At 46.4% G+C, this 60,948-nt stretch overlaps 1 protein-coding gene across 1 annotated transcript; it reads right to left on the bottom strand.

Annotated features, from left to right (window-relative positions):
• Positions 1-585: 585 nt before the first annotated feature.
• On the bottom strand, positions 586-55,923 carry TMC2 (transmembrane channel like 2). Its single transcript, XM_030311770.1, is given in 21 exon segments — positions 586-776; positions 779-802; positions 2,609-2,681; positions 2,683-2,727; positions 3,558-3,636; positions 7,091-7,216; positions 13,659-13,898; positions 14,744-14,811; positions 17,360-17,488; positions 19,488-19,637; positions 21,162-21,341; positions 23,977-24,165; positions 27,097-27,244; positions 28,563-28,705; positions 33,027-33,125; positions 35,255-35,361; positions 35,726-35,807; positions 39,250-39,340; positions 49,419-49,571; positions 53,326-53,644; positions 55,890-55,923. Coding segments are annotated over 21 exon segments (2,670 nt in total).
• Between the last annotated feature and the right edge of the window lie 5,025 nt (positions 55,924-60,948).

Below are 60,948 nucleotides of genomic sequence, written 5' to 3'. Positions count from 1 at the left end.
TTCTGGGGGAGAACCATCTTCCCACTCACCATGGCTGCACTTTGGCTCATTTACCTTTGTTTTCGGTGCTTTCTTGTACTTTTATTTAAACCGCCTCATCTCCTTTGGATAGGGCTGACAGTTAGGAATGTGGGCCCCTCCTCCCAGTTAGTAAGGCTAGCAGAAACCAGGGTCCCAACATGGGTGCCATGACAAAGTCTATGGTGATGATCATGGCCCTGGTCCCTCCTCCCAAGTCTGGAGCCGAGAGAACCATGGTGAGTTCAAGGTCCAGGCTGCCTGAACCAAGATACTAGGAAGGGCAGTTTAGGGGAGTCGGGAGGCTCAGCTTCCCTAAAGAGTGGATGAAGCCATTGTCCTCCAGTTGTGGTGGCCAACAAGTGCCTGAGGACTAAGTAATTGAAATTCCCACAGTCCAATGAGGGGAGAGAGAACGTGCGTGCATGGGTATCGTGTGTGTGTGTGGGTGTGTGTGTGTGTGTGTGTGTGCATGAGAGAGAGAGAGAGAAGAGAGAATATCGATTTGGGTGTGTGAGCTGGCGGGGCCAAGGATCAGCCCAGAATGGTGCTTGTGTGTCCCCGCTATCAGTGGGGAGGTCTGGGAGCGCTCTTTCCTGAGGCTGACCTCCAAGGATGGTCTGAGGCCGAGGGTTGGCCAGAATCTGGTCTGACACCAGGAGGCCGAGATACAGGGAGGTGCTGGGAGACAGGCAGCGTGATCCTGCTGGCAGAACTGGAGATCCCAGGATCCTGGGCCTTCTTGCCTGCGGTCTGGCTTGGCTGGCAGAGTGAGGCGTGGTCCCTGGAAAAGGAACCAAGACAAGAATGAGGACGTGGGAGGATTTGCTTCAGTTGCCTGCTATCGAATCGGAGCCCTTCTGGAGCTGCCCTGCTCGGCCTGTGGATTTCAGTCCCATCTGGTGATGTGACAATGGTCAGGTGGCCCTTAGGTGTCTGGGGGCCACTATTGGGCCTCGGCCTAGCCTTAGCATAAACGGATCTGCCGGAGGAATGTGGTCTACTGGCCGGAGAGCTAGATTTCGAATGTTGGCCTTAAGCTGGACCCCCTGAGCCTGGGTTCTCTTGAGGATGACGTTGGGATGATAATAACAGCCTCCCCGGTGGCTGACAGGGTCACAGACGATGCTGGAAGGGCCTTTGCAACCTGTGTGGCATCATATCCAATTTCCAGTGCTTTCGCTTACCCGTGTCCTTCTCTTCCCCTCACTCTGACCTCGGGGCAATTGTTGGCACGTTCTTCACCAGACCCAGTTCCTGGGACACAGAAATGGACTAGGTTCTCACGGTGGGTGAATGTGGCCTGTGACTGAAGTCCAGGCTTTGCCCAGCCCCACTTCCAGGTGTCCTCTGGCCTCTTCCCCCTGCACCAACCTGATGCGGGTGGAGTCACGGGATGGGAGGAGCCAGCGTCCCCTGCGGGTGTCACTTGCGAAGAAAGTGGCCTTCAGGTGACACACCCAATTTGGACTTTACGTGGAGTGAGAAGGAACTTCATTGTGTTTGAGTCATTAGTTGTTTGGGCCCTGTTTGCTACAGTAACTGGTATCATTCTAGCAAATTCTTCAAGAAGAGAAGCTAAGTGAGGCGGCGATGGAGGCCATGAGTTTTTTCAGATGAAATGCTGGCCATCTTCCTAGGCGCTCCCCCCCCCAGCCTACTCCCGCTGATGTGTTCTAGATCACGCTAACTTTTGAAACATCAAACACTGCACTGCTGAGTTACTCAGTACACAATTGAAGGGCTTTGGATTTGTAACAAAAATTCAAAAAGTTTTTTAAGTGTTTGTTTTTGAGAGACAGAGGAGGGCACGTGCGTCTGGTTGGGGTTGGGGAGGGGGAGACGGGAGAGGGGGACAAAGGATCCGAAGCAGGCTCTGCCCCGGCAGCAGGTTCGAACCCACGAACCCTGAGATGGTGACCTGAGCTAAAGTCGGACGCTTAACCGGCCTGAGCCACCCAGGGTCCCCTGAAAAACTCAAATTTGGAGAAGGGCAGGCTTGAAAGCAGCAGCCAGAAGGGCAGGGCGGGGAAGGAGTGGGTAAGAGGGACAGGCACATTGGGACTGTGGGGGCCATGACACTACCACTGCCAAACCAGTGTGCGTTCCTTGGTTTCTCATAGAAAACCTTTTGTACATCTATTTTTTTTCCCCCTTCCACACTTAAGTCTATTGGCGCCCAGATACGTCCGTTCCATTTTTTGGTCTCACTTCTGCTGGGTGAAAATTACAACATAACATCGCATTACTCCATTTCCTGTCCCATGTGGGAAACTGAGAAGATTTCAAATATTTCTTCAGCTTTACGATAAGCGGCCAGCCAGTCACCTCTTCTGCATCTCATCCCTGGACACTAAATTTTTTTAAGTTTATTTTGAGACAGAGAGAGACAGAGCATGGAGCAGGGGAGGGGGCAGAGAGAGAGGGAGGACACAGAATTGGAAGCAGGCTCCGGGCTCTGAGCTCCGAGCTGTCAGCACAGAGCCCAACGCGGGGCTCGAACCCACGAACCGTGAGATCATGACCTGAAGCCAAATCAAGAGTCAGATGCTCAAGCGACTGAGCCTTCCACTCGCCCCCTAGAATTTACCGTCTTTGGTGAGTTGGAGCTGGGTGGCATTTTTGGAGTTGCCTTTAGCTGTGTCCTCTGAATCTCTGGCTGTGGGTCCTGCCTTTGACAGATTTGTGCTCTTCTCAACTTTCACGGAGCTGCAGGAGAAATATTAGTTCTCAGGGAAATGAGTGTTTGAGGCTCAGAGCCTAGGATGTTGAGATCTAGGGGGACAAGGACTCTGTCTTCAGTTCTTGTCGGTCCTCACCACTGGTTGAAGACGGACAGCCCAAGACTCAGGTTTGCACAGTATTTGAAGGAACATCTGGCCAGGGGAGGACAGGAACCTCGCCAGTCCTCCATTTCAAGGCTTTCTGGAATCTGGGCAGGAGGATGGTGAGATTAACAGAGGGAGATGTGGATAAGGAAGTGGCTGTGAGGCAAATGAGATTATTTCCAGAAGCGGGGGGCAAAGGAGCCAGGAGGACAAGGCTCAGAGAGGGTTGGGGTCTGCCCTTTACCATGTGTAGGAGGGGTTTTGGGGGCTGGGAGAGTGGAAAGAGCAGTCAGAAGTCAGCTGGTGGAGAGAGGGAGAGGGAGAGAGAAACAGTGGCGAGGGGCTAAGAGACCCCTTAGGCCCTGGGCACAAGCACTAAGTCTTTTGACAATATTTTCTCTAGTGTTTACTGTGTTAGCTTTAAACTGTAGGTAGTATTATGGGTACTGGTTTTACTGAAATTTTACTGGTTTTATTGAATTTCTCCTGTTCATTAGCAACCTCTCCAGATCGAAGGCGTTATTATTGTGTGCCCCCCAAATATCCTCAGAACATAAATGCGTGTTGTTCAATCTTACAAGGCTTCCTGCAATACGGATAGTTTGGGATTTCGTTAGAAGAAAGCCATGTAGATCGTACAACTGGGCTCAAAGAGCAAATCAGCAGAAAACAAAAACGTGACATCTGAGTGAAAACTCCCGACAGACTCACCGCTTGGATCTTCTTTCTCAGCTGGGCATTCGCTCGGGAAAGGCTTTTGGAAACCGAGTTCAGGTAGTAGATGGCCAGGCTGCAAGAGAAAAGTGAGCCTCCTGTGATACCGCAGTCTTGGAAAGTGACAAGAGCTGGACCCCTTCCAGAGGAATCAAGGCCGGCTTCCTGGAGTAGGTTGCCTCTGGGCAGGCTGGAGGGATAGAACACCTACTCTCCTGTCTCCACTTAGTGCGGGGGAGGTTCTGGACACCTCTGCCTTCTGTTTTATTGAATGTGGAAATGACATACACATTTTTAGCTCTCAGAGTGCTCAGTAAAGCCTTCCTTCTTGGAAATCTGAAGAGGTGGGGGAGGGGCAGGGTCTCCTGACCCTGCTTCCCGGGTACCTGCCCTGTGTCAGGCTCCGTGCCACGGGCATCCCACTCCACATCTCAGCGGTCTTCACCAAAACCCCATGAGGTAGAAAGGACGATCTTTTCCAGATCAGCAACCTGGAATGGTGAGACGTTAAGGAGTTTGCCCGAGGTGGCCCCATCTATCAGTTCTTGGGGGAGCCCGCATTTAGCTAAAGCTCTTTTCCACAGGCCTCGAGGGCTGAGAGAGGAGAGTCTGGGTGCTAGGTGCCTGCTCCAAGTTTGCTTGAAAACACAGCTGCCGAAGTCCTGGAGGTCCCTGCTTAGGGAGCACTGTCTTGGGCTGATGGTTTTCAAGGTCCAGCTCCTACTGGCTGCCTAGGCGTCCTTTAGTCCAGAGCGTGGCTTCCCTTTCAACAGGACCCTGAGATCGGGGGGGGGGGGGGGGTTGTGACTTGGTGCACCACCTGAGAGGGCAGGGGCCACAAAAGCCGAGGTGCCACCCTGATGGGTGCTGTGTCGGCCTGTTTCCTTGGGGGCTTTCCGTGGTTCATCCTTATTTGTCACTTTTCTCCCTGGATTTCAAGCCTTAGCTTGCTCCGGCGTGGGTCTTCTAAGCTTTCCCCTCTGGGTGGGGCCCGCTCAGGGCCAACTCCAGTCAGAGGGGAGGAGTCACCTTGTCTTCGGGGCACAGCGTGGGCCCCCAACTGTCATGGGAGCCTCTTGCAGCAGAGACTCAGAGGAGAGGAAGGGAGGACAGGCAGGGGGAGCGGAATGTGTTGTGCAAGTCCCTGCTCTGTGCCAGGCCTCACCTTCTCTCCTAGTTAACAACCCATTTATTAGGGAGGAATCGGAGGTGGGAGAGGATGAAATCCTCATGGGTGGCTGTGTCCCTCCGTCCCCAAATTTAGCACTTCCTGGTGCCACCTGCAAGGGTCAGGCTTGCTGTGTGGGTTCCAGAATTTCCTCAGGCGGTCAAGGCATAGGCCAGGTTGTCACCATCATCCCAGTCCTCTCTCAGGCCAGGATGAGAGAGGCTGATGTTCCAATCAAGGATGGGAGGAAATACACCTATTTGGGGGAGCACTTCAGCGCTATTTAAAAGGACTGGAAAGGGGCCTCCCGGGTGGCTCAGTCGGTTATGTGTCTGGACTTTGGCTCAGGTCATGATCTCATGGTCCGTGAGTTCGAGCCCCGCGTCAGGCTCTGTGCTGACAGCTGGGAGCCTGGAGCCTGCTTCGGATTCTGTGTCTCCCTCTCTTCTCTGCCCTTCTCCTGCTCTGCCTCTCTCTTTCTCTCTCTCTCTCTCAAATACATACATACATACATACATAAAATAAAACAAAACAAAAGAAAACAAAATTAAAATAAAATAAAATAGAAAGATTGAAGAAACCCATACCCACAATTCCCTACTCCACTTCCCGTGGTCTGTCCTAGGGAATCCCTCACATTTGCCCAACGACCACATTTGCAGTAGCAAAAAAGTGGAAACAATCTACCCACCTCTAGGCAGAGGGGTGGATAAACTGTGGTTTAATCACACAGCAGGTGGGAGTAGAGCCATTAAAATGTGTGCTCATGTATTGCCCAAACATAATGTTGAGTGAGGAAAGCTATGCTGGGTGAACCATTCACGAAAAAATTTAAAGCCCAGAAAACAATAGGACACGGCCGACGTGATGAAAATACCAAACCGTGCGTGCAAATGGTTCCAAGAGCGGTTACTTTGGGAGAGAGAGAGAGAGAGAGGGAGGGAGAGAGCAGGATTAGGTGGGACTTGAAGTGTTATCTGTAACATTTTATTTCGTGGAAAGTGACAGATCTGAAGCAAACAGTGCAAAATATTAACATCTGTTTACTCTTGGAATCATGTTCATGGTTGTCTCTACTTTTCTGTAGGTTAGGAATATTTCACAATACATAATTCTTTTAAATTTTTTTTTATTAAAAAATTTTTTTTAACATTATTTATTTTTGAGACAGAGAGAGACAGAGCATGAACAGGGGAGGGGCAGAGAGAGAGGGAGACACAGAATCGGAAGGCTCCAGGCTCTGAGCCACCAGCCCAGAGCCTGAAGCGGGGCTCGAACTCATGGGCCGCGAGATCGTGACCTGAGCTGAAGTCGGATGCTCAACCGACTGAGCCACCCAGGTGCCCAACATTTATTTATTTTGAGCCACAGAGAGAGTATGAATAGGGGAGGGGCAGAGAGAGAGGCAGGCACAGAATTAGAAGCAGGCTCCAGGCTCTGAGCTGTCGCACAGAGCCCGACGCGGGACTCGAACTCACAAAGTGTGAGATCATGACCTGAGCTGAAGTCGAACGCTTAAACCGACTGAGCCACCCAGGCGCCCCTCACTAGAACATTGTTGATGACAGTAATTCAAATTCAGGACTCTTGCTTCCCACCTTCTTTTTCTCTCTTCCCTCGTTCCTTCCTTGACTATTTGTCATTTACTTCCTACGGCCTAGGCTGGTGTTGGGGGTACAGAAATCATCAAACCCACCCACTGTCCTCGGGGCTTTCTCAGTCTTTGGGAGGGAGAGTGGTGAGACCCAAATGTGCAGGTGCACGGTGGGCCCTGTGGAGAAGTCCTCCGGGGCCCAGCCAGGGACAGGCTGAATCAGCCCTCAGAGACTCAGAGCCCAGAAATCTTTGATATTTCTAGCGAACGTTTAGGAGAGTGCTGCAAAATACTGGCTTGCCCATCTGTATTCCTTGGACCCCGTCTTACAGCGTGCTCCCTGAAAGACTTACAACTGCTAGTTCCTTCATCTCTGTGCCTGGAGTTTCCCTTCCATTCCCCTGCGGAATCCGTTCTACCCGCGAATGCACCTGACTCAAATGGCTGAGGAAACAACCCCTCTCGCCTTTGATCTCACCCAACCATTGACCGATGGGTTGCTGGTCTACGAAAGCCCCATCCCCTCACCCTTCAGCAGGATGACTCAGACCACACTGTTTCCCAGAGCACCCCCCCCAACCCCCATCCACATCCACATTAAAATCATCCCAGTGATAATGACCTTCTTCCCTCACCAATTAACTATTTGCATTCGAGTCTTCGTCTTGGGCTCTGCCTCTGGGAAGTGTAGATTAAGTAAGAGGGCAGGAAAGGAGGACCCGCCAGTGGGAGTCTCAGGGCAAGGGGAGGGAGCCCTGGCTGACTTACAACATCAGCAGGATGGCTGGGATGATCAGGCCAGGGTGGGCGAGGAAAGCAAAGATCTTGCCCAGGAAGGTTGGAAAATCATTTTCAATCGTCTCTGGATGACGTCATAACATTCTGTTTTTCCCACTGTAGAGAGAACACATTACGGCATGTCAGAAAGCTCGCCTGAACCACAACTGTGCCCTGCCCCTGTGGGTCCAAAGCTGCCCTCACCCCTGCTTCCCTGGAAAACCCAGAGCTCTGCTCCAAATGGGCTGCAGGTGAAAAAATGCCCCACGAGGAGCTGCCATTTGCTACGGTTTAGAGCTGGGGGCAGAGCCCTGGTTCGCCAGCTTCATGGCTGGCCCTTTGGTCCCTCAAAACTTCTCAGACCGCATGGGTCTCCTGTGTCTGATACCTTCCTCCACAAGACGAAATGGGTTTTCCACGACACTCTCGTGGGAGAAAACTGCCTGTGAGATGTAGCCGTAAGCCCAACATGGAGCTCCCTCTGGACCCCCTGGCTTGGAAACAGTTCTCCAGAGGCTTACGTGATAGACAACCTCAGGGTGACTCTCAAAAACACCTGCAATCAGTCTTCAGATTATAGTTTCAGGAGAATGGACCACCTGGGAACGGGCTCCTGGACAGGTCACAGCGGTAATTTCGATTTTCTTCAAATACCTAAGAACCTCTACATAGACTGACTTCCACAAGCACCTGCCCAGAAATCATGGTCCACTGCTAGCTTTGGCTGGTCGTTTCAGTGCCAAGACAATGGACTTTAGGGCTTGAAATTCCTGCTTCAAGTCCTTGCTCCTTCATTTATTAGCTGTGGGACACCGTGGATAATTTACTTATTTCTCTTTCTTCCTGTGTCTACCTGTTCCCTTACTCTCCCCATTAGAGCAGTACTGTCCAGTGTAGCTATTGAAAAGAACTAAACATTAAGTAAAATTAAGTAAAACTAAAAATTCAGGGTTTTAGTCACTCATTTCAAGTGCTCGGTAGTCATATGACTTGTAGCTACTGTATTTGAAGAGGAGATATGAAATGTTTTCCCTCGCATAGAAAATTTTATTAGACAGTGGCTGCGGGGGTTGATATCTTTGGCCGAGGTACTGAAAATTTCTCTTCCTTAGTCGCCTCTTCTGTATAATATAGTATAATAATAATATAGTATAATAGTGGATTATAAGCATAATAATAGTATTGCCCCCGAGGGCAGTTTAGAGGACATAGATTAGAATTTATATACAACATTGTGTAATGGGACCGTCAGAACTGTAAGTGCCCTCCAAAATGTTATAGCCAGAAGCTTCATTGTTTCTCTTCTGGAAAGTATTGAGCAAGGATTGGCAAATAATGTCTACGGGCCAGATTTGGCTTGTTATTTGCATATGGCCCGAAAATGAAGATGGTTTTTATGTACTTAAATGGTTGGGGGGGGGGGGGTAAAGAAGAAGAATATTTTGTGATCCATAGAAACTGAAGTAGGAAATTCACATTTCGGTGTCAGTATGGAAAATGTATTGGAACACAGCCACGCTCATTTCTTTATATATGGCTAGGGTTGTTTTTGTGCTACGATGGCAGACGATGAATAGTTGGGTCCGAGACCATTTGTCGCCATCTCAATGCTTAGTGCTATCACACAGCAAACGATGAATTGCACCTGATGCAGTTATAACGACAGCATTTCAAAGTGCCATGCGTAGGACCATATTATGACAGGTAATTAATTTTTTATTATTATCAGCACCTACCTGTCATGTAACACAGAAAAGCAAATCTCACGTGTTCTGATTTCAAGTCACAGTCAAGCATGGGTTATTTGTCCTTGAATCGTGATGTATTAGATGATGTATTAGTTTCCAGTATGCGCTACAACAGATTCCCACACGGGTGACTTCAAATAATACAAATTTGTTCTCTTATCGTTCTGGAGGCCAGAAGTCTGACGTGTTTCACTGGGTTGAAACCAAGGCGTTGGGCATGGCTGCGCTCCCTTCAGAGGGAGGTTCCAGGGGAGAATCTGTTTCCTTGCCTTTTTTCAGTATCTAGACCTTTACTCCTTACATTCTTTGGCTCATGGCCCCTTCCTCTTTCTTCAAAGCCGGTGCCATAGAATCTTCAAATCTCTCTCTGCTTCCATGGTCACATCACTTTCTGTTTTTTCTGTGGTCAAATCTCCCTCTGTCTTCTTCTAATAAGGACACTCGTGATTTAGGACTCACCTGGATAATCTAGGATAATCTCCCCATCTCAAGATCCTTAACTTAATCACATTGGCAAAGGCCCATTTGCTGAATAAGCTACCACCCGAAGGTTGCAGGGATTAGGACATAAATATTTTGGGGAGCCGTTATTCAGCCCACCACTGCATCCTCTCTGGTCCCTGAAGATTCACATTTGTCCCACCTGCAAAACACATTCTTTGCCTTCCCTTCCTCCCCCAAAGTTGCGACCCATTATGGCATCAACCCAAAGTCCAAAATCTCATCTAAACATCATCAGCTCAAAAGTCCCAAATTTCATCATCTAAATCAGGTATAGATGCGACTCTGGATAGGATTCATCCTGGAGCAAAATTCTTCTCTATCTGTGGACCTGGGAAACCAGAAAACAAGTTCTTTACTCCACGAATACACTGGTCAGCCGGCCATAAGATAATAGTTAAAGCTGGCTTATATAACATTCTTAAAATTTTTTTAAATTTTTAAAATTTGTTTTTGAGGGAGAGAGAGAGAGACAGAGCATGAGCGAGGGGAGGAGAAGAGAGGGGGGGGGACACAGAATCCGAAGCAGCTCCAGGCTCTGAGCTGTTAGCACAGAGTCCGATGCGGGGCTTGAGACTCATAACTGTGAGATCATGACCTGAGCCGAGCCAGATGCTCAACTGACTGAGCCACCCCAGAGCCCCGGCTTATGATAACATTCTTAAGTACCTGGTGGTTCTTCCATGGAGGTGTTGGGAATTTCATTCCCTTAGACCAGAGGGTGGTACCCAGATCTTTCCTGGAGAATTCTATCTCTACTTTTGGCTTCCGCTGGGTGGTTTGAGAGGATCCCAGTCACAAGCTTAAAAAAAAATCCCTCTGCATGATGAATATTCAGGTTTTTGTGATTCTTCAGAAGCACTAGCAAAAGTTCCCAGGCTGCCCCTTCGTTTTCTCTTTCGAGTGTGCTTTCCTGACCATTAATTCGTTTTTATGGGTCTTTTTCAATCTGGATAAGGGTTTTCCCAAATCATCAAGTTCTGGTTCCTTTTCTCTAGTCAGCTCTTATTCCTCAATTATCTCTTTCCTCTCACATTTCAGTTTAAAGCAAGAAGAAACCAGGCTGCACCTTCAACACTTTGCTTAGAAGTCTCCTTAGCCAAGGGGCGCCTGGGTGGCGCAGTCGGGTTAAGCATCCGACTTCAGCCAGGTCACGATCTCGCGGTCCGTGAGTTCGAGCCCCGCGGTCGGGCTCTGGGCTGATGGCTCAGAGCCTGGAGCCTGTTTCCGATTCTGTGTCCCCCTCTCTCTCTGCCCCTCGCCCGTTCATGGCTCTGTTTCTCTCTGTCCCAAAAATAAATAAACGTTGAAAAAAAAATTAAAAAAAAAAAAAAAGTCTCCTTAGCCAAACTGCAAGTTCATGATTTATAAATTCAGATTTCCATACACTTGTTGGACATAATTCAGCTAAGCTTTCTGTTCTCTATATAGCAAGGACCCCCCCGCCCCCCCCCCCCCCCCCCCCCCCCCCCCCCCCCCCCCCCCCCGCCTTCCTCCGCTTTCCAAAATTATGTTCGTCACTGACCAGTGGTGCAGTAATTAAATTGCGTTTGATTGCAGGAGCTGAAGAAATGCATCTGGAGAAAAGAAACTTACTTAAGACTTTTAGAGTTTCCGGCAAAAGCAGCTGCTGGAAGAGTTGAGGACACTGAGAGCAACATTGTATTCAAAGGATGGCAAATGATCTCGAGTGCTTTTCTTTGGCTCTCCACGGGTCCATAGATGTTACTGACGCAACTCAGTTGTTCATTTGAGGAATTAATGCCAAGTTTAAAGTGGCTGAAGGACTGATTTCTGTGAATATACTGTGTGGAACAAATTTGGCTGAAAATTTCTCAAAGAAGTTAAGTAAACCCTAATTTGGTACAACTAGCCCTGAATTCCATCGAGAATGTACCCATTCCATTGAATGGAATGGAATTCAGTGTGGGTGAAATGAAATGGATCTGCTAAGACGTGTAGTTGATAACGGTCGAAGTATGTGTAGAGCAGAAGACGGCTTAGCTGGACAAATTGACAAAGCTCGTGAAATTTTGGATGTGTGCAGACTATGGTTATTCATTCTCTTATTCAGCTGTAGGTAATTTGCAGAAAATAGATGAATCTGTCACGCGCAATCGCCATCAGTAGTGTTGATGGTGAACTTCTTTCGCTCTCATGACTTAGTCCTTTTCCAACATGTACTTTTTTTTGTCAGAGACAGAAGCCCAGGGGCGCCTGGCTCGCTCAGTTGGAGGAGCGTGTGACTCTTGATCTCAGGGTCGTGAGTTTGAGCCCCACGTGGAGTGTAGAGATTAGTTAAATACACAAAACTTTAAAAAAAGGAAAGAGATAGAAGCCAACTATTCTGACTTGTCCTACTGCACAGCAGTTCGATGGCTTAGCAGCAGGAAAGCTTACTGGCAATTGTTTTCCTATGGGAGGAGATGTGTCGTCACGTCTGGTACAGTGATGGAGCCGGGTGGCAAAGGTGGCCATCTGAGCGGTGAAATTGACGTTTGGTGACGGGGAACAGTAACTTTGAGCCTCTCTTATGTGAACTATTATCGCCCCCTCTCATAAAAGAACTCCATTCTTTTCACTGGTAGACCTATATTACAAAAAATTACTCTCTCTTGTCCTATCTTGAATTTCATCAACAAAAACTTTGTGGCCATTTCTTTCTCTTGTTATATCAGTACTTACGTGATATGCTTGATTTTTCCTCTTGGTTCCTAAAGCCTAAAATATTTGCTCTCAGGCTCTTTACAGAAAAAGTTAGTTAAGCCATTGTGTAGATAATACCTCCCACCTCATAGCATTGTTATGAGTCCCAGCTCCCCCCAGTTTGGCCAGGGCTCAAGCTTGGCTTACTATGGATTAGCACACTCCTTTAAGTACTTGGCAAATAATACACTAAATCTTCAAAACAACCCTCTGGGGTAGGCACTACCGTTGTTTCCATCTTAGAGGCAATTAGCTTGTGGTGTTGGGAGCTAAGTAACTTCTCAAGATGACCCAGCTGGCAAATGACAGAGCTGACTCGAGAGTCTATGCTCTAAGTCAGGGGGTTGGTGATTTTTTTTTCTTTCTGGAAACAGCTAGACAATAACAATCTCAGGCTTTTTGAACCGGATGGTCTCTGTTGGAATGACTCAATTCTGCTGTTATATTGAGAAAGCAACCGTAGATTAGAAGTAAGCAAGTGGGTGTGGCTGTACTCCAATTACACTTTATTTGCAAAAACTTTATGTTATGCAATACTGCCCATCTCGTTCATTTATGTTGCCTGCCTGGATCTGGTTGGAACCCTAAGTCCCTCCCTGTACAAGTGAATTTTTGTGACGTGAAGGGTCTAGTTTGAGCGGTGACCATAAACCAGATGTGCTCTTCTAGACGCCGCGTATGAAGCAGCGAGAAAGGAAGCAAACGTCACACCCTCATGGAGCTTCCTTCCTGGCCTCACCTTACTCCTGGCCCTGGATGGTTGTTACATGAAGAAAGAGTCTGTGGTCAATAAGGCTGGAGACACTGGTGTGCATTCGTGATCTTATCGCACGATTCTTCCAATCCTTTAATAAAGAGTGTGCCTCCAGCATTTCTAAGTGAGAAGGTGGCGGGTGAAAGGGGTAGCATGTTCCAAACTGCTTGAACCACAGAACTCCTTCTTACGAAGTAGAGAGATGGCTTTCTTTCCAAGGGGCCTCACACTTGGAAAGATAGCAACAGATGCATATGGCTTCTCAATGTACCTCCTTATGCAATTATTTATTTCTTTACGCAACACCCAGCCCCCTAAACTAGTCCGGCTTATCCCCTGAGCCCACAGCACTGACAAATGCTCTGCAGAGCGTGGGGACCCAGGCCAGGGTCTCAGTGGCTGCTTCACGCTTGAAAGGCACTTGTAAATATATGGTTATTTCGTCTTCAGAATATCTCCCATTACTCATGCTACAGTAAGGTAATCCAGGGCTGTAGATTATCCAGATGTTAAAAGGTCAGAGCTGTGCTGTCCAACATGGTAGCCTTCGGCCACGTTTCTCGTTCTTTCAGTGAAAATGAATTGTAACGAAGTATAGGAATTTAGTTTCTCGGTCCTCATTTCAGGTGCTCAGTAGCCACGTGTGGCTGGTGGCTACCATATTGGATCGCGCAGACATAGAACCCTTCCGGCCCTGCAACAATCTCTATTGAACAGCCCTGATGATTTGCCCAAGGCTCCATGGCCCTTCGCAGCCCGATGTGACGCTAGACCTGGCCTTCTGAGCCAGCACTCTCTGAGCGGGCTGCCTTGGGAGAGGAGCTGCTCCCAGGCGACTAAGCCTGTGCACCTGAACGGCCCGCAGTCAAAGGAGGGCGGGAGGGACATGACGGCGTAGGCCACGGGCAGGAGGCTGAGGAAGAGCACCAGCAGCAGGAGGCCCATGTAGAAGTTGTTGGATCGGGAGGCTTTGAACACGCGCTCGTGGGGGACGTTGCTGCTCATCACCGCCCAGCACTGGAAGTACATGGAGGTCAGCAGACGCAGCACGTTGACGCCTACCAGTCCCGGGGCATAGAAGGAGCCCATCCTGGAAGGGCAGACATCACACACCTGGTTGGCCCGACAGCAGGAGAGGCCAGGGAAGGAAGACAGGAGGAAACGGGACCGAGGGGTTGGGAGCACGAAGCCTAGCCGCTTTCCCTGCAGGTCCCGAGGGCTGGGGTCTCCCACGTAAGCAGGACATTTCTCGCCAAGCCTTGGCCACCGGTTCCTCAGGGGAAGGAGGCGCTCTGAGCACCCCCGGCTTGGGCTCTGGCCAGGATTTAACCACTGTCTCACCACAAGGCACCTAGCAAATTTTTTGGCCTCCTGTCCATTTCTCCGTGGCCCCCCTAAAACAGCATTGCTGCCCAGAAAAGTATCTGAAGTCCTTCAATTGACAGCATTGGACACTGGCTTGCGGCGAGCCCTCGGAAGTCTTGAAAGTCTTTGGCTGAAGTTACGCAGCCTTTTCTTCCGACTCGTGTCTCAGAGGAGGGAGCCCCTTGGCTCCTTTACTCTTCCTCTCCTTCCTATTTTCTCCCTCCTTCCCTCTTTCTTTCCTTTCCCCTCTGTTTCTCCTCCCTCTCTCCTTTTTTTTTCTCCTCCTTCCTCCCCTCTCTACTTCTTCCTTTTTTCCTTCCTCCTTCTCATTCCCCTCTCTTTCTTCCTACTCTCCTCCCCTCCCCACTCTATGGTAGCACATGGGTTGGCCAGACACTGCCCTGGTTCTCATCCCATCCTGCCCTCTATTTGTCATCTCAAAAGAGGCAGTTCAGAGAGGTCTGAAGATTTGTCCAGCCTCTCCCCAGCTAGCTGGGGGGCAAAGCCTGGGATGCCACTTTTCTGACTCCCCCGATGAGGTGGTCCCCAGATAGAAAATGCAGAGCTCACCAGATCATTCCTTGATTGAAGATCAAACCGAGTACATTTCCGCTGATATCGAACTCAGCGTAAGAGGGCTGCAGGGGGAGGCAGACAGAGAGAAAGGAATCCGTTAGGTATCAGCCAGCCTCTATTACCAGCCAACTGGCTAAGCCAAGGCCACTCTATCCCAAAGGGCCTGCTCTGGTGACTGAAGAAACTTGGGTTTCACGGCTCTGTTTCTTTAACACGTTTTCCACGTTTCAAGAGAAGATTTGAAGTTCTCAAAGTTGAAATTTTTTCCAATGACTTTTTCAACGAAAAAAGTGAGAATTTTTACCTTTTAGGGATTGCAGACCAACAGTGTGTTCTTGGGAGGGCACTAGCCCCTAGGAGAACATTTTATCAATGCTCTAATCAGAGATGGACCTTGAAATTATAGCCGAGGCATAAATCGAATAAATAACCAAATGCGAGTAATCAGATGAGGAGTCAAATAAAACCATAGTTTTGAAAGCAAACAGGCAGGGGCACCTGGGTGGCTCAGTCGGTTAGGCGACCGGCTTCTGCTTAGGTCATGATCTCACACTTGTGAGTTCGAGCCCTGTGTAGGGCTGACAGCTCAGAGCCTGGAGCCTGCTTCAGATTCTGAGTCTCCCTCTCTCTCTGCCCCTCCCCTACTCGCACTCTGTCTCTCTCTCTCTCTCTCAAACATAAACAAACATAATAAACATTTTCTTAAAGCAAACAAGCAAACAAAATAACTAAACCACTCTTTCAATTCTCTTTTCTCCTTTTCACCTTCCTCTAGTCTCAGAGCAGTTCATGGAAAGGAAAGAGCTCAGCCAGATTCCTATTTTCAGCCTGAATCTGATTTTCAGAGTTTCGGAGATCTGTCAACTATGTGAAAGAACGCAAAGTGTGTGAGCACTAGGGAGTTGGGCCTCCTTATGCAGCATGCTTAAACCGACTTCCCCATTTGTCCTTCGGGAATGGAGGTCAAAGGTGACAGGGGGGAGGAGGAGGAAGAAGTCAAGAGAGAGAGAAAGGAAGGTCAGGCATGGATCAAGGGAGGAAACATATGTATTCCAGATATGGGAGGGTTAAATCTTAGAAATTTGAAATTTAACGTTTAAAAATATTTTTAAAAACTTCTCATCTGCTGGGTTTTGTGTCCTGGTTAGAACATTTTTCCTCACCCCAAGGCGCCTGGGTGGCTCAGTCAGTTGAGCATCCAACTGTTGATTTTGGCTCAGGTCATGATCTCATGGTTCGTGAGATCGAGCCCCATGTCAGGCTCTGCACTGACAGAGCACAGCCTGCTTGGAATTCTCTCTTTGCCCCTCCCCCCCCTAAACAAAATAGATAAAAATGAACATTAAAAACTTTTTCCTTGGGGCGCCTGGGTGGCTCAGTCCGTTAAGCGGCCGACTTCAGCTCAGGTCATGATCTTGCGTTTCACGAGTTTGAGCCCTGCATCGGGCTCTGTGCTGATGGCTCGGAGCCCGGAGCCTGCTTCCAACTCTGTGTCTCTTTCCCTCTGCCCCTCCCCCATTCATGCTCTGTCTCTCTCTGTCTCAAAAATAAATAAACGTTAAAAAAAAAAAAAGAAATAAATAAAGATTGAAAAAATTTTTAAATAAAAAAATAAAGATGGCATTCTCTTTGAGCATAAAGTTCATTACTCTTGTTCTCAGATGAAATTATGAAGATTTCCTTGCTATGAGGAGGAGTTGAAGAGGCTTGTGTAACATTGTGGTTGGTGACTAAAAGAAAAAAAAAATATGACACAAACCTGTACTGGAGCCCTTACCTAGGCCAGGCCAATTCTATTGCAGGCCAGGATGAAAACGACTCAGGTAAACAAGATATGGGGCTCAGTTCAGGGAAAGTGCCCCCCCACCCCAATACCAGTGACTACAGGGTCAGTGAGTGATGCGTTGTGAGAGAGCCACACACAGGATGGATGAGGCCAGAGATTCTGCCATATCACAGAAGGCCACCCAGAGGGGAAATGACCCACATTTAGAACGAGCATCTTCCTAGGTAGGTGGGCAAGAGGAGTATTCCAGGTGGAGGGAATGAGTCCAAAGAGGTGTCTCAAAGTATAACCCAGAAGACTGCACCAATGGCGACTGTGTTCTTTGGGTGTTCCAAGACTTTCTGAAACAGTCATGTCCACATCTGCCCTCTCCCACCCCGAGATTTCACAGAGTCTCAAAAATTAAGAGCTACCTTGTCCCTCATCCACTTCAATTACCGTTCCCATCGCTTGCTCAGTGCGGACTTCAAAGGCTAGTTAGTGTTCTTTGCCTTCTCGAATGAGAGGCGATGCCACTGTGGCATTTCTTTACTACCGTCTGCTCAGCACTGAAGCATGGGATCCACTTTTCCCCAGACCAAATGCCCCCATTTCCCGGATAAGGAAGGTTGCATTGTTAATTACATGGGGGCATGGGGGAAGTGGAGTTTCTCTGAGAAGGCAAATATGACACTTAAAGGACATACACATGGGATACGTCAATACTTCCCAGAGCAGAGATTGGCATCAATTATCTAAATAAATGCCTAGGAATGCGTCTGGCTATATCAGACAGGATGGCTGAGATGCCTTCTTGTGGAAATGTCCCTGAAACGGTGACCTACAAACCCAGCCTCCAGGTCCCAGCACCAGCAGTAGTTCATGAATCGGACGAAGCAAGCTCGCATGAAGTCCCCCAGCAGGATGGTGATGTAGGTTACCAGCATGTCAGACACCGTCAGCCTCATGAATTCCTGCAAGGCGGAACACAGGAAAAGGGCATGGTTAAGGTCAAACCTTGCCGATCCCTTCCAATGGACTGCAGCCATGCAAAGTCTTCCTCACCCACCTGAAGCTTCTCTGCGACCTTCTGGTTCTTGGGGACAGAGAGGTAGTGCAGAAAAAGGCCCCTCGGCTTGGGAAAATGTTTATTTTTAGGTCCTAGCTCTACAAGTTACCAATTGCATTGCTGTGGAATAATCTCGGGGCCTCTCGAAGCTGATAATGATATCAGCCTTGCAGGGTTATTGGGAAGCTTAGTGATTATGCATGCGAATTGCCCGGCACATTGGCAAGGCCCAGTATATGGTACTTATCAGCACAGTTGCACAGAGAGAGGATCTGAAGTCTTCCTCCTTGCTTCCCCCACCTCCTCTGACGTGCAGCTGCCCCCAGCTAAGACTGAATCTGACCACTTGCCCTCAGGACAACAGCCAGCATTCTTCATCTCCTGCTAATTGGATGTTTTGCTTGCTATATGGAGATAATAATGCAGATTTTACACGAGGCACACAATGGAAGAGCCAAAAGCAAAGCTTCTCTCTGCTTTATAGGGTGAATATAATTTATTAATTTACAAAAGTGGAAAAGATCCACCAGGCCTTATCACAACCTTTAAGACGTCTTGGAGTTCCTATGGGGCACAGGGTCTGCTTTATTCATTGTTTGCATCCTCCAAGATGATTAATAAATGCTGGATGAACGGCTGATGAGTTTTCGGTAGTATTCCTCAATAATAATTTAAATTAATGCCCCTAAGTAAAAGACAAATCAACGTGTATCAGGTCTCCACGTCTGGGCAAGGTGATGCTCTGGGGCCTGGGGTGGAGGTGGTGGAGGGTACAGGTGAGCAGTATTTAACAGCTCACACTCGTCATTGCTACAGGTTCAGAAAGAGACAAGCTTTAATCAGTGTTTGGAACGGTGATGGGCATCCAGGCAGGAAATGAGACATTCTATCGCAGAATACTCCAAAGGAACCATGTAGGTAATAAACTCTCTTCGGCCTTCTAAGGAGGGTGGGTTTTACTGACTTGAAGACGCTTTCTCTGTTACACACGTGAGGGCTTTAGAAATGCATGAGCTAGGGAAGCTGGGTTGCTTTGTACAATAACGAAGAGGAGGATTTAAAGAGTATGGGGGAATCTGGACTGGAGGAGACAAGAAATGGTGAGTCTGAGCCCTCCATGGAGGGAAGGCTCGGGGGGCAGGAGGGAGAAAAGGCCCCCCAGGGCCACATGGGAAGGACACTGTGCAGCAGGAAAACATCTGCTCGTGGATTCGTAGGCAGTGTTTGAAGGACTGAGTGATGTAATCCCCTCCTTCATTGTACTTCGCCATCCTCAGTTACGAACACTGTCGTCTGATGCGGGTGGATGTGAGTGGGTTCTTCAGGGAGCCCACAAAGAAGTGATAAACTCTGCGTCTCAGTGGGGTGGCGTACGAATAGAAATCCTGTGCAAAAATTGAGGAAAAGAGGGCCGCTGATCCCTGTGTTGCCTGCAAATACTTTGTCTGCCCAGGAAGGCGAAAGACATTAGCCTTTGAAGTCCACACGGTGCGACCCACAGGAACAGTGGTGACAGTGGTTAGGAGAAAGGGTAGTTATTAATTGTTGAGACTAATCCAAACCATTAATTCTCTTTACAACAATGCACAGAGGCATATACACACACGAATCCCGCAGCCAATTTTTAGGAGTATTTATTCATTATTTCCGGGTGGAGAAGCCTCAGGCTTTCAGTGAAATCTGCAGTAAAACTCTAAATGAATACAAGTGGCATTAGACTGCTGAACAGAGCATTCAGAGTAATATGTGGGATGCTGAAAAAAAAAAGGGAGAAGAGAAAAGGTGAAACTTTCCGAAGAAATACTGGCTTGACATTTTGGTGGCTTAAAAATAGAAACATCAAGGAAGAAATAACAAAGAACTGAGAACAGGGATCACTTTTCCAGGGAAGCATAATTACTCACAATGCCCACAGCTGTCTCCCAGCAAGAACCCCGGGGCACATCTGCAGGGTGCAGGGGTGGCCGGGGGACACTCTCATTCCAACCCGAGGAGTTGTAATAGTTAAACAGAGTCCAGTGAGTGAGGTTCTTTATTTTCTCTTCATTAGAAAGCTAAAATGGAAGATGGAGATGTGGATTGGAAGGAGCCAAGGGTGGTCCAACTGTTTCCATGGGAACAACAATTAAAGCAGAATATGCCACTACCCTGCCACCTAGCCTCTGTCCTACCCCACAACAGTCTTTATAAGAATACCTTCCCAGCCTTTCAGTCTGTACAGGAGAGGGGGGCATTTGGCTGAAGTCCTTGGGTCTTTTCTACGAAGTTATCTTTTCTAAGTTATTATCCATCCATCCACCCATCCATCCATTCATCCATCCAACCATCCATCCATCCATCCATCCATCTATCCAGTCGTTCATTCTTCTTTTGAGAATAATTTCTTTGAGAGTCTATTCTGGGCATGCAAGGCAGGTTGACACAAGAGTGCACAAGAGAGATAGGCTTTCCTCAGAAAGTTCACAGTCTAGTAGGTGACAGAGACGAACAGTCAATTATAGAACAGAGTGATAAGAGCTATGGGAAATATCCTCTGGGGACCAAGGAAATCCACGTCAGACCCTGGGGGCCACAGAGAATCTCCTGGAGGCAGTGACATCTGAGACAAAACCTTGGGGAGGATTAGTCAACTAGTCAAAGAAGGGGAGAAGGGTGGAGAGACAGGCAAGAGAAATTTTTGTCCTGGGGAAGAAATGTGAGGTTCAGGAGAAGAGAGCAGTTCACTGGGGTAGGAGGAAAGCCAGAAATGAAGGTGGAGGGGTAGACAAAGGCCAGATACAATTACTTCCATGCTTAGAACCTTCCAATAGCTTTCTGATAACCTCAGGTAAAAATTCATGCAGCCCAATAATGAGGAAGAAGGGGTGGGGAAGAGGACCATCATCATTGGACCCTTCCCTTAGGTTCATTTTCCCCTTCTTCCCTCCGTTCCTTTCTTAGCCATCCTGCAGTTCCTTGTTTGGACCAGCTGTTCCCTCTGTTTTTTCCAGTGTCTTGTAAGACTCTCAGGTTGGGCAGGGGAAATCTGGAGTCCCTCCTATGCACTGCCATGCTGCCTGGGCTTGCCCCCATCGAAGCACATGCCACAGCACGTTGTAATGAATGAGTCTGTCTCCCACCCTAGATGTGAATACCCTTGGAACAGCACCGTGTCTTGCTGTCTGCTGTACCTTCAGGGCCTGACATAGTGGGTGCTCCATAACTGTCAGGTGAGCAGTGATGAAAGGTTGGGTCAATCATGCCATATCATCTCAATGGACACTTACTTGGCTGGTAAACATTTATGGCAGCTACGATACAACATAGGAGAGGCTGCAGATAAAATATTAAGGGGACCAAATGACATGTATATGATGTAAAAAAGACAACTAAGGAAAAAACCGTAAAGACCTGCAGCGCAATGTTAACAATGGTTGTCTTTGGGTCATAGGATTCTGGGGATATTTTTTTCTTCATTTTCATTTCCTCAACTTTCCAAAGTTTCTTTGCTTAATAGGAATTACTCATAAGGAAATTATTACAGTGGAAAAAGGAAATTTGGTGGGCACCAGGGATTAGGGGGAGTTGGTGGTCTTTACCTTGAGGTGAACATCATCCATCAGGGCCAGGAGAAATGTGTAGAGGTTCCCCAGGAAGAGTGCAAAGATGCGTCCGAGCTGCCACTTCAGTCCAATGCGTGGGTGGTAATTCTCCAGGGCAGCGATGGTTTCAAACAAAGGGGGACAAAACATACCAAGCAGGGACATCACAATTTCTACCTGAGAAAATCAGGAAAGCCTGGATGACTTGTGCCATTAATATCACTTGCTTGGCCACCGTCTCTGCACTCCCTAGGGCCATGAATCCCCGGCTCCTTCTTGCCCCCTCCTCTGCCTCTGGAGATGCCCTCTGGTCTCCACTACTTGCTGTATGGCTTTGGCTAAGGGACCAACACACCCTGAGCAGTCACCGTATGTCCCACACATCATACCTGCTCTGTGACTGGTTGCTCTCATGATGTTGCCATTAGTCTTGATAGAAATAACAAACTTTCTTTGAGAAATAAATGAATTAACATATGGAACAGTGTTTTGTGTTCTGTAAAAGTCATGAGCTGGGCAAGAGTCACTGTGGTAGCTCTTATCTCAGGATCATGGAAGACAGGCAGCTCAAATCAGAGGAGGGAACTAATAGCAGGGAGATGTGGTTAAGAGTATCGCATTTCAGGGTGCTGGGGTGGCTCAGTCAGTTAATGGTCTGACTCTTGATTTCAGCTCAGGTCGTGATCTCACGGTTCGTGAGATTGAACCCTATGTCGGGCTCTGTGCTGACAGTGCAGAGCCTGCTTGGGATTCTCTCTCTCTCTCTCTCTCTCCCCCTTCTTCATCTCTTCTCTCTCTCTCTCAAAAATAAATAAACTTAACAAAAAATTTTAAAAATAGAGTATGCCATTTGGAGTCAGCTCTCTGGGATTGAGCCCTAGCTCTATCATTTGCTGGCTTTGTAATTTAGGAAAAGTTACATAATTTCTTCAGAGATAGGAGCTCAGGCTCCTTGTTTCTTCACATATAAAGTGGGAAAGACAGCTCTTGTTGTGAGAGTCAGAATAGATGATGGATGTAAGTCTACCAGAGCCTGGTAAGCATTAAATTTTGGCTCCAATTTTGGGAGAATCCTACTCGTGTAACTGAACCTGACCACAGTAGAACATTCTTTCTGAAATTAAAACTGCTCATCTAGTGGAGAGTAAATCCTTAAACTGCTGACCAAGGTACATGTGGGTCAACTCTTCTGGGCTGGTTCTGACTCCCTCACATTCTGTCACACTGACTGTTGGCTTGGTTTCTTATCATCTTCATACCTTCACACCGGCTCATGCAGTGCTTCCCACCTGGAAAGCCATCACTGCACCTCTTCCACCGCTACCTTTCTTCACATGTTTCTTTAATGCACAGCCTAATTCCTGCCTTTGCCACAAACTCCCTCTGTCTCTCCAGCTCACATTGGCCTCTCCACCTGCCACACATCTGTAACCCAAAACATCTTATTTGATCACTATTCCAGCCTATTTCTGTTCGTACTTTGGTTTATTCTTGTCAAGTCTGCTTCCTAAGGAAACTGCAAAATCCACTTAAGGGCAGAATCCATCTGAAGCATCTTTTGTATCCCCCTCACAGCTTAATGACCTGATGTTTTAGATAGGTTCATTGTAAATAGCATGTAGGTTTTAAAAAATTCAATCCAATTATCATTGCCTTTAAACTGTAGTTGTAATCCATTTACATTTATTGTAATCACTGATAGATTTAGATTTAAATCTGTCTGATTTTGTGCTTTACATTTGTCCTAGAAGTTCCATATTTCTTTTTTTATCCTTTCTTGCTTTGTGGGAGGAAATAGATTCTTTTTATTTAATTTATGTAGCTCACGATTCTGTGGGTCAGTATTTTGTTCTCTGGGCTTAGGTAGGTGGTTCTTTTGCTGGCCTCACCTGGCTTCATTCATGTATCTGTGGTCAGCTGGTGGTTGATGGCTTCATTCATATGTCTGGTCATTGGCTGGCCATAATGTAGAATGATGAGATAAATGGGTCCTGTATCTCTCATCATTCAATAGGCTAGTCTGGAACTATTCACATGGTGGAGGTCTCAGGGTTTCCAAGAGAGCAAGTTCTAATACACAAGCCCTTTTCAAGTCTGCTTATATCATGGGTGTTACTGTCTCACTGGCTAAAGGAGCTTACATGGCCAAGCCTAGTTGGATTCAAGGGATGGGGAAACAGATTCCACCTCTTCATGAGAGGAGTTAGAAAATCATATTGCAAACAAATATAGGAATACAATAAGGGGAAGAATTTGTAGCCATTTTTGCTAGCTACTAAGATGCTAAATTGCCAAAAGAGATTTACGGATTTAATATAATTACAATGAAACTTCAATGCATCCTATTGTGGATCTTGTTGGGAGGGAACTCAGTCTACCAGATATCAATACGTACTATAAAGCCATAGTTTATCAGTGTGTTTTTAGTGCAGGAACAGGTAAATAAACCAATGGAATAGATTAGAGATCCCAGAATCACACCCACACATTAACAGATACTTGATTTTTGATGTATGGCACTGTAGAGCTGTGAAGAAAGGATCACCTTTTTAATAATTGGTGCTAAGACAACTGACTATTCAGTTGACTGACATGCTAATTATAATGCAGCTTTATCAACCTACAAAAGCCTTATAAGAGGTGACTCTTGGTTCAAATGTTCATGCTACCTGACTAGAAAGGGATGTAATTTCACTCTTTGAAACATGTCCCATAATCCAGATTTTCAATTAATTCAGCAGAATGGCATAGGAATGAGTATAATTTCTGTGTTTTCCCTCAATATTCACTTCCACAGAGATGTCCTCTTTACCTCATTTCTTTCATACCAGCTGACATTCTGCATTTTGGAGAATTCCTGCGATCGCTTCACCACAAAATAAATGAGGTATCCACTTCCACACAAACAGCAGATGATGAGAAAGTTGGCCAGGACCCGGAGAAATCTTGTCAGATGGATATTTTCTTCTTTGTTACTCTCTTGTTCATCCACTATCGATTCCTTAATGTGTGGAAATGAGATGTGACTAATTACAGGCCAGGAACCAACAGGAACCATTGTTGTTGGGTTCCTGAGATGACTATTTACTATATTTTCATAAATGAAATAATACAAAGGAAGTGGTGCAGAGCACTGTTGCCCTATGGAGAATAATTTTCTTTAAGACGATACAGCTTATTGTTATTGCTATTTTGGAACATGTGACAACAAAAGCTTAGATTTATTGAATACTTACTGTATGCCAGACGTGGTACTAAACCCTTGCTTTGCATTATCTCTCCTAATCCCCAAAACAAACCAATGGAGTAGTTTCTATTATTACCCATATCTCAGATACTAAGGCCCGGAAAGATTTCAGCAACTGTCAGACTGGGATTGTTTTAAAACTATAGATTAAATAGATTAAAATGAAATGTTAAGAATATTGAGTCTTCTAATCCAGGGGCCAGCAAACATTTTCTAGTAAGAGCCATATAGTATATAGCTTGGGCTCTGCAAATCATATGGTCTCTCTCACAACTCCATGAAAACAACCTTTGACAATATGGCAATAAATAGGCATGGCTTTTTTTTTTTTTTAATTTTTTTTTTCAACGTTTATTTATTTTTGGGACAGAGAGAGACAGAGCATGAACGGGGGAGGGGCAGAGAGAGAGGGAGACACAGAATCGGAAACAGGCTCCAGACTCTGAGCCATCAGCCCAGAGCCTGACGCGGGGCTCGAACTCACGGACCGCGAGATGGTGACCTGGGTGAAGTCGGACGCTTAACCGACTGCGCCACCCAGGCGCCCCGGCATGGCTTTGTTTTAATAAAATCTTATTTACAAAAATAGGCAGGAGGCTGGATTTTCCCCTGGGCCATAATTTGCTGATCCTTGTTCTAATCTATGAACATGGTATATCTATTTATTTAGAGTTTCTTAATTTCTTTCAGAAATGTATTTTTTGGTGTAGCCATCTTGTATATTTGTTGTCGTTAACTCTGTTCCTAAGAATTTTATGTAATTCATGTAATTTTATTGTAAATGGAATTAAAAAAATTTTTCCAATTGTTTGCTGTTAGTATATAAAAATACAATAGTTTTTTTTTTATTATAAACTTTGCATCCTGCATCTGTAATTCTCTATGAAGACACAAGATGGCAGTATATGGCAGACCAAAGATGATAAATGAGGCCTCCCAGTTTCCAAAGTACCTGGAAGGAGACTTTTCCACTCAATAAACAGTTACTATATTCAGGTTCAGATTTAACTAATTTATCAACCCGTTAATATACCTCAGCTCATGCTGTTGGCACGTGTGTCCTGTTATGTAAGGGTTTATCCCTGGTTTTCATAGACTCAGAGAAGCAGCTTTCACCTTCCCAGATGTTTAAAGTGCTTCATAGGCATTGACCTTCTCTGTCTTTCTCAGATAGGCCTGGAGGAAGAGGCAGAGCCCTCACTGATCCTTTTCCTGCCCTTGGATGCTCTGTCAATGGGCCCCCGGTGCTGGGAGAAGGAGAAGGGAGGAGAACCCAGGAAGCTCCCTGAGCTTCCCGCTGCCAAGCTGTCAGGACTATGGGCTCATGAAACCCATGTAGTGAGCTGCTGAGCCCAAGCTCTGCCCCTGGTAGGTGTCCCTGCCGTCTGTTTGCATTGCAGCAGCCCTCTTCGGCCAGGAAGGGCGAGGAGAGAGGGGAGGGAAGAAGACAAGCACACTGATGTCGTGCATCTGACCTTTGGCAGGTCGTGAGGAAAGAAAGTCTGACTGGTCGCATGGGGGAAATATTGAACTATCAATAGCTCTGAATGGTTTTTACAGTCATGGAGAAAAAAAGAAGATGCACAGTGCTTTGGCATACCAGTTTCTGCCTTCATTCATTTGCTTACCCTTAGGTCTGCTTCTATTTTTTAAAATAAATAGAGATGTATAGGCCACCTCACATATCTTTTGTGACAAATCAATGAGATAACTAAGTATGGAGTTGCACATTTAAAAAAAAATTTTTTTTAACGTTTATTCACTTTTGAGAGACAGAGAGAGACAGAGCACAAGTGCGGAGGGGGCAGAGAGAGAGGGAGACACAGAATCCGAAGCAGGCTCCAGGCTCCGAGCCGTCAGCACAGAGCCCGACGCGGGGCTCGAACCCACGAACCGCAAGATCATGACCTGAGCCGAAGTCGGACGCTCAACCGAGTGAGCCACCCAGGCGCCCCTGGAGTTGCACATTTAATTGACTCCCACAACCAGCATTCGCTACTCTTTCTAGGTTTTCTAATCTCTCAGAGAGCTTCAAAAGAATCCATTGCTAGGAATTCCCCAGCCCCTGACCAATGACACCAGAATCTCTGGGGGTTTGGGTCCAAAAGATTTTTAAAGCTGCTGAGGTGAGGGACGCCTGGGTGGCGCAGTCGGTTAAGCGTCCGACTTCAGCCAGGTCACGATCTCGCGGTCCGTGAGTTCGAGCCCCGCGTCGGGCTCTGGGCTGATGGCTCGGAGCCTGGAGCTTGTTTCTGATTCTGTGTCTCCCTCTCTCTCTGCCCCTCCCCCGTTCATGCTCTGTCTCTCTCTGTCCCAAAAATAAATAAAAGTTGAAAAAAAAAAAATAAAGCTGCTGAGGTGATTCCATCGTGCATAACAGATTGAGAACTGCAGCCCCCCTTGAGTCCTTCTACTCCCTCTGGCAGAAAACAGTTCCACGAAGAAACAGGAAGGACCAGGTCTCAGCATCCATGAGTCTCCGCCATATTAAAAAACAGATGGTGGGTATCAGTCCTGAGCATCCTTTCCGGAAGGCTTGAGAGCTAGGCCCACACTTCTGGTAGAGCTCTTACCACAAATTACTTGGGGGATCTTATCCACCATGCCCCAGCTGGGTGAAGTCCCCTAATGACCAGCGGGACCCGAAGCTCCCCCCAGGAAGTGGGAACTACTCTAGGCACCTACCTTGAAGCTGGTGGTGATGGAGGCATACTTGTTGTCGGCTGTCTCTGAATTCCCGATCAGGTAATCCCAGCTGGTGAACATCTTGAAGCTGAAGGTGAAGTTAGCGCTCTCCCCCTCGCTTGCGCTGCCCTGGGTATTGCTGGCCATCCTGTAGGGTGCACACCACTGCTGTTATGACTGCCCAGGGAACCTTGGCCTCAGCGGGTCTGGGGCACAGATAGACATCCAATGGGGAGGAGAGAGCCAAGACGATTTGAATTGGGCTAACGATAGCCAGGACAGGTCGCGCCTCTCCGTCTCATGTGTTGGCTTTCGGGATTTGCTACTCCAGGGGCTTAGTTAGCTTTCTGGCTCATCGGGGAAACATTCCATATCTCTGTACTTATCTGGGATAATAGCGGGGGGAAAATGTAACAACATGAGGGCCAAGCTCATCTCCTTGCTTTTCTTTGTTGCCTGATGGAGCTGGCCGGACGGCTGCCTATCACCTGGTGGTTACTGTCGCGTTCAGGGCAGGCCCTGGCGGACGGCAGCGTTTTCCCCCGAGATGATGTGATAGAAAGCCATGCTGGGCCCGCACACTGCCCTTTCAGAGGTCCTATCCAGGCTCCCAGAGTGCCCCACTCTTCTCCTGCAGACGCAGCTACTCGTACGCTTCTGGGAGGAGTGACCTCTTACGGCCTTGCTGAAGGGTGGGTAGGCCCTGGTAGTCAGGTTTGTGCAGGAGACGGTGTCCCCCACCCTGCACCAGCCTGTGCTGATTGGGGTCCCCTGGCTTCGAAGAAGGCAATTCATGGGCCAAAGTTTTTCTTCAGAGAATATAAATGAAGAGGCACCGACGAATTAAAAGGCCATTTCTGACCACAGAGACAGGTGGAGTTGGGGCTAGAGAGGACACCATCGTTAACCCATCGTTAATCGCACCATATACGTTCCTTTGCGCTGTTTTGTCGATAAGTGAGGGGCTCAGTGCTGACATGCAAGCTAGAGTTACAGAGGAGCAGGAGAGTTGTTTTTTTTTTTTTTTTTTTTTTTTTTGAGGAAGCTGAGCTCCAGGGAAAGCAAAAACAGACCTCAAAGACTTCTCTGGTCTTACCTTATCAGGTACTTGCTCCCTCTCAAGCCACATTGGCCTTTTGACAGGTTTTGGAACTCATTAGGATATTTGCTGCCTCAGGCCCTTTGCACATGCTCTTCCTTTGCATACAATGCTGTCCCCCAGACTTTCAGTGCGATTGGCAGTTCTCAGCATCATGTAAAGATGCTTCTATCCCATTTCCCCAAACTTCCCCTATTACCCTGTTTATGCCTTTTATACTACATATGACAATGCATATCTGCATTCTTTGTTTCCTTATTTTCTCTCTAAATTCCCACAGGAAGGTAAGCAGGCACAGAGTGGCCATAGGAGCAGGATGTTTGTGTGAAGGAAATGAAAAGCCTGTGAAAGACACGGTCATACTTACGATCTAATGACAATCATCAGGCTATAGCCGAACACGCTGACCCCCACCATAAAGTAAGCCATGGGCAACCTGTACCTCAGCCACCCGATAGTCCTCTGGTTGTTGTAGTAGCCGTAGAAGAGAGCAGAATACTTGATGTAGCCCTGCAGGACAGCAGATCAAACGCTCCGGGTTTGTAAGCTTCGTGCATATAGTCACCAGACACTTTCATTCTACCGGGAATGTCTTTCTCAGGGGGTTAATGGCAGTCTGAGAGGAGAAAGGAAGAATTGTGGGTACCTTACTTCCCCCAGTGCTCCCGAGTCTATCCATGTCTCCATGTCTCTCCTTTGTTCTCTTTATTCTCCATTATACAGAATGCTTACAGATACAGGACGAGGAGGAGAGCGTTGCTAACATCCCGGATAAAATTGGGGATAAGGGGATGTGTGTGTGTGTGTGTGTGTGTGTGTGCACACGCGTGCACGCTCACAGGCATGTAGAGCTCCAAATTCTTTCCCCCCACAATGCCAGGGTCTTGATTTAACACTCTGGAAGCAGGTGGGAGTCTGTGAGCTTTCTCAGTGCAAAACTTACAGAGAAAACTATACATTATAAGACTCACAGTCGAATCTGAGCCTCAAGTCTTTTTTTCATTTCTATTTAGGAGTTTTGCTTTTTTTTTCAAGTTTATTTATTTATAAAGTGTATTTATTTATTTTGAGAGAGAGAGAGACAGAGAGAAAAAGAGAGAGAGAGAGAGCGAGTGTAAGTGGGGGAGCAGAAGAGAGAGAGGGAGAAAGGGAATCCCAGGCAGGCTCTGTGCTGTCAGCACAGAGCCCAACGTGGGGCTTGAACTCACGAACCGTGAGATCGTGACCTGAGCCAAACTCGAAAGTCAGACGCCTACCCGACTGAGCCACGCAGGAGCCCCTTTATTTTAATTTTATTTTTTTAGAGAGAAAGAGAGAGCGTGCACAAGCAGAGGAGAGGGGCAGGAAAGAGAGAGAGAATCTCAAGCAGGCTCCACACTCAGCATGGAGCCCAACATGGGGCTCGATCCCACGACCCTGGGATCATGACCTCAGCCGAAATCAAGAGCGGGACGCTCGACTGACTGACCCATCGAGGCACCCCCGAACTTCAAGTTTTGGTTTGGTTTTCAGATATAATTTGGTTTTAGTTATAATCAGTGCACTTTTTATTTGTAACATGAGCTTAGAATTTTGGCACTTTTTTGACATCTTTGCTGAATGTAGAGCGGGGGGTTATTCTGGCCTCACATAGATATGTAGCTGGAAAGGGGAGGCAAATCGTAACAGTCTCTTCATATACCTAAGGTTGTTTCTTCTTTAAAAATTTTTTTAATGTGTATTTATTTTTGAGAGAGGGAGAGAGAGAGAGTGCAAACAGGCGAGGGGACGAGAGAGAAGGAGACACAGAATCCCAAGCAGGGTCCAGGCTCCGAGCCGTCAGCACAGAGCCTGACACGGGGTTTGAACCCACGAACTGTGAGATCGTGACCTGAGCCAAAGTCGGACGCTCCACCGACTGAGCCCGGGGCCCCTGGCTTGTTTCTTTGATATGATACGTAAGCTCAATAAACGGTCATCTTAAATGTTAGTTGTCATGTGGAATCTGAATCACGTAATTAACTTTTCATACCTTGTTATATTAAAATCCATCGCACTCCCCAAAATACCGAGTAATTAAAAAGAGAAAAATACTAACTTTATGGCAGAGAATTCTGGCAGACACTACTTTAACCAACTGGGCACTGTTAACATCACCACTAATAACACACATCAGCATAATGTTACCCCGATCTGACCCCCTGAGAAGGGCATATTATCTCTGTGGTACGCTTCCCAGTGATGTATAACCTCACTACAATCGTGAGAGAACAGATACCCAGATTGAGGGACCTTCTCCGAAACCACTGTCCAGTACTCTTCAAAAGTACCAAGGTCACTGAACGACAGAGAATTGTCATGGATTTGGAAGAGACTAAGGAGACATGACAAATACAGTATGAGATTTTGAATTGGGTCCTGGAATAGAAAAAGAATATTAGTGGAAAAATTGGCGAAATCCAAATAAATACCACACTTCAGTTACTATTCTACCAAGATTAATTTCTTAGTTTTGATCATATAAGATGGTGTCATAAAGTGAAGTTGGGTGGGGGATACATGGGAACTCTGTACTATTTACGCAGCTCTTCTGTAAGCTTCAAATTGTCCCAAGATTTTAAAAAATTATCTCGAGACGTAAAGTTTTTAAAGCTTAATTGTTCCGTCCTGTACTATCTTTTACCCACACGTAATTCTGTAACATCATGTATTTGGTCACGGGGAACATAATGGTTCCGTACGTTATAAAAATCTGCCAAATGTTGACATACTTCTTACACCGTATTTAAAAAGTCACCTTTGTTAATATCTTCGTTGATCTCATCAGAAAAGGATTTAATCACTGAGAAACGGACACTGTCGCTTCGTGGTGATGGATAGAAGTTCTCCAAAACTTTAATTCTGGCCTGGGACATTTTAGGGGCACCTGGACTGGCTCAGTGGGTGGAGCATGTGACTCTTGATCTTGGGGTTGTGACTCTGAGCCCCACACTGGGGGTAGAGATTACTTTTTTAAACGGCGCGTTACAAAAAATAGAAAAAGAAAATTTTCCCATTGGGAGCAACAGCGACAACAAAACAGAGGATTACTGTTGAGTAAATTCAGTTTGTTTTAGGCACATAGGATATTCCATAGGAGTCCTTGAGTGAAATAAAGAACAACGGAGGGGCGCCTGGGTGGCTCAGTCTGTTAAGCGTCTGAGCGTCTGACTTTGGCTCAGGTCATCTCGCCGTTTGTGAATTTCAGCCCCGCCATTGGGCTCTGCGCTCACAGCACGGAGCCTGTTTCCAGATCTGTCTCCTTCTTTCTGCCCCTCCCATGCGTGCATGCAATCTCTCTCTCTCTCTCTCTCTCTCTCTCTCAAAAAATAAATAAATGAAAGAAAAAAAGAATAAAGGAAATCCTTAGTGGTAATACACAGTAGTAGTTGTATATAATACTTAGTTGTGTAGTATTATTTGAAACACACTTATCCCAAAGTCTTAGAAAAATACTCGAGGGGCGCCTGGGTGGCGCAGTCGGTTAAGCGTCCGACTTCAGCCAGGTCACGATCTCGCGGTCCGTGAGTTCGAGCCCCGCGTCGGGCTCTGGGCTGATGGCTCGGAGCCTGGAGCCTGTTTCTGATTCTGTGTCTCCCTCTCTCTCTGCCCCTCCCCCGTTCATGCTCTGTCTCTCTCTGTCCCAAAAATAAATAAACGTTGAAAAAAAAAATTTAAAAAAAAGAAAAATACTCGAACTCACTTCCACGCACACCTGAGAGGTCTCGAACCTGCCTAGGAGTGTGAAGGATAGCAGCAGCAGTGACCTGTTGCCTGAACCGTCACAGCTGGGCCTCTCAGCCTCAGGAACTCCTTGGAGCTACAGACCAAGCCCTCCAGAGGCACGGAGGTGAGGGGATTCAAAAAGGAGGGAAGGGCGTTTCAGGCAGTGTCCTGAGCCGAAGCAGGGAGGCAATGATATGTGATGGGTTCAGGGATCTCTCCCAAACTTGACAAATACAGGAACATAAGGTGTGAGGGCTGAGATAGAAATGGAGCTGGAGAGGGAGGGAGTGACCAGATGGTGAACGGTTCTTTCGTAAACCTGATTCAAAACACTGGATTTTATTCCATTTGGGAACGGGAATAGATGAATATCCAAGGTAGCGAAGTGACAGGGCCAGGTTTGCCTTTCAGAAAGATCACGCTGGCAGCAGAGGGAATGGAGATTTTAGGAGCCAAGTCAAAGCAAGGAGCAGAGGTAGAAGATTCGGACATGGTCCTGGTACGGTAGGGACATTATTGGAAGAAGAGGCGAGAGGGATGGGGCAAAGGGGACGGAGTCAAGATGGGTTTAGGGGAAAGGCTCAGATTTAGTGGTTGATTGGTTGTGGGGCGTGGTGGTGGGGAAGAGGGAGAAGCGTAGGATGACTTTCAGGTTTCACACCGGTGTTCGGATGGATGGTGGTTCCAATAAAGGAGATGGAAAAAAGCGATGTGGGTTTGGCTGGACAGGCATTGAATTTCAGGAGCAGGTAGGACATTCAGTTGAGGATGCCATGTGAAGCTTGGGAACGGCTGAACTGGCGCGAGCCCTGGAGTCTTAATGTGGGTGTGGGGAGAGAAAACTACCCTGTAAGATCATTTAGATGGATCTGGCAGAGAGAAGGGGGCAGTGTGTGGCTGGAGAAAGGACCCACGGAGGGGACTTAGGAGGACATGATTGGCTAGCTCATTTTGCATAGTGGGGGCTTCCATTTGAGTAAAGCACTGGTTTTCCAGTGATTCAATGCAATATTTCACACATATCCATGCAATCTTTTAGGCCTCACAATCACAGAATAGAAGCACATTGGCTTGTTAGTGATGGTACCTCAAAGTCCCAAAGGACCGAAAAATCCATGGCTTTTTCTTCCTCAGCCCGAGGCACTGTCTTTCTGGGAATACTTCCATAGGGCACGCCCATTAGTACCTTGTGAAGGGACAGAACGACATGATGACGTGTGGAGAAAATACAAACACATGGAGACATTCATACCCGGCGTGAAATATTTTCCTTCTTAGAGCAAGACATACCCATTTTCTCCTTTAGATGACATTAATCACTTTTCTGGTTTTAGACCTATCACGTACTCGTTGTAGAAAATGTGAAAAAGTGCAGGAGAGCATTAAAAAAATTCCCTATCACCTCCACATTCCGAAGATAATGACGGTTAGATATTCGTATGTTTCCTTGTAGTTGTTTCTGAGTTATATATATATTATGTAAATATATAATTATATAAATTTATATTAGATAACTATATAAAATATAGAATTATATACATTTATATTATATATAATTATATGCATTTATATTATATAAACATATAATATATAAGTATATACATTTATATTATATATAATTATATAAATTCATATTACATATATAATTATATACATTTATATTATATATAATTATATACATTTATATTATATATAATTATATACATTTATATTATATAAACATAATATATAAGTATAAAATTTTATATTATACATATAATCATATAAATTTATATTACATATATAATTAGATACATTTATATTATATATAATTGTATACATTTTTATTATATATAATTGTTTACATTTATATTATATAAATGTATAGTTATATAAATTCATATATAAATATGAATATCGAATAAATATATAAACAGATATATAATAAAATATATATTAGTGTGGTTATTTAGCATAATGTTGTTTTATTGTTTTATGACCAATTCTTTAAAAAAAATTTTTTTTTAATGTTTATTTATTTGTGTGAGAGAGACAGAGTGTGAGTGGGGGAGGGGCAGAGAGAGAGGGAGACACAGAATCCGAAGCAGGCTCCAGGCTCTGAGCTGTCAGCACAGAGCCCGACGTGGGGCTCGAACTCACAAACTGCGAGATCATGACCTGAGCCGAAGTCGGACGCTTATCGACTGAGCCGCCCAGGCGCCCCGTTTTATGACCAATTCTATACGGCAGGTAGTATGTCTCAAAATAAAATGACTTCAAAATATCTAACCACATGTATCTACCATAAACTTGCTTAACAAATTACCTTTTGTTGGACATTAGAATATTGCTAGTTCTTCGCATGTATCTAGTTCTGTTATTAATACTCTAATATATACGCCTGTGTTTGCATCCTTAATTTTAAAAAAATCAGAATTGTATGAACTTTACATATTGATTTAGGAAGAATTGACTTTTTTTACGGTATTAAGTTTCCCTTCCAAGAATAACTCATCCCGTTTATTCACTCATATATTGGTCCTGTAATGCTTGATGGTATTCCTCACAGAAATCTTCTAATTTGTTAAATTTCCCTTGGGAAAGATTCCAGGCCCACACTGGAGACCTGGGATCTCATTCACTGCAAACTTACTGTGTGACTTTACATAACTTGCTTATTCCTTTTTTGTTTCTCAATTACTCATCAGTAGGTAAGGATGTACTTACATCTGTGATAAGGGTATAGTGGGAGAACAGTGAGGAGTGCTATTTAAATGTGAGGGTTTTGTTTTTAAAGTTTATTTCATTATTTTGAGAGAGAGGGAGCATGAGTGGGGGAGGGGCAGAGAGAGAGAAAGAGAGAATTTCAAGCAGACTCCTCACTGTCAGCACAGAGCCTGGTGTGGGACTTGAACCCACAAACTGTGAGATCATGACCTGAGCTGAAATCAAGAGTCAGATGCTCAACTGAATGAGCCACCCAGGTGCCTCGTGAGGGTTCATTTTTGTTTGTTTGTTTGTTTTGTAATAAATTATGATAGAATGCATTCCATCTCTTTTTTTTTCAGAGTAAAACAAACAAAAACTTACTAAGATATTAATTCTCTACTGATCTTAAAGTAAAACAAAAGATAGAAAAGTGTGGGGTCCACTTCTTAATTAGGAACAGAAGTATTTGGTTCCATCCTCTGTCTTGAACTATCTGGGCAATTGATGGGAGTATAGAATTTAAAATGAATGACTGGTTCTTTGTAAAACAGAAGAGTATTTGATTAAAGAGGGTGGTGTCATGATAAGCCTCAACGCTATCTGGAGATATAGAAGCCCTTGTCTTACCTCTGGGATTATAACTAAGCCAAAAATTAAGCCAAAAAGGACGAGGTTAACTCCATACATCCATCGGAGAAAGATGAAATACGATGCCACTGAGGAACCAAAGTGACCTGGGGAGAGAAAAGACGGTAGGATTTAAGCACCGCCGAAGGAAGACGTTAGCACTACCAAGCGCTTTGTGTGGGTGACGGATTCAGTTTTCACATCAGCTGTGGAGCGTGATGTTCTCATCTCCATTTTCTTTTTCCAGATAAATGACCTGAGGCTCTGTGGGATTAACCACTCTACCTAAACTCCCACAGTCAGACAGTGAAGAAACACAGTTTAAATTTTGGTCTGACTAGTTCCAAGCCCATTCTGTTTTCCAGTACAACAGAACCTATGAAAGAATCCGATCAGTTGGTCACGAATGCAACCCAAGCCCTTGGAAAACTCTAGCACACCAGCTACAAACGCTGACACCAAAATACTCACTTTCAATGTCCTTGATCTTCATTTCCCAGGGTATACACTGAGTCTTGAAATTATCAAAGTCTCTCTTAAACTTGACCCACTTCTGAAATTAAACAGGCAACACACTCAGTTCATTACCATCCCGCCTTGGGGCCTGGGGGGACACACTGATGCTGACACATCACCACCAAAATCAGGAGCAGAGGGTAAGAGAAGCCAGGACAACATAAAGTCTTGTGTTGGTCTGTGGCGCTGATAAAATGTCATGTTTGGACCGTGTATATGTGAATTTAGGAATTCTGTATATGACGTCTGGTTTGGGGGATCAAATTGGGTTAGCAGCCTCTGACAACTTTTTTTTTAATCTTAAAACAAAAATTGAAGGGCAAAAAGAAGTCTCGTAGCTCTCAAACCCACATTTAGCAGACACTCAGGTGTCTAAATCTGATAGGAATTGTCCCTCCAATGCGGTGCTGGTGAAATGAGTAAACCCCCTCAAACCATGGCTTCCATTCTTCTCCTGGTGAAACAACAGGCCGTTTCTTTGTTTTTGTTTTTTGTTTTTGCTGAAAGGAGTTAGAAAGGCATTTTTCTTCTTTCCATGGTCCGTTTCCAGGTCCAACACTCAGAGTTCGTACCAGTCAGGAACTTGAGTGGCTGTCTGGCTGCTGGTTGGGTGAAAATTGTTTAGTTCTCAAGGAGCTGCTCTCCAACAACCCCACTCCCTGGCAATGAATCCATTTGGAATTGAACAACAACAACAGAAACAACAACTCACAGAAAACAGAGGACAAGGGGGTAGGAGGGAGAAGACCCTAAGGTCAGTTTCCATTATGATAAAGGTCTCCTAAGAACACGTTCCTGAAGGAAACGAGGTTTCCCATGTAAATTCACTAAAGGATCAAAAGGGAAGTTTATCAGACGAGTTTCTAGATCTGTAGGCTTTGGCCGTAACCCGATGGGATGACTGCTATATAAGGAAGGAAACCATGTGTGGAAGAGGGCGGTGGTCACAGATGGCAACAGAGAAGACGAGCCGAGGGCAAAACCTGGTTGAGAACAATGGCAGAGATATCCCTAAGACCAGAAGGGGAATAGCAGACTGTGGACATTGGGCACTCCAGTCCCATGGCTTTATCTGCCTTCCCCAGCTCTGATTCCGCGCTCAAAATTCATCTTTGGCTTGGGGTGCCTGGGTGGCTCAGCTGGTTAAGTGTCTGACTTCAGCTCAGGTCATGATCTCGAGAGCCTGCTTTGAATCTGCTGTCTCCCTCTCTCTGTCCCTCTTCTGCCTCGAACTCTCTCTCTCTCTCAAACATTAAAAAAAATTAATCTTTGGCTTATTTGGCTTTCTATGTAAGCCTGTCTCTAAGGAAAGCATTGCCCGTCACCTGGGCTGTGAGGATTTTGGTTTCGAACGCAGTGTTTTGTCATTGCAAATTAATAAAATGGAATTGGGATTATGGTTTAGCCACCCGTGTGAGTAACTCTACTATCAAAAATAAAAGGCACTGCTGATGTGGACTTCGCATTTCTAGTTCTGTCATTGGTTATTTCTCCTTGTAAATTAATAATCCACCACCTGGTTTTACCTATCGGTCTCAGAAGCTTTATTAATAGGAGTCCTCCCTTGAGAGATCAATCCCCTGTCGGGGTGCTGATAAAATCAGTACAGAATGTAGGCTTGCAAGGCTGAGGCCAATAGGGGTAATGAACATGGCTCAGGGAGGCCCCTGGGGACGGCCTGCCAGTTAGTTGATCACTCGGCAACCAGCTGACAGCCCCTCAAGGCTGTGGGCATCTCGGCCTGAAAAGTGATGCCCTATAGGTCGGGCAGAGGCTGAGAAGGCCTTGGGGAAGCTCTGTAGTGAAGCTCTTATCCCTCATTGGTTTAGAGAATCAGAAAACTGGGATGGGATGCGGGCAGGAGAAGACCTCAGCTCCCTTTCTCAGAGCCAGGTGAGGCGGGAGCTGCTCTCCCAGGACTGGGCGATGAGATATGCTTGTCTCCGGCTGGCTACAGAAACAGGCTTTCTGATAGCGGGCAAATAAGACACAGGCAAGCTACCCATTCTGTCCGGGCATGAAATCCAGATCTGGATGACTAAAACAGCCAGCGAGGCCTGAAAAATAGTATTGCAGAACAAGGAAAAGGGGACACACCTCTTTGTAACTTTTGAAAAGCATTGCCTCTAGGCTCCATAACTAATTTTTGACAAACGAGCCTGCATTCACAACAGGATACAAGAAATGTGGTTTCTAAGTAAAGGATAACACTTTGAGTTTTAAAAAAGAATGTAAGGGAAGCATGGAAGGATTACAAGGTAACTAAAAGCCCAGTAATTGAAGGAGAAGAAACATTATAATAATATAATAAAGCCTATAATTGAAGCAGAAGAAAATGGGTTCAGTGATATTGAGAATAAACCTGAGACATTTCTGAGAATGCAAAGAGAGGAAGTAAAGAATTTAAAACAATGAGGGAAGGTAAACACAGAGGATGGACAGCCATCCTTTTCCTAAGGAAGGAACTAGAACTATTTGCAGGGAAACATGATTAAACAGAATCATTTAGCAAAGATATGCTCGAAGAGCACATTCCTCAGCTGGGGTGGGGGGGGGGAAGACCTAAGTGTGCAGATGTTAAGTGGTAAATAGTCTCTAGATCAAATTAATAAAATGACCCAAAGATAGTTATTGGGCAAGTAAAATTGAAAAAGGAGAAAAAACAGCTCAGGTCATGATCTCACGGTTCGTGAGTTCAAGCCCTGCCTTGGGCTCTGTGCTAACCATGTAGAACCTGCTTGGGATTCTCTCTCTCTCTCTCTCTCTCTCTCTCTCTCTCTCTGTGTCTGTCTCTCTCTCTGTCTCTCTGTCTGTCTGTCTGCCTTTTAAAACAAATAAATAAACCTAAAAAAATTTAAGAAAAAGGAGAAAAGAGAATATTAGGAATAAAAAGACTCCAACCCAACATACACAGAAAGTAGTTCCAAAAATTATGGGACCACCACCTGCAACTATCTGGTAATACATACGAAGATCTTAATTAAATGATTGAGTTTTGGGAAGAATATGAAATATCAAAATGGCCCCAAGAAAAAGTTAAAACTCAAACACACCCATGAACAGGGAATACAGGAAAAAACGCTCAAGGTGTTGCATAAAAATAGATGATTTATCAAACGAACTGTCCTGATTTGGGGCTTGGAAAATAAGATCCCAGTGGTTTTAACCTCATCAATTATTTTATTTTTATTATTATTATTATTATTTTTAACCTCATCAATTTTGTGAGCTTAGTTCTTCACTGGGGAGGAAATGAGTCTCAGATACACCGGAGCCCTCACAGATAAATGTAGAGAAATTGACAGGAAACAGTTGGTTTCCTTTCCCGGACAAATCAGTCAGTCGGCTGGACCTCGCGCTGAGGATCTGGGGGGGGGAGCCGGCCACAAATGCAGAGGCTTGGCAGGTGCCTGTGATGTCACCCAGGTTCAGAGGCTGAGTAAGCCCTCCCTGGGGTTTGCTGCCTCTCTATCACCCACCTTAGCCATCAGCATCCTGTAGGCGTAGAGTCGCTTGCCTTTCCCCTTTCCTAAGGCTCCTTCATACTTCTCCACAAATTCTTGGGCCTCTCTGGTTAGGAAAAAAAAAAGGGGGGGGGGCGGGAGGGGGGTAGAGGCAGAACTTTAATCCCAAACTGAAAAAAATCTGAACTATGAGAGTGTACATGTGGCTAGAAGCCTTATGTGTTTTTATACCCCTGGTTAGAATGTAAGCTCTGTGAAGGTAGGGCATTTGTCTGTTTCATCCACTGACGTTTCCCAAATGCTAAGAATGGTGCTTAGTACATGGTAGGCACCTGTAGGCAGAATTTTGGCTCCCATGACCTTTGCCCTCTGGTGGTAAACCCATGAATGTCGAAAGGGACTTAACCGATGTAATTAAGATTCCTGACTTAATTTAAAGATTTTTTTTTTTTACATTTATTTATTTTTGAGAAACAGAGTGAGACAAAGCATGAGTGGGGGAGGGACAGAGAGAGGAGATACAGAATCTGAAGCAGGCTCCAGGTTCTGAGCAAGCAGTCAGCACAGAGCCTGATGCGGGGCTCGAACCCATGAATTGTGAGATCATGACCTGAGCCAAAGCTGGACGCTTAACTGACTGAGCCACCCAGGCACCCCATGACTTAATTTAAAATAGGGAGATCTGGGGTGCCTGGGTCAGTTGAGCATCCGACCTCGGCTTGGGTCATGATCTCACAGTCCATGGGTTTGAGCCTTGCGTCAGGCTCTGTGCTGATAGCTCAGAGCCTGGAGCCTGCTTCAGATTCTGTGTCTCCCTCTCTCCCTGTCCCTCCCCCCACTAGCACTCTGTCTCTGTCTCTCAAAAATAAGGAAACTTAAAAAAAATTAAATAAATAAAATAGGGAGATTATCCTGGATTCTCGGGAAGGGCCCAGAGTGACCACACGAGCCCTTACACACAGAAGAAGGCAGAAGAGTCAGACAGATGTGGCAGAAGGGGAAGTCAGAGGAATTAGAATGAATTCTTGACCCTCTGTTGCTGGGGCCCCTCAAGAGGACACCACGTGGAAAGCAAGGGAAGGAATTGAATTCCGCAAAAACCAGAAGAGGACCTCTAGCCCCACATGGGCACCTCAGGCCTGCTACTACTTTGCTTTCAGCCCGGTGAGACCTTGAGCAGAGAATCCAGCCATGCCACGCTGGACTTCTGGCCAGCAGCACTATGAGCACGTAGATGAGCACGGTCTTAAACGGTTACACTTGTGAAACTTGGGTTGCGGCAGCAATAGAAACAAATATGGCAAAGCAGATGAAGGGGATTGAGGTAAAAGATGCCAGTTATAAAATAAGTAAATCACAGGGATATAAAGTGCAGCCTAGGGAATACAGTCAATAATATTGCAAGCGTGTTGTATGGTGACAGATGGTAGGCGGACTTAGCGCAGTGAGCATTGCCTAATGTATGTGAATGTCGAATCCCTCCGCTGAACACCTGAAACTAACAGAGCGTTGTATGTCACGCTTCAGCGAAGAAAAAGGAAACGAACACAGTGTTCACCAGACATTTGTGGACTGCCTGAATGTTGAATGAGTCAGACACCGATCAGTTGGCCAGAACCGACTCCTGCCTGAGACCCGACTGCTAAATATTCAGGAACTTGACCGGCGAGCTGTTAAACTGTTGGTAGCTTGAAATTGGCTACGGTGGGAGTCTTTAGACCACAGAAATCAGCAAAGGCTACAGATCAGGCCCCTTCTATCCCACCCCCCAGAGACCCAGTTTGCCAGCAGCCACCGGATTGACCCGCACAAGCGGGTGAGGAAGGAAGTCCATCTCAGGGGGGGCCGGAAGAATACCTACCCCACCCCCACAGCGCAGGCGTGGGCAGATGACAAGAGTCAAAGTCGCATTGTAACCTCACGTCAATCCTGAAGCTGGTTTTTATTTTTTCCGATGTCTCAAATGAATGAGGCTGACTGTTTAGCTCCTGAGCCCAGGGTCAAAGCCTGGTCTGTGTGGGATTAAGTCTCTGTAACGGGATCAGCTCCTTGTTGTCCCCTAGGCAGGACATGTCCAGTCAATGAGCTATCTGGAGCTACCAACATAGCCATGTCACAAAAAAATGTTTTCATAAAATGTGTATTTCTTTTTTTTTTAATGTTTTATTTTATTTTTGAGAGAGAGAGAGTGAGAGAGAGAGACAGAGTGCAAGCAGGGGAGGGGCAGAGAGAGAGAGAGGGAGACACGGAATCCCAAGCAGGCTCCAGGCTCTGACCTGTCAGTACAGAGCCCGATGCGGGGCTCGAACCCAGAAACCGTAAGATCATGACCTGAGCTGAAGTCGGAGGCTTCATCGACTGATCCACCCAAACGCCCCAATAAAATGTGTGTTTCTGTTCTCTTCTTGTATCTTACATCGAGCAGAGGCTTGTAAGTGCTGGGAATTTGTGACTTTCAATGTGCCAGCTTTTACGATATGGGGACTTCAAATGTGGATTCTCAAAAGTAAGAGCCAGCTCTTGTGCCTGAGCCATTGAGCCTGGCGGCAAATGCTTCTCTTCTTGACGTCCAGACTGTGTCTAGACCCCCATAGGGCACTCAGGGGAACAGAGGGCCCTGCCCAGCGCTGGGTGCAAACTCTGAGGACCATTCCCAGTGAAGGACCCACCTCATTTAAGAACACTGATGGACGCAGCAAGCTTTTCTGGGTCCTGCAAAAGGATACAAATAGTAACAACTACCTTTTTGCCGCGCACTCCTGTACCCCTGTTACCTGCAATCCAGGCTCTCGTGTTCTTCCTTACCAGAGAATATTTGGTTTATGGAAACCACTCACGCCTGCCCTGCACTACCTAATCGTTGCACATCTTACTTCTGTAAGGTGCTTCTGTTCCCTCCTCGTCACCAACGGTCTTTTGAAACGAGAACATGGCACAAACTCGCCTTTTTCCTCTCATCGGATGGTGTGCGGTAAACGCAGTGAGAAGTCAAGAGAGGAGGGACCCGTTTGTTTTGAGGAAGCTTCAGGGGGCCTGGATCTCCAGGTCACTCCTGGCAGTGATGATGAGCCCCTTAGGCGCCTCCAACACTCGGCAGAGGAGGAAGCTATGGAGGAAGGGGCTTTCAGGCGCGGTCACCCACAGACAGCGCTTCAGAATCCCCTCACGTTCGCCTCCCGGAGGACCCTCCTTGGAAATAAAGTGGCCCAAACCACAGTTTGGAAAACACGGTTGGGAGGGGGCCAGTGATTGCCGCTGGGAGGGAAGGAGGTGTATTGCGCCAGAGTGGAGCCCCAGGCGGGGTTCTGTGCCTCCCAGAGTGGCACTTTTCATCTAGAAATGGGGACAAGGATGTGAAAATTGGAGGTGTGCATGCTCGCAAGGTGAGCATAGGGACTTCATTCAGCAGGCAGCCACCCCTCCCCCTCCCGAGGAAGCAGCAGTTTCTGGGGTGGGCAGCTGATAAGCCTCTGCCAAGCTCAGGGGCTGGGGTGGGACCTTCTGCTCTCCCAGGTGCCTTGACAAGGGGCTCAGTGACGTGGCCTTCCACAGTGGAAACACTCTGAAGTTGACCCAAGGCATCTCTCAGAGACGTTACATACCTCCCCAAACTCTTCCCTGATGAAGGAGCTCAGATTCAAAATCACACTTAATTTATAGATGCACAGCTAAAACCAGACACAGAGCCACTGTGTGCTTGATCCCCACAGAGCTTTGCTGTCCCTTGCAGGACACTGGGAGACAGCATCAGCCAGCCTGACATCTAGAAGACACCTGGAAATAGGAAGGAGGCACTCGAAGGTCCAAAGGAGGTGGCGAGGGGCTGGAGGTGCAGAGTGGTTAAAGGCGGCCTGGGCCAGGCTGGCTTGGTGTCTCTCTTTGTCCCCAAGCAATCTCCATTTTCAGCTGGGGAGACAAGGGTCAAAGAAACCCTGAACTCATGCTAAGTGGAAATTCATATCAGTCAGGTGAGGCACCTGCTCTAGAGACCTCAGTGAATCAATCTGAGGGAGGGGAGGTTAAGCGAGCATGCCTGGCCTCCAGAAGTGGTGGTTTAAAATATGTCACCAAATTATTATTCTTCCCTTTAACATGGAGAACCAGGGGTGCCTGGGTAGGCTCAGCTGGGGTTGAGCGTTGGACTCTTCATTTCAGTTCAGGTCATGATCCAGGATTGTGAGATCGAGCCTCGTGGCAGGCTCTACACTGAGTATGGAACCTGCTTGGGATTTTTTTCTCTCTCTCTCTTTCTCCCTCTCTCCTGCTCTCTCTCTCTCTCTCTAAATTAAAAAAATAAAAAATAAAAAATAAAATAAAATGGAGAACTAAATTCTTCTCCCCTTGAATGCAGGCCAGACTTAGTGACTTGTTTCCAATGACTAGAAAGTGGTAGAAGTGACAGTTTATGACTTCTGAGATGAGGACATAAAGGGTATTGTGACTTCTTCCTCGAACACATCCTCTTCTGAGGGAAGCCAGCTGCCATGTCATGAGGATATTCAAGTATCCTCTGAAGGGAAACTGAGGCCTTTTTTTACGAACCAGCACCAACTTGTCATCCACGTGAGTGAGCCACCTTGGAAGTCGATTCACCAGCCCCAGTCAAGCCTTCAGATGAATGCAGCCCTGTCCAACATCTTAACCCAACCTTACGAGAGACTCCAAGTCAGAACTGCCCAGCGAAGCTGCTCCTGAATTTCTGACCCATAGAAGATAAAATAAATGTTTCCTATTGTTTTAAACTACTAAGTTTTGGGGAAATGTATTATACATCCCGAGATAATATACTGTAGAACTCAAACCACTGCTATTTTTGGTGCTTACACTTTTAGGTTTGTTACATCTTCCTCTTGGTGGATTGACCCTTTTATCTTTCTATAATGTTCCTTTCAGTCCCTGTCAATTTTCTTTACTCTGAAGTCAAATTTATTTGATATTTACATAGCCTCTTCTACTTTATTTTGCTTAACATTTGCATGGGATATGTCTTTTTACCATCTTTGTACGCTGAACCTACATATATCATCATATTTAAAGTGAATTTATGGACTCACTTTGTGGACTCTATGGAGTTAAGTCATTTTAAAAATTACTCTGCCAATCTGTCTTTTAGTTGGTATATTTAGACCACCTACATTTAATGTAACTGTTGATATGTTAGGGTTTAAACTTACCATTTTATTTTTTGTTTTCTGTTTGTTCTCTCTGTTTTTCATTTCTGTTTTCTTGTTCCCTGCAGGTTACTTGAACATTTTTTAGGATTCCATTTTGGTTTATCTATGATGCTTTTTAGCATTATCTCTTTGTATGGCCTTTTCAGTAGTTGCTCTAAGCAAAATATTATGTAATATATTAATTATATTATATTAATGTAATATATTATATTATATAATATATAATATATTATAATATAATATATTATTAATATTATAATTAATATAATAATATAATTAATATATATTATACAATATATAATAATTAATATAATATAATAATTAAATATAATTTAATTATTACTGTATATTATCATATAGTATGTAATGTAAGGTGTGTGTTTGTACACAACACTCATATATATACACACATATATATCATATACATATACATATATATCATATACACATATATATATCTTATCAAAGTCTACTGGAGCTGACATTTTACTAGGTAAAGTGTAAAAGTGTTACTTCCCTGTGTGTTCCTTTATCCTCCCATTTATAATTGTCTTAAATATTTCTCTACATTCATTCAGAACCATATTAGATGATGTTAGGATTTTTTCTTCAACTGTCAAACATAATTTTAAATACTCAAGAGAGGAAGGGAAATCTATGACAGTTTTCAATATTTTTGCTCTTACCATGTTCTTCCTTCCTGATGTTTGAAGATTCTTTCTTTTATCATTTCCTTTTTGCTTAGAGAATTTGCTTTAGCCATTCTTTTAGGATAGTCTGCTGGTAACAGATTTTTTTTAGGTTTTCTTCACCTGAGAATGTCTTGATTTCTTTACTCTTAAAGGATATTTTGCGGAATATAGAATTCTTTTCATTTAGCACTTGAAAAGTTTTTGTGCTCCCTTCCTCTGTCCTCCAGGGTTTCTAATGACAAATTTTCTGTCATTCCAATTGCTTCCCCCTTTAGGCAATGCACTGTTTCTCTCTGACTGCTTGTAAATATCCTGACTGCTTGTAAGAAGTTTGACTATGATATGTCTGGACATAGATTACTTTGGGTTTATCCTGCGGGAGGGTTTCTTTAGCTTTCTTGAATCTGTAAGTTTTGCCAAATTTGAGAAATTCGGGGGCATTGTTTGTTTGAAGACTTTTTCAGCCCCACTCTGTTTCTCCTCTTTTCTGGGACCCCTCCCCCAACCGTCTCATATTCAGGGTGAGGGATTTGGAAGAGACGCTAATGTAAGAACATTTATTATAGTCCCACACGTCCCTGAGGTTCTTTTCACGTTTTCTCCCAGACCATTTTCTCTCTATTGTTCAGATTGGGTAAATTCTCTCGTTTTACTTGCAATTTCATTGATTCTTTGCTCTCTCCATTCTGCTGTTGGGCCCACTCGTTCGTTTTTTAAAATTTTAGTGATTGTATTTTTTGACTTCGAAAATTTCTAGTTGTGGGGCACCTGGGTGGCTCAGTCGGTTAAGCGTCTGACTTTGGCTTAGGTCATGGTTTCACAGTTCAGGAGTTCGAGCCCCGTGTCAGGTTCTGTGCTGACAGCTCAGAGCCTGGAGCCTCCTTTGGATTCTGTGTCTCCTTCTCTCTCTGCTCCCCCTCCCCTGCTTGAGCTCTGTCTCTCAAAAATAAATAAACATTAAATAAGTAGTCTAAAAAATAAAAATTTCTAGTTGTTCTCTATATTTTCTATTTCTTAGGCTTTCTATTTCTTCATTAGTTTCATATGTTCATAACTGCTCGGTGAAGCACTTTTGTAATGGTTTCTTTAAAATCTTTGCCAGGTGATTCTAACATCTATATCATCTTGGTGTTAGCATCTTTAGTTGTCTCTTACCATTCAGCTCGAGATCTTCCTAGTTCTTGGTATGATGAGTGATTTTCAGTTGAAGCCTGGACACTTTGGATATTATAAGACTCCGGATCTTGTTGAAATCTTCTGTTTTAGCAGGCCTCCTCTGACACTGGCCCAGTGGGTGAAAGGGATGCTGTCTGGTTACTTCCAGATGGAGGTCCTTGTTCTTCCCTTGGCCTACTTTGGCACCTGGGGCTGGGTAGGACTCTTCATTACTGCTGAGTGGGAATGGGAATTCAGGGAGGCTCAGAGGGCTTCAGGGAAGGAAATCATCTGAGTGGCACTGGACAGCCAGCCAAAGTCACCTAGATGCAGCAGAGGTGTGAACACAGCATTGCCCCAGTTCACTTCTGTTCTTCATGCACCGTCATCCTGCTTCGATTGTCACAACAACTCTGCCCGGGTCAACCAGCTGCCCGAGTGGGCCAGAGACGGGTCCCCACACCATTGCTTCTAACCAGAGAAGATGTAGTCTGGGAATGCTATTTGTGATGGGAGGAAATCATGGAGGACGGGAACATTCTAGAATGTTTAGTAACCCTAGACAGATGATTACAAATTAAGAGTGTAGGTGGGGCGCCTGGGTGGCTCAGTCAGTTAGGCCTCCATCCGACTTTGGCTCAGGTCATGATCTCAATGGTTCTGAGTCTGAGCCCTGCATCGGGCTCTGCACTGACAGCCTGGAACCTGCTTCCGATCCTCTGTCTCCCTCTCTCTCTGCCCCTCCCCCGCCTGCTCTCTCTCTCAAAAATAAAACAAACAAACAGACAAACGCAAAAGACAGATTAAGAGTGTAGGCACCGGAGCCAGAATTCTTGAATTCAAATGCGGGCCAGGCCCCTTACCTCACCTCGTAAAACTTGGGCAAGTGACCTGATGGCTCTGTGTTTGCTCATCAGTAAAGTGGGGGCAATAACAATGGAGTAAAGGAGTTGTTACCAACAACTGGTTTGGTATGTAACTGGTTGTTACATACCAGCATTCAGAATAGATCTGGTACCCAGGGGGCACTCAGCAAGCGGTGGCCATACGTACAAAAAGAAAGAGTACTGAGAGATGTGTTAGACACAGCTCCGTGGACAAGAGCATCCAATTGAGTGAGGACACCATGCCTTGGGCATCTGAGGGGCAGTAAATAATTCAGCCGTGCCTTAGGCATCTGAGGGGCAGTAAATAACTCAGCCGTGCCTTGGGCATCTGAGGGGCAGTAAATAACTCAGCCTGAATGTGGGGCGGGCAGTGGGGGCTTCCCCGCAGAGGGCATGCTTGGCCCGAGTCTTACAGGGTTGTAGGAATTAGCCAGGTGGGCCGGCAGAAAGCAAAGATCTTCTAGGGAGAGGCCCCAGCTTGCTTGGAGACCCAGAGGCTGTCCACCTTGGACCTGACTCTGGGATAAGGAGTCTTGGGAGAGGGAAGAGGAAGGAGGGAATCGTGAAGGGAAGAGGCCAGTGTGGGTTGAGGAGACCTGCCCCGGAGACAGATGCCTGGGTCTGTTTGATTTCCCGGGCCTTAGCCGCTGTTACCGGGGGCGGGAGCTCTGCCCTCCGGCTGGAGGAGATGTCACGTGTCTCCTCTGGGCAGCCGAACAGCCCTCAAGAAATGTTCACGGTCCCTGAGACTTCAGCCTGCTGGAGATCTCATTTCCACGAGCACCTGGGTTGCTCTTTTTCCGCTGTTAATAAAAGATGTGTTCAGGTGACACCTGAGTGGGGGCGAGGTGGTGTTAGAGTGACAGATGGCTGTTCTGGGCCCCCTGACAGGAGGAAGAAGCTGGCCCTGAGGGATCAGGGAGAGGAGACCCAGAAGACAGCCCCTGCCCACGCCTGCACCTGCCACCCGAGCCGTAGCCAGCGGCCACGTGGGATGATTTCATTTAAATAAATTAAAATAGAACAAAAAATTCAGTTACTCTGTCACACTAACTGCTTTTCCAGTGTTTCCCAGCCACATAGGGCTAGCTTTAGAGCATCCCCGTCACACCCCAAAGTTCTGTTGGTCAGCACTGGCCCGGAGGCACCACAGGGCGGCATTTCTTCCCGTAGGAGCCTGGGGCACCCGGTAATAATTTGCTTGGGTGCGTAGAGTCAGCTGGGTTTACCAGAACTCCCTCAGGGTCTGCACTGTGTGCAGCCGGCCTCTTCGCTCCACCTCTTGGGGGCAAACGGGGAGGCCGAGTCAAAATGCAGCTGCCAAATTGTTCTACATAATAAAGGGTGAGGCAGTTGGCAGACTGGAAACTCAGGTGTGACAGGAGCCAGCAAAAGTGGCTTTATGAAGAGGGAAGGACAAGGGGCGTGTTCCCCCCGCCCCCAGCCCCCAGTGGCAGTAAAACCAAGGGGGAACTTGGGGGGAAATGGTAATATTGGATGGGATTTTTTTTTTTTTTTTTCCAGTAGAAAACCAGTTAAACAGTATGACCCCTGGCCTCATCTCAAGACTACGACAGAGACGCGAGACTCACAAAACGCTTGGTGTGCCGGCCTTTCGTGTGGAAACGGGAGAAGGGCTGAGCTGAAAACAGGAGTCAGGGGCTTGGAGAGGAGGAGGCCCGAACAACATTCATGGAGCGTCACCTCAAGCTTGGGCCTTGAGCTGTCGGGCATCTGGGACTCGAGAGTAGCTGAGACAGACACACTCCCCGTTCTCCACACGCCCAGCGTGAGTGTGCCACACACAAAGAGGTTCTGGGGCCCAAAGAACACAGAGGGCGTTCTGAACGTGTCGAGGTGGGGAGGGTGGGGGCTGGAAAGCCGCTCAAGGGAGGCACGTCGGTGCTGGGTTGTGAGGGAGGCTTAGAAGCCGCCAGATGAGAGGAAAGGGACACGAAACAGAAAGGATGCCAGGTTGGGTGTAGGCCAGAGCGCCACGATCCTCTGTCTCTCCCGCCAGACCCTGTCAGTGCTGGCCAACAGCAGGGCCTCAGTCAATAAACAGTCACTGCTCACGCCTGTCTAGGCTCTAACAACACCCCCCTCTCCCCCCAGGCACTATGCTTGTGCTAGGAATTGAAGGGACCAAAGCAGAGTGGGAGGGTGAATCTCCCTTCCTGTCAAGGGGCGGAGAGGGAGAAGGGACTCCGGGCCCATCAGAAGGAGCTGAGCCTCTCGAACATCAAGAGGCCCCCGGCCGACCACCACCTGCTCACCTGAGCTCAGTCAGCTTCTTCGCCATGGGCCAGGGCTTGCTCCGCACGGTGGCAATGAGTTTCTTCTTGTCTTCTAGCTGCTCCAGGATTCGGGCCAGTTCCTCCTCTGACAGAGACTCCCCGACAGAGGCACTGGAGGCCAAGGAGGGCGATCTGGAGGCAGAGCCCGGGGCAGAGGAGGGGAGAGTGAGAAGTTGGTGTCTTTAGACACCCTGCGGAATGTAGGGGAGCCCACGGGCAAGGCAGGCGGGCTGTGTTCCCTGACCCCCCCAGCCCTGACCACCCCTCAGAGGCCCGCCCCTGCTCAGAAGCCCTCAGTGACTCCCAGCCCCCATCAGAAGAGACTGCCACTCTGTCCTGTAGCCTAAGACACCGGGAGGGTCGCCTCCCCCAACTCGATTTCTCTGCGTGCTCCCCGCCCGCCACATTCTAGCACAGTGCTGCCCAGGAGAGATACAGCCCGAGCCACGTGTTGTCATTTGAAATTTTTCTTTTTTTTTCTTTTTTAATTTTTAAAAAAGTTTTTTAATGTTTATTTATTTTTGACAGAGAGAGAGACAGAGCATGAGCGGGGGAGGGGCAGAGAGAGAGGGAGACACAGAATCCGAAGCAGGTTCCAGGCTCCCAGCTGTCAGCACAGAGCCCGACGTGGGGCTCGAACTCACAGACCGCGAGATCACGACCTGAGCCGAAGTCGGACACTCAAACGACTGAGCCACCCGGGCGCCCCTGAAATTTTTCTAGTAACCACATTAAAATGGCAAAAGGAGATGGGCAAGTTCATTTTAATAATACACGTCGTTGAATCCAACATGTCAAAAATTGTCGTTCTCACCCGTAACCAATCTAAAAATTATTAATGAGGCATTTTATATTCTTCTTGTACTGTCTTCAAAATCTGGTGTTCCTCTCACAATCCCTGTGTGTGTCGATTTAGACATTAAATTTTCAGTGAACATATTTGATCTGTATCTGGATTTCATAAGATTTGTAGTTGAAAAGGTAGACTCACATACCCAAATGGTTTTAGACATACTTAAAAGTTTCCCAACCAACGAATTACATGGCAGAATATCATTTTCCTTTGACATTTACATCTGCACGGACAAAAGCAGTTGGCCCATTTTTTTTTTTTAAAGGAGCAATGCATTGGCTTCAAAGTTAAGTCGATTTCTTTTTTTTTTTTTTAATTTTTTTTCTTAATTTTTTTTTAAACATTTATTTATTTTTGAGACAGAGAGAGACAGAGCATGAACAGGGGAGGGGCAGAGAGAGAGGGAGACACAGAATCTGAAACAGGCTCCAGGCTCTGAGCTGTCAGCACAGAGCCTGACGCGGGGCTCGAACTCACGGACCGCGAGATCATGACCTGAGCCGGAGTTGGACGCTTAACCGACTGAGCCACCCAGGTGCCCCAAAGTTAAGTTGATTTCAAAACTACAGCTGTCCATCCAAGTGAAGTAAATTCACTAACTTTTGTGTCAGCTCAGTAGCATTAACACCGAATTAAAATGAAGTTAAGTGAGGGGTGCCTGGATGGCTCAGTCAGTTAAACAAACTCTTGGTTTCAGCTCAGCTCATGATCTCACGGTTCGTGAGATCGAGCCCCAAGTTGGGCTCCGTGCTGGCATGCGGAGTCTGCTTGGGATTCTCTCTCTCTCTCTCTCTCTCTCTGCCCTTTCCCTGCTCGCGCTCTCTCTCTCTCAAAATAAAAAATAAATAAATAAACTTAAAAAATAAAGTGAAGTTAAATTAGAAATTCAGCTCCTTGGTCACACAGGCCACATTTCAAGGGCTCAGCATGTGGCTGGTGGCTGTCATACTGGATGGCACGGGGGAGGGGACTTGCATCCGGAAACCTTCTCCCCGTGTAAGGAGCCTCAACATCTCACAACCGAGAACCACGTGTTCGGCTGCCACAAAATTAAAAAAAAAAAAACACTTTTTAAATGTTTACTTATTTTTGAGAGAGAGAGAGAGAGAGAGAGAGAGCAAGAGGGGGAGGGTGGGAGAGAGAGGGAGACACAGAATCCAAAGCAGGCCCCAGGCTCCCAGCTGTCAGCACAGAGCCTGACGCGGGGCTCGAACTCATGAACCACAAGATCATGACCTGAGCCGAAGTCGGACGCTCAACCAACTGAGCCACCCGGGCATCCCCGGCTGCTGCAACATTTTAGTTGTTGTGTGTGTTCCTCACAGTGTCCTTTGCTTGCGGAAAAAAACTCTGAGCGGGACAGCTGCCCATGGGGTGAGGGAGTGGGTGGAGAAGGCCAGGCCCAGGCAGCCTTCTTAGCCACTTCCATAAATGTAAATACAGGATGTGGGCTTGGGTCCCTGCAGGTTTTAGAGAACAATTTGCAGCAGCCCCCATGAGTTTTAATTTCTGAGGAACTCAAAGAACGGAGGAGACCTCATGGGCCAGAGGAGAGAAGAGGGGTCCAGCACCTCGCTGGACAGCCGAGGGCACAGGGGTGTCTTGCCATGCCTCATGCACATCCCATGACAGCTTCCTTTGAGTCTCTCCTCAGGGGTCCCTCGGTCTGGGAGTGCGGGGCATTCAGGCTTTGCCTCAATTCCCCATGTGCTTCAGGGACTGGCCGAAATGCTTACCTTCTCGATGGAGAAACCCGGATGCCTCAGGGCCCCATGGAAAAGGCATTTCATCAAACCCTTTCTCGAGTGCATATTGCTTTCCGCCTTGTCTTAGGATGACTGGTGCCCATGTCCTATCTTACCTAGTAGACTGTCAGCGTCTGGGGAACACGACTGAGTCTTTTCCGTCTCTCTCTGCCCTGCCGCGACACTCAGCTGAGAATGGCACCCCTCGCTTTGCCTCTGCCGTCCAGACACCTGCTTGGGGTGGGGCAGCCTCCCTCGAACGCTCAGGACACTTCAGGGCTTGATCGACATGCATTCAAGTTCTCTTTAAGTTGCTACGGGCACCACGCACTCTTTACCCCTTTAGCTTATGTCCAAGGACAATCAGGCAGGAGACAAAAGCCCTAACGAAGCCGGAGATGACCGGCATGGGTGACAGAGGAAATCAGTGGCCCTTTTGAGGGCCTCAGTTCCCTCTGTAAAGGCAGGGAGGGGCGGTGGAACACCCTTTTGAAGGGGTTAGACCCCAGCGGGAAGGAACATCACCTTCACCCTAGCCCTGCTTCCTTCCACTGTTTCAAAAGCCTCTGCAGCCATTATCAACAGGGATTCTTAAAACATCCCGGGAAGTGAGGAAAGCTATAAGGGGGTGGGGAGGCAAAGAGAAGGAGATGTCCCATCAAAATTGGCAGCAAAGAATGGAACCCAAATCTTGACTTGCTGACTCCTGAAGCTGGCTCTGTCTGTGAACCCACATGTGCCAGCGCTAATGGAATGAAGGAAAAAAACAAACCCCCCACATCCTAGGTTTCAGGGCTGGTGGGATCCTCGAGGGTCCTTTAAATCAATGCCACCTTTCACAGAAGAGGACACAGGTCCAGACTGGGGAAATGGCGTGCTTAAGTCCTACGATGACTCCTAAATCCAGTTTTGTTCTTTTCCCTCAGTTCCTCTTCAAGGGCTGCGGTGAGCCACCAGCTGAAATTTAGGAGACTCGGGATCTGGTCCCACCCCGCTGCCATGTCACCTCCCCACTCAGTACGTCCACTTGCACCTGCCGGACATGAGGCACTGCGGTTGAGAGCACCCAGCGCCCCCTCCGCCTAGCGTGGCCAAGACCCTCTTCCCATTTCTGCCCCAGATGGGGAGAGCAGGGTGGTGGAACAGCGGGGGACAAACAGAAGCAGGAGATTGGAGGGGTCACCTATACCAGGGGAGGGGACATCAGCCCTTTGTCACGGGAGGGAGAAAGGCCAAAGGAGAGGAGGGCACTGATCATAAACGCACCTGGATCAGAATCACAACATACCTGTGCTTCTTCAGCCGCTTCCACGTCTCCTCCTTCCTCGGCACCTCCTTTTCCTTCTTTGAGGGTGCTCTCTGCTCCTTGAGGGAAGTCCTCCCATCCTTCTTCCTCCTCTCTGTGCAGGTCCTCTCTGCGGAGCTCCGCCCCCGTTCCCCCAGCTCTTCTCGGTGTCTCCTGCGCTCTGCCTGCTTCCTCCGGGGGGACCCCGGCCCTGGGCTGCCCCCGGCCCGTTCCTTCTGGCCAGGCTGGGCTCCGCGCCTGCCCGCGGCACCCTCGGCTCTGGGAGCCCGCTTCTTTGAGGGTCTCCTCCCGGACCTGTCACCTGCAGGGGCAGGAATTGGGCAATTCTGGCCTCACCCGCCTCCACCCCAGGAAAGTGCCCCCGGCTGTGAGACACCAGATGTCCAAGATACTTCCTGGAGCTTGTTGGCTCCAAAGGCCACCTCTTTCGGAGCCCCTGGTCTGGGATGAGAATTAACGTCTCCCTCTTCTGACCGGTTGGCACTCCCACGCTCTTGCCTAAACCTCAGGTAGAGGGGGGGCCACCTGGGTGGCTTAGTCGGTTGAGTGACCGGCTCTTGGTTTTGGCTCAGGTCGTGATCTTACCGTTCGTGGGTTTGAACCCCACGTCGGGCTCTGCACGGACGGTGTGGAGCCTGCTTGGGCTTCTCTCTCCCTCTCTCTGCCCCTCCCCCACTCATGTGCACGCTCTCACGCTCTCTCTCAAAAAATAAATAAACATTACAAAAAAAAAATAAAGCTCGGTTAGAGATTTAGGCACATGCCTTTCCTCTTTGTGGGTGTGCAGCTCTTTGGGGTCAGAGCGGAGTCATCTCCTGACCCCCAGGGCCAGGCCAAGCCCCCGTCTCTGTTTGGCAAGGCTCTGTCTGGACCACTGACAGGCTCCTTTCTCCAGGGGCTGCTGTCTCAAGGGACCCCGCCCGTGAGTGTGTGTATCAACCATGACTTTGTAGCATTGGCAAACGGCCTGGTTGAACAGAAACTACAGTATGAAATTTCCTCAACAGTTTGCCCAACAGCTAGGCTAAGTACAACTATTCACAAAGTTACGGTTATCATGAAGTTCTGGTATGAATAACCAACCTCTTCGTCACTTACTAGTTGGGTGTCTTTGAGCAAGTCACTTGACCTCTCTGAGCTCCCGTCTGCCATGGGGATGTTCATACTTACTCCATCAGCTTGTTAATGAACACAGAACAGTGACTGACATCTGAGAATGGACGGCACTCCCCTGATACTTTTAATCCAGAAATAAAGTATTAAAAAAATGTTTTTAAATGTTTGTCTATTTTTGAGAGAGATTGAGAGCATGAGCGGGGGAAGTGCAGAGAGAGAGGGAGACAGGATTGGAAGCAGGCTTCAGGCTCTGTGCTGACAGATAGCCGGATGCGGGGCTTGAACTCATGAACTGAGGTCGAGATCATGACCTGAGCTGAAGTTGGAGGTTTAACCGACTGAGCCACCCAGGTGCCCCAGAAATGAGATATTTTTTACTTCTAGAAACAACACAGGTTACGAGCTATGTTGGTGTGCATGAAAAGATCATGTCTATCATTTATTATCTCTGTGGCCACAAATAAATTACTTTTCTGCACCTCAGTTTCCTCATCTGTAAAATGGCTCTAGTAACCCTTATTTCCTTATGTGGTTGGGAGGTTAATTAAAAGCACGAGTAGGGGTGCCTGGGTGGCTCGGTTGGTTAAGGTCTGACTTTGGCTCAGGTCATGATCTCACGGTTCATGAGTTCGAGCCCCGTGTCGGGCTCTGTGCTGACAGCTCAGAGCCTGGAGCCTGCTTCGGATTCTGTGTCTCCCCCTCTCTCTGCTCCTCCCCTACTCATACTCTATCTCTGTCTCTCTCTCAAAGACAAATAAACATTAAAAAAATAAAAATGAAAAGCAGGAGTAAAAAGTCTGGCCCATGGGGTGTATTCAACGAAGGCCCCTTCCCCTCCTGTCTCCAGCCTGCCTCCCACTTTTGCACCCTGAGGCCCTGCCTCTGAGTGGGCAGTGCCTGGGAACTCTTCTGCAGGGCACTTGGTCTCATTGTCCACAGGAGCCACCATCCAGGCTTTTGTGTCATGGCCAGGCAGATTTCCCCAGCTGCATTGCAAGAGCCCCAAGTTTGGGCAGAGCAGAGTAGAAGTTTATCACCTGCCATTCCCAGCAGCAGTCATGGAGGCTGGGACGTGGACTCTCAGCTTCCCAAATTCTCACCTCTACCCTACTCCTTATGCAGTCTTTCAAGGCTGTGCATGCAATGCAGTGGCCACAGAGAGCTTTCCTAGCTGCTTCCCTGCCCCTAGAGATTTTACATTCTGAGAAGCAGGCCACCCTGTCAAACAGCAACCAGAACTAGTTTGTGGTGGGTGGGGCTGGATTTGGGCAGACGGAGTTGGGGACTCAGAGTCTGGCTGTCTGGGTCTGAAGTCTGGTTCTGATGGTTATTATCTGGGTACCGCTGGGCAGGTTGCTTTTTCTTTCTGAGTCAGCTTCCTTGTGGGTACTCTGGTAAGTGCTGCCCCTGGTCAACCCAGATCCCATTACCTGGCCACTGCATCATCCCCTGGTTCCTGAGCATGGTGGCTCTAACAGCTCACAGGCTCTCCCTTCTCCGGGGAGCCTTTGGTTGACAGGAGCCATCTTGCCGGGAAATGCCCAGATGTTTATATCCCTTTCCTCTCCTTGAGTCAGCCCATGGCCAATTACTAACTGATACAGAGGTACAAAAGTCCAGTCTTCTGCCTCAAGGCTGAGCAAATCTGTGGCTCATTCATACTCCAGAGCTTCCTGTGGGATCACAGGATGGTTAGAGTCCATCTGAGCATACATCCTTGCTCGATTCCTTCCCTTGCCCTGTCCTGCTTCCCTCACTCCTTGTCTCTTGACAGCCATCCTCGATAAATCACATGCCCATGAATCCCCATATCAGGCACTGCTTCCAGGGAACCTGATCGATCTATAGGCACCTACCTCAAAGTGTGGTCGGGAAATCCAACCGAGATAGTATCAGTGCAAGTGTGATGTGAGCTGGAGTTAGATTTAGTGAGTGCAATTTGCATTGAGGTTCAGAGAGAAACTACTCAAAGTTCTCTTTTTGGGTTTCAAACCAGGATATTGGTGGCATATTCAAATGGACAATGTGCCTGCCTGCTTGGCTACAGGCTACAGCAGCAAATGAGATTGACAAGATTCTGTCCCTCAACACATTTTGAGTTAGTGGAAGAGATAGCGTGATCAGTTCTATGATTCAAGAAGCACAGGGGTGGGCTTCACCCAGACTTAACGAAGGCCTTTCGAAGGAGGAAACTGATAAGCTGAGATCTAAGATCTTATTCTTAACTGATCCAACAGATAAGAGTTTGTTTAACATAATAATAGCAAAATATATTGGATGACTATAGCGTGTGGATAAGTGAAATGACTGACAGTGGTGTTAAGGGGACAGGAAGGAGGAACTGGAAATACTCTGTTATAAGGAAACTGCACCACCCATAAAGTGGTATAATGTTATTTGAAAGTGGGCTTGTGTTAATTATAAATGGATATTGCAAGCTCTAGCGAAACCACTAAAAAAAGTACAACTGATATGCTAAAAAGGGAGAGAAACTGGAATCATAGGACATGCTCAGTCAAAACCACAAAATGTAAAGAAAGAGTGGAAGACAAAACTAGGAACAAAAAACAAGGGCAATGAATAGAAAACAGCAACAAATATGGCAAATATTAATCTAACTATATCAATAATCACTTTAACAAGAATGGTCTAAATATACCAATTAGAGAAAGAGGTTGTCAGAGCCGATATTGGGAAAGACAAGAAATCCATTTTAAATATAAAGACAAATACAGATTACAAGTTAAAGGATGGAGAAAAATATACCATGCTAATGCGAACCAAAAGAAAGCTAGAGTAACTGTACTAATTCCAGACAAAGCAGATTTCAGAACAGGGAAAATTATCAGGCAAAAAGTAGGGCATTACATAATGCTAAAGAGATCAGTTTTCCAAGAAGACATAACAATCCTTAACATGTATGCGCCTAACAACACAACACCAAAAGCTGATAGAACTGCAAGGAGAAACAGGCGAATCCACAATTACAGTTGGGGACTCCAGCCCCTCTGTCAGTAATCAACAGACCCAGCAGGCACAAAGTCAGTAAGGACATAGTCGAACTGAACAACACCATCAATCAACTGGATCTAATTGAAGTTTATAGAATACTTAATCCGACAACAGCAGAATACACATTCTTCTTGAGCTCACATGGAACATTCATGAAGATAGATTACACTCTGGCCCGTAAAACAAATGAGTAGCCAGATATGGTTGCTAAGGCACCATGATCCTATCTTAAGTGTTCAAATCTGACAACTGTTGATTTCTGTTTTCTAAGAGTGAGTCCTAAGTGTAAAATGAAGAAAAATAACGTTCAGAATATCTTTTGTATCTAAAACTATCTTTGAGATCTCCCAGAAGGTCCCTGGAAAATCACAAAGACTTATTCTTCCACCTTATGACAAAGAGAGGTGCCAGAAACAATTAGGATTATTTGATATGTTACTGCTGGAGTTTCATGGGAAGAGTTGTCAAATCAGAGGAGACGCTTAGCCTTTCCTAGGTTAAATTGGGATAGGTCAAATGTTTAAATATTTCAGCAACTGTATGCCCTATGGGCAGTTCTGAGAGGTTTGCTGCATGCCCTTGCTGTCCATGACTTATTTCCATTAATCAGAGTCCTGCGGGTGATTTGCCTGATGTTAGGCAACAGTATAATAATCAGTCACAACTCAGTTATCGTTTAAAATGTTTAGGGGCGCCTGGGTGGTGCAGTCGGTTGAGCGTCCGACTTCAGCCAGGTCACGATCTCGCGGTCCGTGAGTTCGAGCCCCGCGTCAGGCTCTGGGCTGATGGCTCAGAGCCTGGAGCCTGTTTCCGATTCTGTGTCTCCCTCTCTCTCTGCCCCTCCCCCGTTCATGCTCTGTCTCTCTCTGTCCCAAAAATAAATAAACGTTAAAATGTTTATTTGATAACAATATTCTTTAATTTGAATCTGGCATCTTTTAGTCCAGTGCTTTACAACTGGAGATGCACATCAGATTTACCTATAGAGTTTTATTAAAATACACATGCTGGGGCGCCTGGTGGTTCAGTAGGTTAAGTGTCCACCTCTTGATTCTGGCACACAGTTGTGAGATCAAGCCCTGCATCAGTCTCTGCACTGGCTGTGGAGACTGCTTAAGATTCTCTGTCTCCTAAAAAAAAAAAAAAAAAAAAAAAAAAAAAGATTCTCTTTCCCTCTCCCTTTGCCTCTCCAGTGCACATGTGCATGTGCTCTCTCTCTCTCTCTCTCTCTCTCACAAAAAAAAACCCCACATTAGCTTAGGACCTACTCTGGACTGAATGAATCTTTTTACATAATATTCTTTTTAAAAAATGTTTATTTATTTATTTTGAGAGAGAGAGAGAGAGAGAGAACACATGTACATGAGCTGGTGAAGGGCAAAGAGAGAGGGAGAGAGAATCCCAAGCAGGCTCTGTTCTGACAGTCCTGTGTGGGACTTGATCTTACCAAGCATGAGGTCATGACCTGAGCCAAAATCAAGAGTCAGACACTTAACCAACAGAGCCACCCAGGCGCCCCTCTTTACATAATTTTCTTGATCTATTTTTCTTATCTGGTTGATATGTTCTTGTTATGTTATGTATATGTTTTTATCTAATTATACATTATATCTCAAGATATTTTTTCTCTGTAAAGATTATGTTTAACCAACTTTATAAGTCAGATATAATGTTCCCTGTCTATACAAAAACATGCCTACTCATTATAAACGTTTTGCCCAAAACTTTTAGATTGCCCTATTATGTTTGTTTTGCATCCCATAGAAACAACCAAATTTCCTGGCCAGTTTCATTATTGCTATGACATATTTCACTTTTGTAAGTTATTAGTAATAAGCTAACTGTAGCCATTTTAAGTCTCTGTCACCTACAGATACTACTTGTTTTACCCTGAAACTTCTTTGAAATCTCAGCTGTAGTCTAGAGTTTTTGTCTTTAATCAAAGGACTGTCTCAGAACCCCGACCGGAAGGATTCTAGCAGGTATTGTTAACAACTAGCACAGTAGTGAAACTCTCAAGGGGTCGATTCTTGGATTCGTGTCCTTCGACTGAAGAGACATCACCATCTTCAAATTACTGGAAGACCATCGCTACTGGTGGCCTCAAGCTGAGGGTGCTTAGAAGCCCTCTTGAAGCAGACAGTCTTTGGATATAGACAGTTGTGACCAAGATCCATGGAACAAGGCCATAGATTGTCACTTTGTAACCTGTATTCCCCTGTTTTCTACTCTTTAACCTAAGGGGCGCCTGGGTGGCACAGTTGGTTAAGCGTCCGACTTCAGCTCAGGTCACGATCTCACAGTCCGTGAGTTCGAGCCCCACGTCGGGCTCTGGGCTGATGGCTCAGAGCCTGGAGCCTGCTTCCGGTTCTGTGTCTCCCTCTCTCTCTGCCCCTCCCCCGTTCATGCTCTATCTCTCTCTGTCTCAAAAATAAATAAACGTTAAAAAAAAATTAAAAAAAAATGCCATCCTGCACTAACGTAAGGCTGTATTTAGTTGTGTTACTAATAAAGCCCTGTTTGCTTCCTTAATCACTCCTTGGTATGAATTCAATACCCATTTACAATTCACCCATGAACTACCTAAAGTGCATATTTCCCTTGGGAACCACTCAGCTGTCTTTGGTCCCAATTCCATGCAAGAAATCAGTTGGTTTTCTGGCAAACTGGACTCAACCATTGCGTGATGTTTTAGATGGTAAATTCCACAATAGGCCAAGTGGCCGGAAACCCAAAACCCCCATCACATTCTAGGAGGGCCTTGACTCTGCTGAAACAATAGTGTCACTGAACTAAAGCTTAGAAGGAGATCAGGGGACAGGTGGTGTATTTTTGGAGACTGTCTCGCTTTTGCAGATCAACAAAACACGTTACTTTTCCTTTAGACCCACCTAATAACCTCGATACTACAACATTCACTACCTGATACCAATCTATTTTTGATGAACGGTGTCAAAACTTTACAGCATTATTTCCCAATCCCATAGTAGTATTTTGGCCCAAACCAGATCATTACGTGGCCCCCAGTGACCGGTATTGGATCTGGTACAGAAGCCTACTATTACCCGCAAATCAGACAGGAACTTGTTACTTAGGTAAACTAATACCTATTCTCAGGATTGTTTCTGACATCACCCAGGATCCATTTTGGCCCAGTAGTTTGCCCTCTAGGAAAACAAGATTAGTAAACAGTTTCATTGAAGAAAGAAAACGTGGGCCTTAATTCCAGAACTGAAACTCCTACTTATTCTAGGGGTATTGTGAAATTCAGGACTTTCATTTCCATACTTTAGAAGAAGTCTGGATGGTAAAATGAAACTTACGTGCTATTATTGAGAGAATAAAAGGTGATTAGATAATCCACCAAGAATCCATCTCCTGAGAGGTTTATGACATTGGAGGAGAGATGATTTATATCAGAGCTGCTTCAGATATATTTTGGCCTTTCGAGGGTAATGTGCAATGTTCAGGGGAGGA

Source organism: Lynx canadensis, chromosome A3, assembly GCF_007474595.2.
Source record: "Lynx canadensis isolate LIC74 chromosome A3, mLynCan4.pri.v2, whole genome shotgun sequence".
In the NCBI taxonomy this organism is placed as follows: Eukaryota; Metazoa; Chordata; class Mammalia; order Carnivora; family Felidae; genus Lynx; species Lynx canadensis.
The sequence above is the reverse complement of the archived record's forward strand: the minus strand, read 5'-3'. Positions and strand labels throughout refer to the sequence as shown.